The sequence below is a fragment of the Eschscholzia californica genome, unplaced genomic scaffold (assembly GCF_041429995.1).
Source record: "Eschscholzia californica isolate CP2 unplaced genomic scaffold, dmEscCali1.0.p SCAF_5, whole genome shotgun sequence".
Taxonomy (NCBI): domain Eukaryota; kingdom Viridiplantae; phylum Streptophyta; class Magnoliopsida; order Ranunculales; family Papaveraceae; genus Eschscholzia; species Eschscholzia californica.
This window is the reverse complement of record NW_028238472.1, coordinates 33,634,076-33,695,023: the sequence shown is the minus strand read 5'-3', so window position 1 is coordinate 33,695,023 and position 60,948 is coordinate 33,634,076. Positions and strand designations below refer to the sequence as shown.

Sequence of the window (60,948 nt, the reverse complement as noted above, 5' to 3'; positions counted from 1 at the left end):
TTTGGCAAAAATCACTCTAATTGAATACTGGTGGTACCTCAGATAATGGTGGTGCTACTATTGTTGGGGTTTCTGAGGTTTTGAACTTAACATAAACACGTTTTAAGTTACCCATATCTAATCTCACCGAAGTTTGAATACTCATTCTGCCTTTTCTTTTCTTTTCCAATGGGTTCTATCTTTTTTTGAATTGTTTCTGTATTTTCTCAGTCCTCTGGTTAATACATTATCATTTTTTCCCCCAAAAAGAGCTCAATTTGAAGAAACAGATGATGGGTCTCTGGACTATATTTTGTGGAGATTGTGATGATTGTTCATATAATGGTGGAAATCATGTGGGTCTTTATTTGCAAATATTATTGATTCTACTTCATGTATAAACAATGCCATTATCATTTCTGTTGTTTTTTTTTTAGTTAATTCCTATATGGCCCCCTACTTTGTGACCAGCTTCCTTTATGGCCCCCTTTTTTTTGTAAATTCAAATATGACCCCCTATTTTCAGACAAATGTCATTACTACCCCTCTGATTAATGTATTTTCAAAATAAAATAAAAAACAAAACCTAAATTCCACCTCACTTCCTTCTCCACCACTCATCTCTCTCCACGTCACCTCTCTCTCCAACTCACCTCTCTCTCTCTCTCCAACTCATCTCTCTCTCTCTAACTCACCTCTCTCTCTCTCTCCAAGTCACTCCTTCTTCTCCGACCAAGGTCGCCGGCCGGAAATTTTTTCCGGCCGGCGACCTTAAAAAAAAAAAAAAAAAAATATTTTTTTTACTTCTTCTCTCTCTCTCTCTAGAAGATCGGATTACAACTCGAAACTTAGACTTATTAAAGTTGTTGGTTTTCTACAAACATGTTTCAAATGTAAAAACAACATGAAAATTTGACAAGTATCTCTTTTTAGCTGCAATAAGTTCAAATTTGAAACATCCATTTATACAGTAAAGTTTAGACTGTAACTCATCAATCATGAAAAACCCTAAACCAAAAACATGGGTTTCACTTTAATTCTTCCAATTCTGTGTTTCCTAAGTTCTAACTTAATAAGTAAAATCTGTTACTGTATTTCGGAATTAAATCAACCCAGAAGAGAAAAGGGGGTAATTTCCTGCAAATCTAATCTTCAACAAGCACAAAAATTTATTTCAATTCACAACTTAAACAGATACTAATTAGTGATTTACAAGTTCAATTAGAGAAAATATGATATTATACCCCTTGACCTCGAACGTATCCACCACTGATCTGTTTATCACAGTTGATAGCCTTGATGAAATTATCCCCTAATACACAACCAGCTTTCTCTATATTCTCTTTCAAGAACTTCACTGTCGGAGCTGTTACAAATAGATCGATTAAATATAAGATTGATGGAAGTGAAAGTCCACCATAAACCCTAAACTGAAATCGGCAGAAGAGAACGTAGTGAGAGAGAGGGAGTACTTCGAAGGCTTCTACGGATCATGTCTTGACATTCCTCGACTGTTCTACCTCCGTATGGAGAGGAACTTCCAGAAGCTGTACTTGCTGCTGGGGATTCCTCTTCCATCTTCTTCAATCCCGGGGGAATTCTCTCTCTCTCTCTCTCTAAAATTCTTTCTTTCTCTCTCTAAAATCGGAAATGTTGCAGACGGATATTATGGTCAAAGAAACTGACTAGTTCGGATATTTTTTTTTACTTCAAGAACAGATCTTCTCCGGCGAAGGGGTTTCCCCTTCGCGGGAGTTTCTAGAGAGAGAGAGAAGAAGTAAAAAAAAAAAATTTTTTTTTTTTTTTTAAGGTCGCCGCCGGCCGGCGACCTTGGTCGGAGAAGAAGGAGTGACTTGGAGAGAGAGAGAGAGGTGAGTTAGAGAGAGAGATGAGTTGGAGAGAGAGAGAGAGAGGTGAGTTGGAGAGAGAGGTGAGTTGGAGAGAGATGATGTGGAGAGATATGTGTGGGGGAGTAGGAAGTGAGGTGGAATTCAAAATTTTTTTTTTCTTTTATGTTGAAAAAATATTAATAAGAAGGGTAATCAGGACATTTACCTCAAAAAAGGGGGCCATATTTGAATTTACGAAAAAAAGGGGGCCATAAAGGAAGCTGGTCACAAAGTAGGGGGCCATATAGGAATTAACTCTTTTTTTTTTTAATATATTGTTGTCACTTGTGTTCTTGTTTACCTTTATTTCTAATCCTTCATCAAGAAAACTTCAAATTCCTACGCGTGTTCAAGGGTCTCCGACAATGGAGGTTTTCGCTACCATTTACAATGGTGGTATTGGGTTGGTGCATTTGAGTTTCGGCCTTTGAATTTTGGAAAATAATCTAATATTAGGACAGTCAATTATATCTTTGCATCAGTTGTTAGTCGTTTTATTTCATGGGTTCACTTGGTTGTTTCTTAGTTTAATTGTCAGCCTAAGGGGAAGAAATCTCCCAAGTGGGGTTTTGAAACTTTGGTCTAAAATTATATGCTTGTTTGCCGAAATTCTTTGTATCGTCTCTCTGGTAGTTGGAGTCGCGAAGAAAGAAGCTTTGGTAAAGACAGTTATAGATGTTTTATCTTTGCCAGGACCAATTTTATTGCTACTATGCATTAATAAACAAGTCAAATTGAAAGAAACTAGGCAAGCTGACAATTGTGATTCGTTTTATGTTCCTTTGAATGGTAAAACTAATGGAGGCAGTAATATTGAGATGGATAGCTGTAATGGTGAAACCTCCTTTTGCCAAACCTGGATTTCTGAGTAGAATGTCATTTTGGTGGTTGAATACATTAAAAGAAAGGTAAGGATATGACCCTTGACGAAGAAGATATACCCATGTTGCGGAAGGTAGATCGGGCAGCAACCTGTTACTCATTGTTCACAGAGCAACTACAGAAACAAAAAAATGACTAAACCATCTGATTCACCTTCAATTATGTGGCCTACTTCACTGCTACTGGAAAGAGATTCTGATTTCTGGTTTCTTTGCATTGGTCAAGGTTCTTACTCTTTGTGCCGATCCTTTGTTGCTTTGGGTTTTTGTTGAGTCCGTAGAAGGGAGACTTGCTTATAGAAACAAGGCGTCTGTATTGGCTGCATCACTTTTTTTCACAAAATGCTTGAAGTCACTGGCAGAGAGACAATGGTTCTTCCGTAGTAGGGTAATAGGCATAAGAGTCAGGTCACTGCTCACATCAGCTATTTATAAGAAGCAACTCACGCAGTCACGCTTACTAGTGCTGCTAAGGCGACGCATTCAGCTGGTGAAATATAAATTATGTCATCATTGATGCTTATCGAATAGGTGAAATAATGAATTTCTCATCTGTTAAAAAGAAACAACCATCTAAAACACAAAAATAAAATGAAAAGTTTATTAATTAGGTTGCGACAACGAAATACACTATGATTCCAACAAAACTGATGAAAAAAATATGAGAATATTAATTACTAAAATCAACAATTTGATTAGCTTTTAAATATAAAGCAGTCAAACAAACATTAGGAATGCTTTTCTTTTTCTGCAAAGGCCTTGTAGTTTATGAATAGAAGACTATTTTCATCGTATATCTATTTTCTTAGATATGCCTAAGGTGTCACATACCGACAATGTTGGGAAATAAGCATTCACATACATAAAAGAGATAAATACTATAAGTACAAAAATAGATATATGTCCTCACCGTTTTCTCTTACTCATACTATATTATAAAAAGTGAACTATTCAACCATTTTGATGTGTTTCATATCTAATGAATTTCATATGTCGAAATCAAGCAAATGGTGAATTTTATCATTCAAAATTGTTAACGAACACAAGGAAAACATCGACAAAAATCAATAAACAAGACATACATAAACAAGATGTATAACACCAAGATATTGAAAATTATTAACAAACATTTGGTAACCTTTACCATAGAGGATTATTGGAAAACACTTGTTGGACATTGTAAACACATAAGAATTAGGTAGTTATTGAGGATTATAAACAAACACATGTTGAACATTATAAAACACTATCAAGAAATGTAAAAGAATAAGATAAAACCTTAGCCAAGATTGAAATACCAACAAAACATAAAATATATTCAACATATAAAATTGGCAAACAAACAAAACATAAGATAAATCAATGTAACAATGAAGTTGAAATGGGAAAAAAAATCTCTAGCAAGATGAACAATACCTCAATCAATCAAAAATCCTAGACAAGTGAAATAAAACAACTCATAATATGAGAAAAAGTAATAATGGAGACGAGATCATGTAAAACCCTAGCCAAGATGAACTTACCTCAACAATTCTAAAAATCCTAATCGAGCAAAAAATTGAGCCAAAATTTTTGGTGAAGATTAGGAGTGAAACCCTAACAAAGTGCAATGATCCAATATGCTTCGAGATTGAGACTCAATTAGAGTGATTTTTGCCAAAATTTTGAAGAAGGAATGGTGGAATGGGATCTAGAGTTGGAGGAATGAAAATGGCGTTGTAGAGAGAGAAGCAACTCCCGATTCTGTCTTGGGTCAAAAGAAGTCTAGATTTTCTAGACTTCACTATATACAAAGGGTAATCTTGGGAGAAAATGGAAATAATAGGTCACTTGACAGATTTTTGAAAACTAAGGTCATTCTCACAAATTCAAGTTGGTCAACGGTCATTTCACCCAATTTCCCGTTAAAGAGTAAACAATAATTTAAAATCTGGAGGAAAATAAGGACAGATATATATATTTGGTTTTGTTATTATTTTTTTTCTTTTTGATATTTTACTCTAGTGACTTTTTTTTTATGGAGTTACTCTAGTGACTTGTTTCACCATTTTTAAATTGTAGTGTCTTTTTCGCTAATTTAGAATTTTTTTTGGATCAAACGATTTATGGACGTACAGAGGGCCCAAAGAAGGCAACATAAAAATCTTGTAAATTGAAATAGTTCAATAGTCTTCTTACATTTAGGATTGTTTTCATGTGTTTTGAAGACCTTGTCGATGAAAATTTTCCCGTCAATAAGGATGTTGTAGTCCGCAATGAAAGTTGATAAATGATTTTCTAACTGAAATTGGAAACAAGGTACAAACAACAGTAATGTCTCTTTCTATCTTTTAACCTCCATGACATGATGATCTGGTGATGGAAATATTAATTTGCATATTTTGGGACACAATAATGAAGTTTTGTAAGATATGAGTCTCAAATACGCACAAACCAAGACGGTGATAAAGGGGTGGGACTGTAGGTGGGACTGTAGGAGATCAGTGTGGCATTGATGTGTAGTGTAACAAGTAATTCCTTTTTCTACCACAATCAACTAATGTTGATATCATAGCTATCCTCAATGGCCTGTTGTGGGCAGAAGCGAAAAATTATAAAAACATCATCACAGAAAGTGGCAACATCAATATCATCAAAAATATAAAAATAGCAGTCACGGAGTAAAATGACAATCCAAAATTCATATACAAAGAATTCACGAAGTCAAAAACAGGATGGAAAAGGTGCAGTTCAATTACACGAACAGGAAATTCAACTCACCAGCAGACGAGTTATCGAAATGGGCGAGGAAAAAGAACAGATCGAAGACTTGGCATAATGTACCCTACTTTTTAGTTAACTTGTATTGTAATAACGTTTTAATTTCTTAATAAGAAGGATACCGTTCAACAAAAAAAAAAAAGGGTTAGTTCCGTTTTGGCCCCCGATTTGTGACCAACTGGCCGTTTTGGCCCCTAATTGTGTCCGGCAGTTCGTTTTGGCCCCAAAAAATTCCTAAATGGTCCCAAATTTTTTCAACCTCCCAATTCTACCCCCATGGCATTTCTGTAATTATTTTTTTTTCTTTTTCTTTGTCCACCTCATCTAACAATTGACACATCACTCTGTCCACCTCACCCTTCTTCTCCGGCGAAAGGTTACCGGCCGGAATAAAAAATTCCGGCCGGCCACCTTTACCAAAATAATTTTTTTTTCATTTCTCTCTCTTCTTCATCTCCTTCTTTCTCTCTCTTCTTCTTCTTCTCTCTCTTCTTCTTCTTCTCTCTCTTCTTCTTCTTCTCTCTCTTCTTCTTCTTCTCTCTCTTCTTCATCTCCTTCTTTCTCTCTCTTCTTCATCTCCTTATTTCTCTCTCTTCTTCATCTCCTCTCTCTCTCTAACCCTTCTCTCTCTCTAACCCCTCTCTCTCTCTAACCCCTCTCTCCGCCCCTTCGCCGGAGAATCAGACCTTGACGGTCTGGTGCGAAACCAGACCTTCAAGGTCTGGTGCGAAACCAGATTCGGTCTGGTTTCAAACCAGACCGAGATCTGGTTTCTACAACCAGATCCCGGTCTGGTTTGAAACCAGATCGGAATCTGGTTTCAACTAACCAGAACGGAATCTGGTTAGTTGAAACCAGATTCCGATCTGGTTTGAAACCAGACCGGGATCTGGTTTGAAACCAGACCGGGATCTGGTTTGAAACCAGACCGAATCTGGTTTGAAACCAGACCGAATCTGGTTTGAAACCAGACCGAATCTGGTTTCGCACCAGACCTTCAAGGTCTGGTTCTCCGGCGAAGGGGCTCCGCCCCTTCGCCGGAGTTATAGAGAGAGAGAGGTAAAGAAAGAAGAAGAGAGGTAAAGAAAGAAGAAGAGAGGTAAAGAAAGAAGAAGAGAGGTAAAGAAAGAAGAAGAGAGGTAAAGAAAGAAGAAGAGAGGTAAAGAAAGAAGAAGAGAGGTAAAGAAAGAAGAAGAAGAGAGAGAAAGAAGGAGATGAAGAAGAGAGAGAAAGAAGGATATGAAGAAGAGAGAGAAATGAAAAAAAAAATATTTTGGTAAAGGTGGCCGGCCGGAATTTTTTATTCCGGCCGGAAAGCTTTCGCCGGAGAAGAAGGGTGAGGTGGACAGAGTGATGTGTCAATTGTTAGATGAGGTGGACAGAGTGATGTGTCAATTGTTAGAAGAGGTGGACAAAGAAAAAGAAAAAAAAAATAATTACAGAAATGCCATGGGGGTAGAATTGGGAGGTTGAAAAAATTTGGGGCCATTTAGGAATTTTTTGGGGCCAAAACGAACTGCCGGACACAATTAGGGGCCAAAACGGCCAGTTGGTCACAAATCGGGGGCCAAAACGGAGTTAACCCAAAAAAAAACTAATGTTGAGGCATTATAACATCTGTTTATGCTTTATAGTATTTTGTTCTTATACACAATTGTATGACATTTTTATAATTTTCGCCAATTTATAAATTTTCACGCTGACTGAAGTATTTCTATTGCCCTATAAAAAATGGGGTTATTTTTCAAATGGCCTCCTAGTTTATGACTAGCTTCCCGCGTAACCCCATAGTTTATCCGCAATACACAGATGACTCTCTTTTTGCCGTTACCCTCACATGACCGTTAAAGTCATATTTTGTCAGAGCATGCCTTTTCAAAACATCTTCTCAACGCACAATTAATGATTCATTCTTTTAATACTTAAACCAAATGTCGAGAGAGAAAGTAAACTATTTACCTATTTTTAGATAACTGTTATAAGGGATGTGGCTGCCCATAAAATCATTGGTGATGCAAGGGGACTTGGGTGACTTTAATATACCTTTTTCTTATCCAACTTATATCTATAGCCACCCACCATTTCTACAATACCACCTTGATGTGGTGTCACCTTATGGTAGCTCCATATGAGAGGTGTCACCTTATGGTAGCTCCATATGACAAGTGTTTGTGGTTAAGTGACACCACATCATGCAAGTGACAACACATGAGGTTATGTGTCACCATTCTACAACTCCATATGCAAAGTGTCATCTTGGTGGTGACAACACACCATGCAAGTGACAACACATAGGGTATGTGTCAACTTCCTATTACTTCTCCCACCCTATAAATAGATGCACTTGGTGTATTGTTTATATAAGTTGGTAAGAGATGAGAAAGTGTATGGAAAAGATTTGGAAAGAATTCTTCTAAATATAGTTTGGTTCAAGATCATCTCTTTGTTTTAGTATATCTTAATATTTCTATCTTTTTCTCTTCCTTTATTTCCATTAAGTTGCATGCAAATATATACACACATTGAAGAAAATAGACCGACAAATTTACAACACGTTATCAGCACGAGTCTCTAGCCAGCTGAAAGAAGCCGTTACTCTGAATCTAAAATACAAAAATCTCCTGAACACTATTCTTGAAGGGAATAATGCAGATGAAATGTTACGGGCTCATGCTTTAAGCTTTTTGAGACGTCACATACATGATGACCTGAAGTCAGAGTATTTGTATGTGGAAGATCCCTTGGCTTTATGGAATATCTTAAAAGATAGATATGATCACCTGAAGATGGTCATCCTTCCAAAAGCTCGAAATGATTTTATAAATCTTCGACTACAAGATTTTTCTTCCATTTCTGCTTATAATTCCAGCCTTTGTAAAATTGTTTCCAGACTAAAAGTGGGAGGAGATATTATCACTGATGAACAAATGATAGATAAAACATTGAGTACGTTCCATGCCTCGGATATTGTCCTGCAGTCACAATACCGAGAACGACGTTTCTCTAAATTCTCCCAATTACTGACCTGTCTTTTGGTCAATGAACAGAACAACCAGTTGTTGTTGCATAACCATGAATCTCGACCCACTGGGTCCGTACCTGTGCCTGAAGCACATGCAATATTGTCAAAAGATCATGGAGGGAAACAAAATTACAAAGGGAAGCGTGGTTCCGGAAGAAACCACCTTCGTAGATCCCGCACGAACAAATGGGAGAGAAACAGGCAAACCCCTTACCACCGGAAGTGGGAAAAGGGAGAAAATTCAAAGAATTATGCAGCGAGAAAGCCTGATAAAGTAAAGGGTAAATATAATACCCCTCCCAAAGCTCGTGAAGAAGCTTGTTACCGTTGTGGTATGGAAGGTCATTAGTCCCGTACCTGTCGTACGGCGAGACATTTGGTGGACCTATACCATGCATCTCTGAAATCTAAAGCTGCACCAGAGATGAACCACATGGAACTCGATCCACCATTGTGTGTTGGAGATTATCTCCCTGAAGGAGAAAATCAAACTGATGATATGTTTAATATTTAGTGTATTAACTTTTCTATCTATTATAATGCTATATTATAATAACTTTTGTCTGTTAGATATTAGATAGTATATTATATGTATTTGTAATAGTTTTGTTTATGTTATAAATAGTTGTGGTTTGAATCTTATATTATATTATGAAAGGTATGGATTCCAGAAGAAACATATCTAAAGGTGATGAAGATAGATGTCTAGCAGACAGTGGGACCACAAATTCGATACTTCGAAATACAAAATATTTGTCGACCTTAAAATTATGTGAGGCAAATGCGATTACTATCGCTGGCTCATCAAACATTATAGAGGGCTCCGGAAGAGCTACTATAATATTGCCCCGTGGTACGAAAATAAATATTGAGGATGCTTTGTACTCGACTAGATCCCTGAAGAATCTATTGAGTTTCAAAGACATTCGTCTGAATGGGTATCACGTCAAGACTGGGTTTGAGAATGATAAAGAATATTTATATATCACCTCGAGTATATCATGCCAGAAGCGTGTTCTGGAAAGACTTGAAGCTCTTTCTTCTGGGTTATATCTTACAGAGATTAAAACAGTTGAATCACATGTCGTTGTCAATTCGAAGTTGCACGATCCAAATACTTATAAAATTTGGCATGATCGACTAGGACACCCAGAATCTACCATAATGAGTAGAATAATACAAAACTCTCAGGGACACCCTCTTCAGAACCAGAAGTTTCTGATATATAGAGATTTTACTTGCACTGGTTGCTCATTGGGGAAGTTTATTACTCGCCCATCCCTGACGAAAGTACATATCGAATCTCCCAAATTTTTGGAAAGGATTCATGGTGATATATGTGGCCCTATACACCCGCAGTGTGGACCATTTAAATATTTTATGGTATTAATCGATGCATCAACTAGATGGTCTCATGTAAATCTGCTCTCGACGCGGAATCAGGCGTTTGCAAAGTTATTAGCTCAAATAATTCGTTTACGAGCTCACTTTCCTGATTATCCGATTAAGTCAATTCGTCTAGATGGAGCAGGAGAATTTACATCGAGTACTTTTGATTCTTATTGTCTCTCAGTTGGAATTAATGTTGAACATCCTGTAGCTCATGTTCATACTCAGAATGGTCTAGCTGAATCATTCATTAAGCATATCCAACTGATTGCGAGACCAATGTTGATGAGGACTAAATTACCGGTTACTGCATGGGGACCTGCAGTTCTTCATGCTGCAACCTTGATAAGGTTACGTCCTACTTCGAATAATCAATTCTCACCTTTGCAATATGTTCAAGGCCAGCAGCCAAACATATTTCATTTGCGTATTTTTGGATGTGCTGTATATGTTCCTATTACAACCCCACTACGCACAAAGTTTGGGCCTCAGCGCCGACTGGGAATATATATTGGTTTTAATACACCATCTATTATTCGATATCTCGAACCCCTGACGGGTGAGACTTTCACTGCACGCTTCGTCGATTGTCACTTTGATGAGACAGTTTTCCCGCCATTAGGGGAAGTAAATTTGCCTGAAGCAAATGTTACCAAAAAGGAACTTTCTTGGGTTACACCAAATTTGTCTCATTTTGATCCTCGTACTAATCAATCTGAAGTTGAAGTACAAAGGATAGTACATCTGCAAGAGATTGCTAATAAAATGCCTGACGCATTTAATGACGCAGCGAGAGTGACAAAATCACATATACCTGCTGCAAATGTTCCAGCAAGGATAGATGTCCCCGAAGGACACGATAAAAATATTGCAGCAAATGAATCGTCCAAAGCACGTCTGAAACGTGGACGACCTATCGGTTTTAAAGATATAGTTCCCCGGAAGAGGAAAAACCAACCACAAGCAAGTAATGTTCCAGAAGAAACGACAAATACACCCCTAGAAGTGGGTAAAGCCCCAGAAGAGGCAGAAGCTCTTGAAGAGCATGAGTTATCTCCAAATGAAGAGATATCTATAAATTATGCTTGTAATGGAAAGTGTTGAATCGAGATAACATAATCATCGATGATATATTTGCGCTTTCGGTAGCCACTGATATTATCACTGAAAATCATGATTATGAACCACATTCTATTGAGGAATGTCGGAAAAGGACTGATTGGGTAAAATGGAAAGAAGCAATCCAGACAGAGTTGAATTCACTATCAAAACGTAACGTTTTTGGACCTGTAGTCCTGACACCCAATGATGTAAACCCTGTAGGTTTCAAATGGGTATTCGTTAGAAAACGGAATGAGAATAATGAAGTCATTCGCTATAAAGCAATAATTGTGGCACAAGGTTTCATGCAGAAACCAGGGATCGATTATGAAGAAACATATTCTCCAGTTATGGATGGAATAACCTTTCGATATTTGATCAGTTTAGCAGTTCTAGAAGAACTCGAGATGAATTTAATGGACGTGGTCACTGCGTATCTATATGGAAAATTAGATACTGACATTTATATGAAAGTCCCTGATGGATTTAAGTTGCCTGGAGGCAACCCACATACCATGTATTCACTAAAGCTTAATCGAGCTTTATACGGATTGAAACAAGCTGGACGAATGTGGTACAATCGTCTTAGTGAATATCTGATCAAAGAAGGTTATGTTAATGATCTCGTTTGCCCATGTTTATTTATCAAGAAAGGAGATGTTGGATTCGCGATTCTTGCGGTATATGTTGATGATATCAACCTTATAGGAACTCCAGAAGAGCTCTCTAAAGCAGCAGAATATTTGAAGAAAGAATTCGAGATGAAAGATCTCGGGAAAACAAAATTCTGTCTTGGCTTACAAATTGAAAGAAGCACAAGTAGCATACTTGTTCATCAAACATTATACACAGAAAAAGTCCTGAAGCGCTTTAACATGGAGAATTCTTATCCGCTTAGTACTTCCATGGTTGTTAGGTCTCTCGATGCTCTGAAAGATCCATTTCGACCTAAAGAAGAAGACGAAATAGTCCTTGGTCCAGAAGTACCATATCTGAGTGCTATTGGTGCATTATCGTACTTAGCTCAATGCACTAGACCGAACATTGCTTTTGCAATAAATCTATTGACCAGATATAGCTCTGCACTAACTAAGAGGCATTGGGTTGGAGTAAAGCAAATTCTAAGATATCTGAGAAGAACAACTGATATGGGATTGTTTTATTCAAAGAACTTATCCGTGATTCTCAAGTAAAAGGATACACAGATGCCGGTTATATTTCTGATCCGCACAAAGGGATTTCTCAGACAGGTTATGTATTCACAAGTGGAGGTACAGCTTGCTCATGGCGATCTAGTAAACAAAGTATGCCCGCTACCTCATCAAACCATGCAGAAATTATAGCCCTTCATGAAGCAACAAGAGAATGTGTATGGCTTAGATCCATTATTGAACACATTAGAAGCTCAAGTGGTCTTGATTCAATCACAAAATCTCCCACAGTCATTCACGAAGATAATTCGGCTTGCATCGCTCAAATCAGAGAAGGATACATCAAAGGCGATAGGACTAAGCACATATCCCCTAAATTGTTTTACTCACATCATCTCCAGAAGAATAATGAGATTGATATCCAGAAGATACAATCGTGTGAGAATTATGCTGACTTGTTCACCAAGTCTCTGCCTACTACGACAATCAGAAAACTGGTTGATGGCATCGGAATGCGACGCTTGAATAGCCTGATGATGTAAGACTACATCGTTCCAAGATATGATATTCATCCGGGGGAGTCTATTATCATGTGCAGGTTCATGTATCGTTATCTACGCTCTGTACTCTTTTTCCTTCGTCCAGTTTTTGTCTCAATGGGTTTTTCTGGCAAGGTTTTAACGAGGCAGTATTTAGCGTATCCAGCGTCACTCGAAATCTATTATTTGTACTCTTTTCCTTCATCATATTTTGTCCCACTGGGTTTTTCTGAGAAGGTTTTTAATGAGACAATTATTCCAAGTGATGGTCATCCAAGGGGGAGTGTTATAAGGGATGTGGCTGCCCATAAAATCATTGGTGATGCAAGGGGACTTGGGTGCCTTTAATATACCTTTTTCTTATCCAACTTATATCTATAGCCACCCACCATTTCTACAATACCACCTTGATGTGGTGTCACCTTATGGTAGCTCCATATGAGAGGTGTCACCTTATGGTAGCTCCATATGACAAGTGTTTGTGGTTAAGTGACACCACATCATGCAAGTGACAACACATGAGGTTATGTGTCACCATTCTACAACTCCATATGCAAAGTGTCATCTTGGTGGTGACAACACACCATGCAAGTGACAACACATAGGGTATGTGTCAACTTCCTATTACTTCTCCCACCCTATAAATAGATGCACTTGGTGTATTGTTTATATAAGTTGGTAAGAGATGAGAAAGTGTATGGAAAAGATTTGGAAATAATTCTTCTAAATATAGTTTGGTTCAAGATCATCTCTTTGTTTTCGTATATCTTAATATTTCTATCTTTTTCTCTTCCTTTATTTCTATTAAGTTGCATGCAAATATATACACACATTGAAGAAAATAGACCGACAAATTTACAACAATAACCATCTTCTCTCTAATTTTTTGATGATTTTCCATTAAATCTCCAAACCATCTTTTTCTTCATCACCAAATAAAACCTTAATACAATCATCATGGATGGAGAACGAGATGAACTTTTATACTAAAACTATCTTCTTCTTCATCACCACAATTAATTATTCGTCCTTCTAATACTAAAAACCACAATCAATCATCCATCCATTAATATCTTCTTAATTTCTTGATTTCTTTTCTCCAAATCTCTCTCTATTTTTCTCTCTAAAACGGAAAAAAAAAAAATCATATTTTGATATTTTTGCTATTTTGGTACAGAAATAAGGGAGATTTGTTGTTTAGACCCCCTCTCATATAATTGACTTGCTGTTTGGACTCCCTTTTTTCAGAGTTGCACTTTGGACTCCCTTTTGATGGAATCACTCGGGAATATTCCGTCTCTATAGTTATACTTTAAACAGTGCCCAATCTACCCTTATATAATCAGTATTGCACTTTGGACCCCTAATTTATTTAACCCATCTTCTTCTTTAGTCAACTCATCTTCATTCACTTCAAAGCTTTTGATACCAAATTTAATTAAAAAAGAGATGGTTTCACTTTAAAACTTATTCATTTGAAAATCAAGTTTCATTCCTAGATTTACTCCAACCCTCATGAAACCAAATTTGATTAGAAAAAGTCAGTTTGGCTCCAAAGCTTATTCACTTCAAAATTAGCATCCATTCACTTTTAAACTTGTAAAATCAAAATACAGACTTTGAGTTAGGAATAATAGAGAGAGAGAGAGATAGAGAGAGAGAGAGAATTAGGGTTATCTATCTAGTTTGGGTAAATAATTCATGGATTCAGCCGGTTCAGTTGAGATTGAGAAACAAATCAAGGGTAACAGTGATGAAGGGTATATGTGAGGTTTGGATCAAAAGTTTGATCAACTAATAGAAGAAGAAGCTGGAGAGCAAAGATGAAGGGTATATGTGAGGTTTCTTTTAATTTTCGATCTAAAAACTTAAGCTGATTAATGTTGTTGATTCACTTGCCTGATTCATATTTGTTCTATCCAATTAGTTCAAATTTTCATTGCAATCAAGGTTCTTGATCCAAAATTAGGCAGTGATTGTTCAAAAAAAAAGGCGACCAGAGAGAAGTACAATTCATGAGGAAGATAACTCAACCAACAATAATTATACTTTCTCTCTCTTGAAATTCTTTCGAATTGGAGAAACTAACCAAAGATGATGGTGGTTCTGGTGGTGTTGACGGGAATAGATTTTTCGATTGGCCGTTGCAAGTGGCGGAGGAACGACCGTCACCTCTTCCTCATCGCCATCAACCATGGATTGATTATCCCAATAATCAAATGATTTACAATCTATTAGATAGTTTTACTTGTTGTAATGGATTAAGGAGAAGTATTAGTGCCTATCCAGATCTAAGAGAACTATCTTCATGGATTTTGGTAGTTGATGAAAGGCGGCGATTCTTTGTTGATGACGCTATCAGAAACTCCTTCACAACTATTTCTCTCTTTTAACACCTTGAAGAAGAAGAAGGGTAAAATAGTAATTACATTTTTAGAACAAGCGTAAAATAGTAATTACATTTTTGTAACTGTTAGATATAACTCTTTTTTCAAAAAAGGAGTCTAAAATGCAACTCTGGAAAAAGGGAGTCCAAACATCAAGTCAATTATAGGAAAGGGGGTCCAAACAACAAATCTCCCTAGAAATAATACACTGTAAATTTTTGATGAACATTAAAAGACTCATCTCATACGTATAAGAGAAACGAAAAGTTAACCAACAAACTAAATGGATTGAGACACATATCACACAAATATTTGAAAGGTTTCTACAAAGAAATCCGTGTACATTAATTCAAAGAGGAAAATGTTGATGACGAATCGCTTAATTTTATTTGTTGTTGATGATGAATTTCTGATTACGGACATTTGGGGTTCATTGCTGATGATGAATTTCTAGGATTTAATCCTCAATGTTGATGATGAACATCTGGGTTCATCTTTGTTAATAGTTTTATAGATCTATACCAAAGTAGAAAAACATTTATCAAAATGTATTTTTTTATAATGTTAGAGAGAGAAAGTGAGAGATTTGGAGAAAAGATATCATGAAATTAACAAGATCTTGAATGGACTTCTAGAGAGAGAAAATCTTGAGAAAGAGATGATGGGAGAGAGAGAAAGAGAGCTGACTATGTGGTAATAAATAAAGGGCATTTCTAGAAAATTTTAAAAGCAGTTAACAACAGTCATGGGCGGTAACGACAAAAAAGAGGCCATCTGAGCATTTTCGATAAACTAAGAGACTACGCGGGAAGCTAGTCATAAACTAGGGGCCATTTGGGAAATAACCATAAAAATTTCTTAGGAGACTGAAAGTCAAACTTGGTGAAGTAACTAAGGGTCCGTTTGATACATGAGAAAATAATTTATGGGAAAACCATTTTCTTTTTGATGGGTAAGAAATCCAAGATTTTCATACGTGAATTAATTTGGAAGGCCAGCGCTTTGGGGAAAGCTAAATAGTTTTCGGGGTGTGAAGACTTGGTCAAAAATTGGTCAATTTTGTTTGACAATTTTATTTAGGGGGAAAGCAAAATACTTCTCCACCTCAGCTCTCTCTCTCTCTCCCCACCTCACCTCACTCTCTCTCCACCTCACCTCTTTATCTTCTCCGATTAGGTCGCCGGCCGGAAAATTTTCCGGCCGGCGACCATGAAAAAAAAAAAAAAACATTTTCACTCTCTCTCTCTAGAAACTCCGGCGAAGGGGTTTCCCTTCGCCCCCTTCGCCGGAACTGGTCTGTTGAAGAACAGACCGGAACTGGTCTGTTGAAGAACATACCGATCTGGTCTGTTGAAGAACAGACCGGAACTCCGACAAAGGGAAACCCCTTCGCCGGAGTTTCTAGAGAGAGAGAGAGAGAGTGAATTTTTTTTTATTTTCTTCATGGTCGCCGGCCGGAAAATTTTTCGGCCGGCGACCTAATCGGAGAAGACACAGAGGTGAGGTGGAGAGAGAGTGAGGTGAGGTGGAGTGTTTTTATTTTATTTCCCCTTAAAATTCATTTCCTCGGAAAATTTCTAAAATTCTACATATTCCCTTTAAAATTTCACACCCCGGAAACTATTTAGCTTTCCCCAAAGCGCTGGCCATTTGGAAGTGTTTGAGAGGGTTATAGGAATGTAGGAAAACTAAAGGAGTGTCTTGAAAATTTTATGTATTGTCAGGATCTTAAGCGGTGCCTTTAGAATTTTGTATTGCCTTCTTTCCTCCAAATCGTGTTATTCCCTAAATTAATTTAGAGAGAGACATAGAGATTAGGTTGCTCCAATTAGGGTTGAATTAGGGAGATCCGAGAGAGATCCAAAGGTTATTTACTTGTTTGGTTTTGTATTCTTCTTTTTCCCAAATCATTATTTTCCCCAAATCAATTTACTTTAGGTTTTCTATTCTTCGTCGATTTATTGTTAGGTTTTGAAGAAAACAATACAAGAAGATGAGTACCAAACACAATTGTGGTTGCCATTCTACATCACAACATCAGATTAATTGTGTTGATTGAAGAACTAAATTTGTTGTTGTTGCTGTAGTTGTACTTGTTTCATCCGTGAGGCAAAACTCGTGGAAGCACCAAACTTGAACTCGATTGAAGAAAAAAAATCGAAAGTAATTGATGTAGTTGTAGTTGTGTTGAGATTAGGTTGTTGTTATGCTTCAACTTGAATTCGATTGAAGAACAAAACTTGAGCACGATTGGAGAACAAAACTTGAGCACGATTGGAGAACAAAACTTGAACACGGTTGAAGAACAAAATTTGAACACGATTGAAGAACAAAAATTGAAATTAGTTGTTGTAGTTGTACTTGTGTGGATGGGAATAACTTTTTGTTGTTGCTCCAACTTCAAAACCCTAATTAGAAACTGCCATTAATTTCTTCTAGTTCAGGAAACCTTAACTACATTGAGGTGATACGGTTGGGAAATAAGAGGGAAGTGGGAGATAGGTCCAACACCGTGAGGAGAGAGAGCGCAAATTTATTAGTGAGAGTGAGAAAATGATTTTCACATAGGGAGAGTGGGAAAAATATTCAGGACTCTTTTCACACTTTTTTTCTCATAAAAAATGGGTTTTCTCATCCATTCGGTCCAATCAAACAGCGGAAAGTTATGAAAATCAACTTTCTTACGAAAATCGACTTTTATGAAAATCAACTTTCTTACCCACTTTTCACATGCATCAAACGGACCCTAAAGAAACTAATTCAAAACTGCATCCAACACACAATGATGAATGGCGGGCTCTTCTGCAGGATCAAGCCCAGGAGGAAGATAGAATCAATGATTTAATGAGTACCTAAAAGACCCCATCAATCCATTATTTTTGTACCACAAAATTAGTGCATTTCTCATGAAAACAAGGGTATTGGGAACATCCAAAATTTCCCAAATTTCAAATTGGCGTGTCTTGCTTATTCTTATTTTAATGCTTGTGATGATATTTCCACTACTTTTTGTCCCCTTTCCTCTGTCTGCATAAGAAAACAAAACATGTATCTTTTGGATCCTCTATGTTGATTCTACAGTTCTACTACAGTTTTCTTTAGTTTCGACTTTCCCACAGTTTCTGAATCAAAATTATAACACGTACTTATTTCTTGGATCGATGTACAACTCTTTTAGACAAATCTTTATAACTTGAGGCAAAAACTTATAAAAGTTTTCGTCTTCGTTGTCCTATATGATCACCAAAGCAAAGTGTTTCTTATGCATTTTCCCGTGATGTCCTAAATTTTGGGAACATTTTATGTGGCTATAGGATTTTGATATATACATTACCCTATACCAAGGCATAGGCAGTGCAAGCCTCCTATAAAAACCTAACAAGAAGAAATTTTTGTAGCCTACCAAGTTTGATTTAGTTGTTGATATTTTATATTAAACCTACCTACAACAATTTTTTTAGTTTTGGTTATTTTTCAATCAATCTTGATTATCTTAACATAATATATACATATACACATCACACATGGTGCAATTGGGTAACAATATTTACCAAGTTAACTATTGGGTACTTGTGAACAAATCCAACCTTGAGATTACCCTTTGAAGAAGACAATTTCAACTTGAGTTAGTTGATTGACAAAATTTTCAAAAACAAACAACAAAAAATATTTTGTATCTATAAACACCCAATTACTCTAATTAATCATGTAATAGACAACTCAAGCATTTGAACTACAAAATTTTTAGTTCCTTCACAATAATCAACTCTAATGGAAATATATAATTGAAAATTTGAAAAAGGAACATGAAATTTGTAACTTCATTTACTTTGGTTTGGTAGTGACATTGATTTGAAGAGGTTTAGGTGGAGCCATGGTTCTTCTCTTCCATAGATTGACATCTTTTCTTGGCTCCAAAGCTATTCCTCCTCTTTCTCTTCCACCCATTGTCAATGGTGCTGAGTGAGCAATAATCACCTCATGATCTTCATCTTCTTCATCTTTCAATCTATGATCATGGGTATTACTAGTCCAATCGAAACTTGCTAACACGTCTCGACCGCTAGTAAATCTCTTCATTTGATCTAATCTTGGTGCTATATTATCATGAGGTTCAGATATATTTATCTGATCCTTCTTAGAATTCCATCCATGAAGTTTTCTATCTTTTTCTGCCACACCCACATCTGAAAATGAAGGTTTTAGTACTTTTTTCAGCTTGGGTAGTTTTGGATTCTTCTTTTTATCTGAAACTTCTTTCTGGGTTGGTAGATTTGGACACTTTGATTTGCAGACTTTTTTCTTATGCTTAATTTGACCCATACAAGAGATTTTTGGTGAAGTGGGTTCTTGTGAAGTATCAAAACTTCCATTTTTCGATTTGGATCTTCGAGCTTCGGCTGGAATTATCGATATAATCGGACCGGAGAATCCTTTGTTAATGTTGGATTTGAGTTTGTGAATTTCTCTACCTGGACTAAATGGAGGATTTTGAAAAGTAACACTAGCTGTTTTTGGTAGAAATGAGGAAAACTTTCTTGTGCCTTTTTTTGTTGGTGCTGGTACTTTCTCCATTTCTAATTTGGTGATCAATCTTCTTCTTCTTCTAGTGAATTATAAAAGCATATTGCAGTAGTTCAATCTCTGTGAATTTTGAGGTAATGGTCGACTTTGTCAATTTGTGTTAATTTTGGTGTCTTGTACTCTTGTATAAAAAAATACAAAAATGATGCTATGCCCTGTGCCAATCCCGGCTGAAACCCGGCGTGCTGACTTGGCGAGCCAACTGGGCATAAGCATCATACGTGGATCAGTAGTTTGGGAGGGATTTGAGATATTTCATAAATTGTCCCTACAAAATAGTTTAATTACAAAGAGGGGCTCCCATCAAAAAGAGATAAAACATCCGCTCTAAAACTTGCCTTCTATTCTTCAGCTCGCCTTTAGGAAACTTTAGGGTTTCTTTCTTTTGTTCTTCTTCATCTAAGGGTTTCCACCACATAATCTATCAACTCGATTTATTGAAGCAGTTATCTTTCTTCGACTTATTCCTCATTTTAACGCTTTAATCCAAGGGTTTTCTTCATCATCCAGCGTAGGTAAGATCTCTCTCTCTATATATATATTTGTTACCTCATTTCCAGATTTTGTCTCTCTCTCTCTTTTGTTCGAAAATTTTGCCATAACTCCTACTGTCTACTGTCATACTTCAGTGATTTACTTATTTTATATTAGTGATTATGTTAGGCTACTGATTTGTTGTATTTTCTCATGTTTGTTAGGTTAGATTACTGATTTTTGTTAGGTTCCAAATAATTTTGGTCAGATTTTGCCCTACATTGGTTCGATTGGTTTGATATAAGTTCTAATTGGTTCATTAGGCTAAATTTTTGCCCTAATTATTGTAAAAAAGTTGTGGAATAAGCGAATTAGGTTAAATTGGGTTGAAATAAATTCCAATAGGTTCATTTGGCTAATTTTTTTTTCTAATTTTGGTGAAATTGGTATGAAATATGGTCTAATTGGTCTGAAATAGGCCTAATTAATCTGAAAAAAATGGTCTAATTAGTACAATGGTTCAAATTACATCATTAATTGGTTCGATCTGAGTCTCAGATGTTGACAAGTCGTAATCATATGTGTCAAACTCAAGCGAGTCACGAGCACTTGAGGTGAGGGTGGAGGTCGAATATCCCCTCCAACCTCTCTGCTCCCCCAATGGTTAGTTATTCTCAAATTCTGACAGTTAGAATATATAGCTGTCGACTCATACATAATCTCTTAGAAAGCTTGAACAAGACCACAAACTATTATGAAAGACATATGCTTCGCATTTGTATAATATGTTTCCGCTTGTTTTCTATTGTCTCAGGAAATTCTTGGACCTGTTCTTGAAGGGATTCAGTGAATACTTCATGAGTCGTTTCCTTAGGTTCTAATTGAAGTATGCAAGGCCGCGGTGGAGAAGGCAGCCATCCAAGCAGGTGCCTTTGGGCGCACTATAGGTGGAGCTGGTCCTACTACAGTTGTGTTACTAATGATAGCGAGGAGGGCGATGCAGAATAATGTGATACAAAATGTTTGAATAATTGAAATCAAATGTAATGAAGAGGCTGATTTAATGTCTTGTTTTGTTTACTGAATCAATGAAAAGTTGTTCGGTTTTAAAGAAGCTTTTTAGTTGACAAGCAAGATTCTTCATATAAATACATTTAGACTAGTTCATTCAATCATTCTGTACATGTCCATCTAAACAAGCAAGAAAGAAGAGAACTTGAGTAGCTCAAGAAAGTATAGAAACTACATAAATTGGTACAATAACTGAAATACATCTGTTAATAAAATATGCACAAACTGAAAGTAGTTAAAGGTCATCCATCTTTCAAAAGAGAAAAGAATGTAAAGTTAGAACGATCCGAGATAGGAATAAATGTCATGGGCTTCTGTTTTAATCATCCAATATTGCAGCGTCATGGTTTTTCATCGACAACCGACAGGAACCCAGGGAAGCAACTCGCAAAAGTTGTGCATAACCTTGTATACTTCGATCATCAAAGAGAAGAGAATGAGAAGAACTCTTCTTCCATGCAATATTTTCCTGAGACAAAAGAATACAAGCAGAAAAACATAATACAAATGCAAAGCAAACTTCAAAAAGACAAAAAAAACACATGACTTGTTCTCTTTCTTCTACAAAAGACATGAGAACACATCACCTGTTTAACTAATTTGAACCTTTTCAGCCCTAAACTGAACCAATTAATTAACTTGAAGCAATCTGAACCATGGAATTAAAATGAGCCCATTTCACGTTAACTAGACCATATTTCACACCAATTTCATCAAAATTAGGGCAAAAATTAACCATTCGAGCCTATTTCAGACCAATTTGAGCCAAATTTGAACCAAGGGCAACATTTAGGGAGAGATTGCCACATCAAAATCTAAGTCAAATTCGAACATATTTCAGACCAAGACATACGTAATCACAACAATCTAATGACCTAAAAAAAATATAAAATCATCACATTAGAAAATAGAAAAAATTCAACAAGTTTAAATTGGTAGAGAGAGATAGAGAACTTGGATCAACTTAAATTAGAGAGAAAGAGAACCTCGTTTTGCCTTTTTAGATGAAGAAGAACCACAACCCAAGAAGCGAAATTCGAGTTACATAAATCGAGTTGATAGATTATGTGGTGGAAACCCTTAGATGAAGAAGAACAAAAGAAAGAAACCCTAAAGTTTCCTAGAGGCGAGCTGAAGAATAGAAGGCAAGTTTTAGAGCGGATGTTTTATCTCTTTTTGATGGGAGCCCCTCTTTGTAATTAAACCTTTTTGTAGGGACAATTTATGAAATATCTCAAACCCCTCCCAAACTGCTAATCCACGTATGATGCTATGCCCGGTTGGCTCGCCAAATCAGCAGGCCGGGTTTCAGCCGGGATTGGCACCGGGCATAGCATCATTTTTGAAAAAAATATAGGAAACAGAGATAGAGAGTGGGTCAAAAGGGTGACTGAGCAGAACAAGTACGGCTAGTGCCAGAATTTAATATTGGGAAGGGATTGGTTGCTTTAACTACAGAATTCAGACAGAGAAAATTTTAGAGGATACGTGCACGCATGCATAGGAAACTGTGGCTGGGGTACTAGGTCCTTAACCATTAACATGTATTACACAAACCCAAATAGGGGCTGGGGTCTACTGGAACGTCCGAGGGTGTGGCAATTTTCTCAGTCGGAAACATCTGTGGACGTTACTTAAAGAGCACAATCCAGATCTGCTCTTTCTCTCTGAGACTAAATGCATGAACATGAACATTGATAGATTGCTCAATCTCCATAAAATTTATAAAAAGGTTACGGTTGAGCCGATTAACAAAGGTAGTGGACTGGCTCTTTTTTGGAAACCGGATATTGACATTACTGTGCTCCATGCCACTCAGAACATGATACATGTATCTTTGAATCTTGAGGAACAAAATGAGAAGTTACTGCTAACTGGATTTTATGGCTGCCCCTATAACAAAGACAAGATCAAACCTTGGGAAGCCCTTCAGAATGTTTCTCCAGCCCAACAAACCCCTTGGCTAGTTATAGGAGATCTTAACACCATCATGTATCGCATCTTCAGTCCCAGCCTGTCTAAGGTTGAAAAAATCACTTTTTCATCTAAAATTTTCATTCTCAGCTCAGCCTAAAAAATTTAGCTCCAACCCAAGCTCTCTTGAGGCCGAAAATTTGAAAACGAAATTACCCAATTTACTTAAAAAGTTCAATTAAAAAATATTGATTACAACTAATTATTGATTAAAAGTTTAAAACTACTTAAAAACGACTAAACAACAATAGAAAAATCAAAAATAGCTAGAAGGGGCTTCTTGGTTCTCGTGGTTGACCGTTGAACCAAGCTTCTCGCGCTGCTATAAGCATTCGTGCACCATGTTCGTCGAGAGACCTAACATCAATCTTCATTAAGTCGATCCCATATTTTCGGTTCTTGTGTTCTCTATCTGCTAGTAGAAACTCTTGTTGAACCCGTAGGACCTCTTGTTGAACCCGTACAGCTTCCGACAAAGTTGTTGCTCTCTGTGGGGATTCTTCTTCTCTTTTTTCCCAATGTCCCTCATTCAGAGTTTTTAAAGCAGTAGAATGTGTGGATGGTTCTCCAACTCTTGCATTTGCTTTTGCTGGTTTACGACCAATTGGTCTTTCCTCCGATGGATTGGTATTAGAATCTCTTTTGCCAAATGTTGACTCTCCTAGCATGTCTGCCATCCACTTGTTGTGTGTCAAATAACAATTACCAAGTAAAATATCTTCATCCGGCTTACACGGTTCCCATTTAGTTATCTTTGTTGAAGTCGTTCCTTTGTGCACAGAAAAATCCTCAAATACTTCATAATCATCAACCCCTAATTGAGCCGACAGGTAAGTAGAATTAGGGGACAACATTTCCAGATAACTTTGGTTGTCGAATTTGTTGGTATCTAGTGGATCCATAGGAAGATCAAATAAAAAGTATAGAAAATATTTGAAGGAGATTAAGGAGAGAGAGAAATTGAAAGAGTAAAGAGATAGAAATTGAGAAAGATAGACAAGTGAGAGATGAAATGAAAATGGGTTCAACCCCTATTTAAAAGGGTTGAACCCATTTCCAACCGTTGGACGAAATCCATCAGCTGGGGAGGGGTCCCCAACGGTCATGTTGGGGACGCTTCAGTCGCCTCTAATGTTAGGGGCGACTGAAGCAGTCGGTTGGGGCTCCTCCCCAACCGACTGAGGTTGGATGCCCGGACAGGCCAAAATTTTGAATTTTTGGTCTCAGCCCGACTGGGAATGGGTTTGCTCTAATAGGGTAGCTCTTGGCTGGGCTTCTCTCAAGGCTTGTAAATCCTCTCTCCGGGTTTGTCCAAACGGGTTAGTTTAGGGTGGCTGATCCACCCCATTATTTTTTATTTATTTTAATTTTCTTAAATAAATTTTTGTTGAAGTTCTTGCCTAAATTTGTTCTCCGTTTCGAGAATTTATAGTCGGAAAATAGAATTAAAATCTCACACATGTACATCACACACGTTGACACGTACAAAACAAATTATGTTTGAATTCATGTGAGAGTCTCTATTGGAATTGAAAAATTTAGAGACTCCTTAAATTTAGAGGCTCCCGAAATGAGATGGGAGCCTCCGTTAAGATTGTTCTTAATCAGACAAATACTAATTTGTAAATTCTTTCACCTATAAAAACTATTATAAGATTTTTAGTTTAGATTTTTTTTAGCTCTTATCACGTGCTTATGATAAAAAAAACCTAGATTCAATTAATATGTGTTTCTGAATTGAGAAATGCTAGGGAAGGCGGAGAATTCAAACCTACCCCAGACCTCATCCGACGTGGCGTACCACGTCGGATGAAAAGCTGATTTGGCGCAGAGTTCACATGTGTTTGACAATTCGTCTAAGTTCTGAACTTCACCGAGTTTTGATTCCGGTCCCTGCATTTTGTTCTGGTCTGGACCGTCGATTGTGATCGACGGTCTAGATCATTTTGTATTCCAAATCACTACTTCCTTCTCCCGAGCAAAGCTCACTCACTCACTCACTCTCTCTCTCTCTCTCTCTCTAACTAGCAACATACAAGGAGGGGAGAAGAACAACAAACAAGTTCAACCAAATCATCGTCAATGGAGTTGCTAGTGATATTAATTGAGTGAATAGATTCATACCAATCAAAGGCTCCGAAATTGGTCCTGATAATATATTGTGGCTAACATCAAGAACTTCATCTTTGGGTACTTCAACTTGAAGGAGATTAAAAGATAGATCAAGAAATCTTAGGTCATATAAATCATGTATGTAAAATCTTTCTTTCAAGACCACTGTGAGGAAGAACCAACTAAACAACCGTAGTTCTATTGTCACAAATAACACCATCCCATCGACAGCAAATAGGTGAATTAGACCAAGATGAAAACTGGATCTATTTGTGAGATTTCTAGCTTCAATCCTACAAGTCATTTCGATCACAACTTTGGGTTAGGGTTTCCTGAATCATAAATACCCATTTTGAGGAAAGTTATTGAAACATATTCCAGCATCATTTTACTGAAATAAGAAAGAAAACCACCTTCATATAAACGACCAAGAACCTATCAATGGAGAGTATGATAGTACTGGTCTAGAGATTTTTTTTTTTTTTTTGTTGAGGATACTGGTCTAGAGATTGAAAGAGAAAAAAAACATAGAATTAAAAGAGAACAGGAAAAAGGCAAGAAAGAAAAGTGGTGATTTGGGAATTATTCTGATTTTGTTTTGATCTAGACCGTCAATCACGTTTGACGGCCCAGATCTAAACAAAATGTGTGAAGTCGAGGACTTAACACCAAAGTTTCTTACATTTGGACTCTGCGCCAAATAGGCTTTTCATCCGACGTGGCACGCCACATTGGATGAGGTCTAGGGTAGGTCTGAAATCCCCGCCTGCTCTAGCATTTCTCTTCTGAATTTCCCTACCATGTATAAAACATAAATTATGTGTTTTTTAGGTTATTTCCCAAATAGCCCCCAATTTTGTCATCGGTTTCCTTCCTAGACCCCTACTTTGTCAAAAATACTCAGATGATCCCCTTTTTCAGTTTTCGTTATAACACCGTTAACTAGTCATCACCTCTCTTTCATTGCCTCTCTCTGCCACCTTACCTTCTCGCCACCTCATCATCTTCCCCATCGAAGGTCGCCGGCAGGCCAATTTTCCGGCCGACGACCTTCAAACATAAAAAAAAAATTTATCAGGGTTTAGAAAAAAATTTACCAGTTTTGTATCAGGATTATGCGAGCTCATGATACCAGGCAGCTGTTGTAGATTCTTGCGGAAGCGTAATCATAATAGAATTCATAACTAAACTAGAAGAAATAAAAGAGAAAAGATGCAATCCAGGTAAGTAGTATTGATAATAACTTCTTCGATGATCATAATAAACAGACCTGACTCCCTTTTATAGGATTTAGGCTCTTCTAGATAGATTGGAACTAGGAAAGTGATAGCTGATAGATATTAACTTCCTTGATTGCTATTAATTCCAAATAAGAAACAACTTAAATAGTTCAAACTAGAGAGTCCTGAATATATCTATTACCACAAATAAGAAAGCTACTAAACAGAAGTTTAATCGGGCTGGCCGTCGGGCACATGATCGCTATGGCCGTGAGGCCTATCCGGTTGGGTCTTCATCAGTTACATATAAATATTTCAAATCATGATAACAAGGGCATTTTAGTGCACATCAAAATAGGAAAATACGTCTAACGATCCGTATGTGAATAACTACTATACGTAATTTCGTAACAACCTTTTTACAAGTACAAAGAAAAACCTCTCCAAGTCTCCATACAGAAGCATATATGTATACATAAAATATATAGATCTTGAATTAATATCTATACACAAAAAAAAAATAGAGTATGATAAAATTGAAGGATATAGTCCTTCGATCTGAAGGAGACGTCCTTCCGAAGGAGTGTCCTTCGACCAAAGTTGCAATGCGTACAATTTGTCAGTTAGGATGACGATGACTTTATCCCAAAGATCATCTAGTCCGGTCCAATTAGGGATCGTAATGCTTATCTAGAAGCCGCTTACGATCGTCGGATCACTTCGGTAATTCGCGGCTAACATAGACCGGATCCTACAACGGGTTACACCAAAGAGTGGTAGCTTGATCGGAAAGAGTTGACTCGTGGAAGCTTGCCTATAGATGGATATGATCTAGCCTGATAGTGCTCAAAAAGATAGAAAAGGATCGGGCTCGAAAGGGAAGTCTGAAAAAAGGGCAAAACCCAATTTTAAGGGCAACCAAGGGATTCCCTTAGAGGGAGATTGTGACGCCCAGTGTCCCAAAATAAACACGACCACGCCCCGACAATTCACAGACGAGACAAAAACCGACAGAGTCTCCTCTGTAAACCATACATTCACATACACCAAAAATAAACTATAGAGCCGAAGCTAAACAAACTCAACTCAGTTTCGGGTCGAAACCCGAACTACAAAAAGAACTACAAAAGCCTCTTACACATCGATACAACTTATAAAAAACTTTAAGTGTTATATATATACATATTCGAGTTCGGTTCTGCAATAACTACATAACTTTAAAATAACAGAAATCCAATAAACGAAAATCAAGGCAAACGACGCAACCCTGCTAGCCTCGTCAGACAAGATCACCGGTTGGAATACATACTCTGCCTCGAGGCTACGACAAAGCACCTGCACACTAACAACTGGTAGGGGGTCAGAATACTCACCGACACGAGTTATTCTAGTTGAAGACCGATCCAAAACCCATCACGTTTTCAAAAGTTCATTCGATAAGTTGTAAACATCATGACAAAACGAGTTAGCAAACCAGTTACTATATATACTATATACACAAAACCATTTTTCTTAATCTAGCAAGCAATAATAGTGATTAGCTGCCCACCCATGGTGCGCTCCCAATTAAGAGGAGAGTTCCTCAGGAGAACCTAGAGTGTGTTAGATAGTACCAGCCCATTTAGACACTAGCTAATACACTAACGTCTCCTCGAGAAAGAGACTTACCCCTAGCCGGTAAGCCCCTCTCCCACTAAGGGACGCCGCAATCATTGAAGAGTTTACCTCATGATACATATATACCTTAAGTATCTAAATACATTTTTGATCACCGAGTTCGAATAAGAGAGCCGTCCCCCAATTACCATGGAAGTACCTGAACCTCATTCTCTTCGGTACCCTGTCATGCATCTAATGAGATCTTTCAAAATCAGTTTCATTCGTATATCAAAACCACATTCTCATATTCGATTCAAATCAGTTTCATTCGTATATCAAAACCAATATTCTCATTCGATTCATTATCTTATCAAACACGGAAGTGGAACAACCAAGAGTCATATCGCCACAAAGCAGAGGGATTCCCAATCAATGTCACCTCCCAGGCGAGCGGTCAGGTGTACGTCCCTAAGCCTCAAACTGTAGGCACGAGCACCAATGGCGGGCAAGTGAAGCACTCTACTCCACGGGTCTCATCACTAGTGTCGCGCACCTTACCGGTCTCACATGGGTCACACTCATGTCTACATGTCATCCTACCCTCAATGGCTACGTGCCCGTAAGTTGACATAATCCGCAGTCGGGTACATACAAGAAAACCCAAGTATTTCACAATCATCGTAAAAACAGTTCAAAAGTATTTCCCGTATCACAGCAAAACCATTCCCGCATATTTCAGTTCATCACTAAAATTGAGTTTCATGCTACCTAAACTCTAGTTATAATGGTGCATATATAACTGTAGAACCTAGCACATTTCATTATCTATAAAACCATGTTGGATAAAGGATTCAGAACCCCCACCTCAGTCCTTGCATCACCAAAGACTTCCCGCTTACTAGACGACCTAATTCCTCCTCATTCGCATACTTTGGGATAAGGAAGAATAACCAAAACAGAATAGAAACATTATGTTCGTATACTAAGAACCTTCGCACAACAAAATAATAATGTAAAGACAACAAAGAAAACTTAAAACATAAAAGTAAATTCGCGAACTTCTGAAGACTTCGAATAACTGAATTCGATCAATCTAACTTCATAGCCATGTCTACTGAATACCTAAAATGCATACACCAACCAATCGACTTCTCATAAATTCTATTTTACTTTTCAGAGTCTTCATAAGCTGACAAATCATATAATCAACCCCTTAATATAAATCTATAACTGAAACTATTCATTCACGTGAAATATGGTAAAGTTCGGGTAACCATCTTTGTTCCAATTCATTTCCAAAACTAGCCCAAATATGAAATTCGAACACTAAAATAATTCGGCAGCACCCCGTTTATATATGGATACCCCGAAATTGCCCATAATATCCTAAACATGATCTTTAACATAAACCATTCGAAGAAACTAACGAATAATCACTTCAAGTTAGAAAATTCGACCCAAGAAATTCGACCCAACTATACAGTATACGAAATAGCTATCATAAAACCATCAAATTTGGACAAGTAGAAAATTCTGGACCGCTAAATATGTAGAACGAGTCGAATAGAATTACCTGGAACAAGTTTCATTGAATTCCGACAACCGAACGCGAAGAAATCGACGATAAAAAAACTCGAAACCCTTAACGGGCAATTCACTTTGGTTTTCTAGGTTCTGTTGTATTTGAAATGAATTGGAAACAACAATGGAAAATAGGTTTAAGTGTGCTGGACATTAAGTGTCACGTGTAGGTGGGAAAAGATTTGGTTTGGTTTTTAAAAGAAACATAGCAGCCATGTGGCAATTCATAAAGTGGCTATGTGATTTATCTATTTTTGAGTCCTTAATTCTTACATACTTAATACATAAGTCCCCTCATACTTATACTCAATTAATTCAATCTCCATTGATTACCATTTAGCCCCCAATTTAACATTTATTAAATGCCAAATAGTCCCTCTTCTAACAGTAGTTTTTATTTCTTTTGCCAAAAACATGGGATGTTACAGTGATCCTTGGCCGGCCACTTAAGGGGTATGGGCCGGACAGACTAAGCCCATTAAGGGCTAGTCTGGCCAGCATTAGCATGAGGAAACCCTAACTAGGGTTTTATTCCTAATTAGGAGTTTCAGTTAGATTAAACGCTAAGGTGTGGATTTTTCTTAAGAGAAAACTTCATCTCTTTCACAATATACAGCTAAGTAGAGAGAGAGGGTTTTAGAGAAAAAAACTCCCCAATATATCTATGGAGTCAAAAGAAGCATGATTCTTCTTCTCAACCTTCAATGGAGTTCTAGCGAACAACAAAGAAGGGAGATTAAGTTATTTACTCGGGTGTCTCAAGTAGAGGAGCTACTTATGAAGCTCTCATGTTCTTCGGGATAAAGTTAATGGAATCTAGTTCGTGGGAAAGCGAATCCAGGTATTCTTCTTTCTGTTTCTAGTTCATTATTAGTTCATGCATATGATCCTAGTTAATTAGTGTTAAACATATGATGTTTGAGATTCCGCTTACAACACTAGTTAGATGATTAGTATGTATTAAATACGTACAAAACCCTTCAGTGGCATCACGAGCCATTTGCATGTAACTAGTTTTGACTAGAACGAATTAGATTCATACTTGATTTATTAGATAGATTAATTTGAATAAGATTCGGACACGTTCTTGATTAGTTTGAATAGAGATTCAAACACGTTATGGTTAGTTTAGATTAGATTTATACGTAATCAAAACACGTATTTGAAAGAGTTTCAATGCGTAGAATCATTAGATTTTGAGTTTTTTGAAAAGGGTTTCGAAAACGGATGTAACGGATTATAGATTTTTAAAAACGGGTTTCAAAATCATGAGTTTTAGTGATAAAAATCAATGAAAACAACGGTTTTCCGGTTCTATACAACAGTTTTCTGGTTGTAAACAACAGTTTTCTGGTTGTAAACAACAGTTTTTTGGGTGAAACACAACAGTTTTCTGCGTGAAAACAACAGTTTTCTGCATAAAAAACAACACCTAGGTTAGAGAAGGAAGAAGAAGACATGAGTTTAGAAGTTTCTAAACTCCTGTCCCAGCCGAGCTACTGGACGCACGCGCAGGACGCGTCCAGGACGCACTCTATGCGTGTCTAGGACGCGACAAGGTCGCGTCCTATCCTCTCGGACTGGGAGTCGGAGATGGACTCGGACAAGAATCCCGAGGGATTCGCGTCCGAGCCTTATCCGGTCGCGTCTGGAGAGACCGGACTTCTTGTCCGAGAAGGTCTATGACTCGGACAGACGCGTCTTGGACGCATCTGGAGCACCGAGACGCGTCCAGGACGCGACCACGGCCAAATGACGCGTCTGGCCTAGGGCCAAGACGCGTCCGGGCCAATGGGTCCGACACATTTGGAACGTGCCGATCCGGTCTGGCCAGTGCTAGGGCTAAGTCCTAGACTTGTCATGGGGAAACCCAAGCTAGTCAACGGGCATGTTGACCAAGTTTGACTTGGGTCTTTCGAGTATGACTCTGGCCTTAATCCGGGTGGGAGGTCTTGACTTTTCTTCTTCTGATTTCAACAAATTTTTCTGACATTGACTCGGGCGATCCGAGAGTTCAAACAAAGTTTTTCCTTGAATCGATTTTAGAAATCATTAAGGAAGAAGCATAACGTGCCATTAGTCCGTATTTTACGAAAATATACTCATAAGTCCGTTAGACATAGAGATGTCACAATTTCCCACAAATAGCGAACTTAGAAACGAATCTAGGATACATACTTTATTTTATGAATGTCATATTTTGAAGGATTATTTCCCTAATGGCCCTCAATTTTGTGACCAGCTTCCCGCCTGGCCCCCTACTTTACGAGAAATACCCATATGGCCCCCTTCCGTTATAACACCGTCACTCTCTCTCCTCCATCATGTTTTCTCTCTCTGCCAACTCACGCCACATCATCTGTTACGCCACCTCATCACCTTCTTCGGCAGAGGTCGTCGGCCGACCAAATTTCCTGCAGGCCACCTTCAAATTAAAAAAAAGAAAATTCTTTTTTTTTTCTCTCTTCCTCTCTCTCTCTAAAATTACTCCGGCGAAGGGAGACCTTCGCCGGAGTGGTCTGTTCTTCAATGAACAGACCAAGGTCTTTTCTTCAATGAACAGATCTCGGACTGTTCTTCAATGAACAGATCTCGGAGTGAAGAACAGACCACTCCGGCGAAGGTCTCCCTTCGTCGGAGTAATTTTAGAGAGAGAGAGAGGAAGAGAGAAAAAAAAAGTTTTTTTTTTTTTATAGTTTGGAGGTCGCCGGCCGGCGACCTCTGCCGGAGAAGGTGATGAGGTGGCGTAACAGATGATGTGGCGTGAGTTGGCAGAGAGAGAAAACATGATGGAGGAGAGAGAGTGACGGTGTTATAACGGAAGGGGGCCATATGGGTATTTCTCGTAAAGTAGGGGGCCATGCGGGAAGTTGGTCACAAAATTGAGGGCCATTAGGGAAATAACCCTATTTTGTATGTATATGTGAATGCGTAGAGTAGTATTGCCTTTAGATAAGTAGTCGACTCTTGTTTCTAAGCACAAGTGAGTATGTGCCCGAATAATACTTAGTATAAGGTCGTAGATCCATTGATAAACTGAACGATGAGATCATGGTTCAAGTGGGAGTAATCAATGGAGGTTCAAGGACGTAAATCCAAACAAACCATAGGCCAACAAGAGGTAACCTAAAATATTAGATCTTTTAGGGGCTATACTAGGAACTAAGTAATTCCTTACGCAAACTGACATAAACTTTACGTAATAAGTCATGAATGGTCATGATAGAGTTTACAATAACGCTAACTTGATAAATTACGTAAAAGTCCCCAAAAAGAATTTTGAGTAAAGCCTACCCAGAATAAGACACCTGCTGAGCCCTTATTCATCGATGGTGGGTCTGCCTCCGCAGGGTGCCATCATTTACCTCGGGACAATACGATTAGATATATGAAGAGGTCTACAAGTCTAACTGGTTATTCTCAACGAGTCAGCAAAAGGGTTTTGGATTTCGAGGCAAAGGATGAATTGAACAAATAAATTTGTTATTCATCAACTAAGAGTCATAGGAGTATGATCAGTAAAGAGTTACTCACCCAGGACGATGGGGTTAAAGGCAGTGCCCTAGTATGCTTAACCTCAAAGAAATGGGGTTTTGGAATTGCATTATTCAACCGGGGACAGTTCATTGAATAAATGTGGCAAAACATATGATAATAAATTTTAGGATTTTGTTTTTTCTTTTAAAAGTAGAGTATATGTGACCATTAGAAAAATAGTTTTCCAACCTTCGTTCATTCCAGAAGGAATGAAACGAAATTTATTTCCTTGATTGGATTAGAATCCGAGAAACGCTCTCGAATTCGAAAAAAAAACGTCCGAGAATATCCAATTCCTAATGTTCGTTGTTACCTCAGTTTGTGAAGACAACTGAAAAGAACATTGAGGAACGTTTGAATCTAAGAAACAAGTTCTTCAGATTCAGCAACCAAAGGAATATAAGAAGAGTTCTTATGATTCATAAGGCATAAGGGTTAGAGTTTTAAAAGCAATGGCTAAGCCATTACAAGAAACTACCCTAAGTACTTGGAAGACAATAGAAACGGAATTGAGAATTCCGGTTCTTGCATCTTTGTTAACAAAGTTAATCTAGCAAGTTTAGTAAATTTCCTTCGTGGAATTTACATATTTGACTAAAAGGAGAAAAGATCCAAGAGGGAGCAGAAGCAAGTAATTGGTAAGGATGCTGAATTGGATCGAAGTCTTCTCTTAGACACTGATCTAGCTTAGAACTTAATAAGTGTTATTATGTTCATCTAGAAACATCCAAGGTTTTAAATCAGTGCTAAATTAACAAAGTTGGTTCTAGGAGAACTAAAGCGTTAACAATGATACAATAGGCTACAATCATATAATTCGCGAACCGGTCAACTCTTGTTTTGTCATTACGTCAAATTTACATAAGACACATGAGGAAGATCCAATGGTATGGACTTCCAAGTCTAATGATTTTGAACCATACGCCACATGTGAATTTTGTTCAAAAGGACTATTTAAGAAAGTCACCTTTTCGAAAGGAAGCTATGACTATTGAATTAATAAGTCTTCGTACATACAGATGTATGAAAAACTATTAATACACTCACTAGAGTTAACCAGAATCCACTTGACAAACATATAAGTCATTCGATTGGATCGAGATGGTGAATATTTAAGTCAAAAATTTGATGACCATCAAGAAGTTGAGAAATAGTTTCTCATCTTGCTCCAACAAACACATCATATAGGTGATGAGTCCAGTGGGAGTAATCGAACATGTTAGACATGAGTAGATTAATGATGGGAATAGGCTAATCTTCCAAACACTTTCAGGGATATATTCTCAAACACGATCGTTTATCCTGCCTAACCACATTTCGTCTAAAGCTAAAGAAACATAGGGGATTCTTCTACAATTCATTAGAGAAGTTATTCCAATAAGACAAGTGGGAGAAATTTAAGATATGGAAGAAACTCAATAAAGAGCAACAAACTGACAATGGTATTACAAACCAACAGTGGTATACGAATGTTAGAAGTTGCGGTTCCTATCTATTCTAGTCGATAGATATGAAAATAAAGGTAGAGATAGTAGATCTCGGAGATCCTTCCGAAAAGTCGATTTAGATTCACAGGAGAGCCCTCAAAGAGTTGAGAGCGTCTCAAAGTTGTTCAAACCCCTCGTAGGCTCATAGATCTGTCTCAAAGGACCAAATCCTACTGAAGAAGAAATGAGCTACCTACATAAAAGCTATGACGGAATCACTCCGAAATATGGCTTGGATTCATAAGATCAGAATGGAATCCACGTCTAAAATCAAGTTTTGGAACTTGATCTATGTGCTTAAAGGAATAACTCTTGTTAAGTACGAATAGGTTTTTCAAAGTGAAAAACAGACAAGGATGGAAACATTGGTGTTTCCCAAAGAAAGACTAAGAAAGAAGGTCACCAAATTCATAGTATAGACTATGAAAAGACCATCTCTCAAGTCATGATGCTTAAGACCATAATGATCAATATCTAAGCAAAAAAATATGCACATGACACATTCCGAAGGAGAGTTGACCCTCCTGAAAGCTAAGTGACAATTGCAAGCCTTAGAAATCCATTGAAGGATTGTAGCATGCAAGTAGGAGTAGGAATCTTCCATCTGCAATGTAATTAAAAGTTGGTTTCAATAAGAATGAAAAGAAATCTTGAATTCAGATAGTTCAAGAAAGTTAGTAGGAGTGACCCAGTTTTCTTTGGTCCGGTATGTAGACGACATACTAGGGAATGAGAAAACATTCAGATGTTGAAACAGTTTAGAACTGACTCAATAAAAAGACCACCCACAAAGGTGAAAGGCTTTTGGGCATCAAAAATCTATAGGAATAAATCGAGAAGATGATAAGACTTATTCAAGAAAAGTGTTGAAAAGTCTAATATGAAAGACTCAAGAAGAGTAATTCTACCCAAGTCTCAGGAAACATAGCTTGGCAAGATTTAGAATTCGAGATATTCTGATGAACAAGCATGCATGAGAAAAGAAGGTTATGCTGAAGGCATAAGATCGGTCATGTTAGACAGGATTAGAGGTCACCTTGACTTCTTAAATACTTGGAGTGTTTATGGTCATCACCAATGCTACTGGCAGAGATTTCACAAACTTATGGTACAGGCTCCCGACCTGGAATCAAACGTCGCTTTTGTCGCCTTACAGAGAGGTCTCAGACATGATGACGTAATCAAAGATATCTCGGGGAGAAAGCCAGGCAGCCTCGCAGATCTGATAGAAAGGTTGCAACAGTTTATCAGGACAGAGGAGAATTATTTACGGATGAAGGAGGTGGTCAATATTCCTTATGAAAGCGAACGCCACCGAAAAAGAGAACCGGAGGAAGTCAGACTACCCAGGGAACGAGAGCGAGGCAGGAGGCCCAGGGCTGACTACACAACATACACCCCCATAATGAAAGGAAGGGAGGAAATCTTGCAGGTACTGATAGCGAAAGGAAAGTCTGAACTGCCCAAACCAATTGACGACCGAGGAGAGTTCGGATCTAAAGATATGACCGCGTGGTGTGCCTTCCACAGAGGCTACGACCACAAGACCGACGACTGTCGACACCTCAAGAATCTGATTGAGGATATGGCAAGAAAAGGAGAACTGGATAAGTACATCCATAAAGAACAGCGACTCTACGAATACCGAAACAAAAAGCCGATAAACAGGGCAGGAATCGGATCGGGATCTGAAACCAACGGACATGACCCTACTTCTTGAAAAGCAAACAAAGGCCCAGGGGGCTCCACCGGAGTAATGAGGAATATCAATACTATAGCAGGAGGACCTACCCTCGAAGGAGCAACCAAAGGCGAGCAACGCATATACACCAACGAAGCAAAGAACCGACCATTCTTTCTAATCAAGCCTGCCATAGAAACTCCACCCATTGTCTTTACAGACGACGATCGGGTCGGGGTAATAACTCCACACGCAGATCCGCTGGTAATAACAACCGTAGTTGCCAATTGGAAGGTAGGACGCATTTTAGTCAATACGGGGAGCTCCACAGAGGTCATGAGTCGAACGTGCTTCCAAAAACTCGAAGTAAGCGAACGCCATCTCAAATCTTATAAATCTTGCTTGACAGGATTCGGAGACAATCGGGTCGAAATAGATGGAATAGCAACCCTGCCGGTACTGATCGGCGAAGGAGAATCAACAAAGGCGATAATGCTAAACTTTGCAATCGTCGATAAGATGTACGCTTATAACATCAAATTGGGCAGAAACTTCCTGAGGGAGACAGGAGCAATAGTTTCCATGAACCACCTCATGATGAAGTTCCCAATTCCGGGAACGAATCTCGTCGGGACGGTCAGGGGAGACCAGAAAATAGCCCGGGAATACTATCTCGTCTCCGCCCAGGGCTGCGAGCAAGAAGATGTGAATCCAGTCGCCATTGGAGGAGACAAAGTGTTCTACGATGACCTGACAACAGATATGCAGAGCTGAAAAACTAAGGTCATCACTAACCCTACTATCTTTTCTTTTTGAATAAAGCCATTAGGCAAAAGAAGTAGCATTACTAGCTACATATTTTACCTTATAAAATAAAAATATTTTTTTAGCATAAAACGCTATAAAAGGAGGAGTCCTAGTAAAACTCATCTCGCTCTGAATCGAGCAGGTAGCCCTGACAGCGAAAGCCACGACTAGGGGACCTAAAGGCAGCCTTGGTAGGTGAGAGCAGCGACCGAGGGTCGTAATTTAAACAACCCTGTTAAGCGAAAGCCACGACCAGGGACAGGATAGCCTTTGTAGCTATGGCAACAACGGAGGGCCTAAGGAGCAGTCCTAGTTAAACTGAACTTTGCTCGAGTAAAAACTGACCCCTCACCAAGGTCCCAAGGAGAAGTCCTAGTTACACTAATCGGCTCAAGCCGGCAAAGGAGGTAGCTCCGGCTGCAACCCAAGGCCTCACAAGGAGGAGTCCTAGCTAAACTCAACTCTTTACTCGAGTGAGACGTGGTCCCTAAGGATCCCCAAGGAGAAGTCCTAGATAAAACTACCGCCCCGATGAAGGTGACCGGGGGTATAAGGAGAAGTCCTTGCGAAACTATTCATGCTTAAAATGAGGAAGACTGCCCTGGTAGCTAAGGCCACGACCGGGGGCACAAGAGGAGTCCTGGCGAAAACTAGTCGAGCTCAAGCCGACGAAAATATCCCTGCTAGCGAAAACCACGACAAGGGACAGGACAACCTCGGTAGCTATGGCGACGACCGAGGACCCTAAGGAGAATTCCTAGTTAATCTAGCCAAGCTCAAGCTGGCGAAACCAGCTTTGATAGCGAAAGCCACGACCAGAGGTCTAAGGAGAAGTCCTAGTTAAACTAGCCAAGCTCAAGCTGGCGAAACCAGCTATGGTAGCGAAAGCCACGACCAGAGGTCTAAGGAGAAGTCCTAGTTAAACTAGTCGAGCTCAAGATGGAGAAACCAGCTCTGGTAGTGAAAGCCACGACTAAAGGACTAAGGAGAAGTCCTAGCGAAACTTGCCGAGCTCAAGCTGGCAATATCAACTCTAGTAGCGAAAGCCACGACCAGAGGTCTTAGGAGAAGTCCTAGCGAAACTTGCCTAGCTCAAGCTGGCAATATTAGCTCTGGTAGCGAAAGCCACGACCAAAGGTCCAAGGAGAAGTCCTAGTGAAACTAGTTATGCAAAGACAGCTCTGGTATGGACAACCAGGGGCAGAGTTTAAAACTCTGACACTATTCAAAACTTTTTACGCAGGGCTAATTCGGGTTCTATTTTGCAGAGGAAATTAGTAAGCTTAGAGCATGCTAGACTAGGTCTGAAGTTATTTTTGCAGGTGCGATCATTCGGAGCATGCGTAGTAAGCCTAGGAAATTGCATTAGTAAGTTAGGATGGACTAACTGTGCCCTTCCTTGGGAGATACTTATGTGCGCAGCAACAAGATATGAAAGCAAATCAAAACCATTAGGATTAAAACAGAAGAAAGCCATTGTAGCAGGGTCACCATTCGAACAATAAACGAAAAATATCCAAAAAACAAAAGGGAAATAAAAAGAAGCGCAAAGGTAAAGGGAAAAAAACAATTCTTTATTAATTCATAAGGCGGATCTATTACAGAAGAAATTACAAAAAACCAATAGTTGAAAGGCAAAGAAAAAACTAAGAAACGTGAGCCACAAAGGCAGTCACATGTCCCGGCTGAAGAGGAAATAAAAGTCTACTAGGTAGCCCTTCCCAGAAGTGTAGTCAAGACCAGAAGACAACCAAGGACAAAAGAACCCTCTTGACGTCATCACCTTGTCCTGAACACCTAAGCGGGAGGAACTACTGGTGATCCTTACCCTCCTTCGAGCTCAGACATAACGACACGTGAAGTTATCACTGTCATTATGAAGAAACCCATCCTTTATCACGGTCATTATGAAGAAACATCCATCAAAGCAAACGCCTGGTATGAACTCAAACAGAGGCCTCATCCCGAACCTTTGGGAAGTAAACAATAAGAAATAACGAAGCAACAACAGAAGGAAAGAAATCTCAAAATGTTTTTCAAACTTTTTAGCAGTGAAGAATTAAAGAAGCCAAAGCAGGCTATTTATAGTGAGAGGGTAACCAAGAGACCTCTCGAAAATAGACAACAAGCATTAAAAGCGATAGACTGGACACACTCAACGGAATAATGGCTAGGAAGTATGAACGACTCAAGAACTGCGGTTACCAAGGAGGTTTCTGATGATGCATAAAATATCCAGACGTTGACTAACGTCTGAAGAGTCAAAGATCAGACCAGAAGTCTCTCGGAACAGCTCGGCTTAAGGCAGCAGGACAGATAAAAACCCCTGATGGTCCACCGCACACCCACAACAGGGAGGTCGGCCAGAAGAAACCAGCTCTGCACAAAACGCCCTTGGCACGGATAGATCAGCCTTGGGACCTCTAAAGGAATAAAGGGGGGGGGGGTCTCTACAGGTTCGGCCCATATTTTACCCCCAGAACTGGGAAGATACCAGCGTTGCGCAACCTAATGACTTAATCTCGGACTTTCTAGAAAGATCTTAGTCGGTTACACATCTAGAAATGTTTAAGCCCGGTTGGACTCCACGTATCTAAAGGAGGAAACTTCTCCTTTAGAGTCTATCACTCCGGCAAGATAACAACGAAGTATCCTTGAACTTAGGAACTTTCACTTATTAGAGATCCGGGATAGACTCGAAAAGAAACCCTAGATACGCAAAAGAGGTAACTTCTATATTGGTTTGACGACAACCGCCTCACCACCGCCACTGATCATAGTCGGCCTAACATCGCCTATAAAAGGCCCCTCACATCGTCCTTCTCAGGACACGATATCTTCTCCCAAAAAAGATCACCCAAAACTCAGAGTTCGCATAACTCGCCCCCCCCAAAAGGATCAATCAATATTCATTCTTTTACTGCAAAGAGCAACTTGACAGTCTTGAGCGGCGGAGCGATTTTCGAACCCTTTGTAGGTTTTCCCCCCTTTGGGAACAGACGAACATGAGCAAGGAATTAGGAGCTAGAGCTAGGAGTCAGGAGCTGGAGCAAGAAGCAAGGAGCAGAGAAGCGGAGCAGAGCAGAGAAGCGGAGCAGAGCAGAGAAGCAGAGCTGAACAGAGGAATCTCACCTCTCTAAACAGAATATTCTATCATAACGGAGGTTGTCATGCATCAACTCCCCTTTTCATGCTGATTTAACCGGGAGCCAATTTTCGACATCAGCATTTGGCACTAGAGGAAGTGGATCTCTCCAGCAAATCATCACATTCAGTAACTCAAATCCTACTTAATACTTCTTCAAAACTAATAATTTTTTCTTAAAAAACCTTCAGGCAGACATGCCAGCAGAAAAACGAACACCCGGTGAAGACCGAGAAGGATCTCTGTACCTCATAATGATCTCAGCTGCTCTCGAGCGGCTTAAGGCTGAAAGAAGGAAACAAGAAGAGAGAATAACGAAGATTTATAGCGACCTAGACGTAGCGGAAGCTAGGTTAAAATCCTTGCTGGGTAAAAATCCCAGAACAGCAAACGACCTAAGAGGCCCAACATTCTCAGGAATAGGTTCACTCTCAGAAAAAAGAAACTTTACTGATCTCACCCAAGCTCTCCTCGACGCGTTCGGAAAACCCTTCGACGAAAGGGCCGCCAACTCACGTCAAAAAGACCAGACTGAGAGACAGGGAGCTCGAGACACGACCCTAGCAGTAACAACAATCAGGCGCTTGACAGTAGTGGCGAAAGAGCTCGGCGAAATATCAGAAACTTTGATATGAATATTCACCGAGGCGGAAACAGAATCCGAATCCGAGGGCGAAGAAAGTGTCAACGTCATAGCTGGAGGGCCAACTCAAGCAGAGAACAAAATAACAAACGACAACGAAAGGATCTGGAGATCACGATGGTACGAAACGAGGCCACACCTCCGATAATATTCACTAATGATGACCTGAAAGGAGTAATCACACCTCACGCAGACCCCCTAGTGATAACGACGCTGGTTGCCAATCGAAGAATAGGGCATATCCTAGTGGACACGGGAAGCTCCACAGAGATCATAAGCCGAGCATGCCTCCAAAAACTCCAGGTCACATCACAGCGAGACTTATGACCGTTACTTGACAGGTTTCGGCGGAGATCGACTACGAGCTGGGGGAAAGGTCACTTTACCCATACTCATCAGAGAAGGAACGACCAACCGAGAACTAATGATGGAGTTCGTGATCATCGACGAACTACACGCGTACAACATTATTCTGGGAACGAACTTCTTGAAGGAATCACGAGCTGTGATCTCTTTGAACCACTTAACTCTGAAATTCCCAATTCCGGGAACGAATCTGGTAGGAACAATAAAAGGATATCAAGCGACAGCCAGGGAATGTTACGCCGTTTCAGCTCGACACTGTCGACGACCAGCAGTGGTCTCCACCCTTCCAAGCACTGGAAAAATCACTGACTTCGATCACGCTGCAATCATGCAGGAATAGCGCCACCAAGGTCAGTATCGCTCATACAGAGTACCTACATATATATATTATTTTAGCCGCTAGGCAAGAAAAGTAGTGCTACTAGCTACATATTTTATCTACATATATATATATATTATTTTAGCCTTTAGGCAAGAAAAGTAGCGCTGCTCGCTACATATTTTAACTAGCAAAATAAAATATTTTTCAGCAACTAGCTACCTATTTTATCTAGCAAAGTAAAATATTTTTAGGAGGAGTCCAAATTAAACTCATCTCGTTCTGAATCGAGCAGGTAGCCCTAACAGCGAAAGCCACGACCAGGGGACCTAAAGACAGCCTTGGTAGGTCAGAGCAGCGACCAAGGGCCCTAATTTAAACATCCCTACTAAGCGAAAGCCACGATCAGGGACATGATAGCCTCCGTAGCTACGACGACAACCGAGGGCCCTAAGGAGCAGTCCTAGTTAAACTGAACATTGCTCAACCGATTCCTCACCAAGGTCCTAAGGAGAAGACCTAGTTACACTGATCGGCTCAAGCCGACAAAGGAGGTAGCTCCGGTAGCTACGACTACGACCCGAGGCCTCACAAGGAGGAGTCCTAGCTAAACTCAACCCTTTACTCGAGTGAAACGTGGTCCTTATGGATCCCCAAGGACAAGTCCTAGTTAAACTACCGCCCCGATGAAGGTGACCGGGGGTATAAGGAGAAGTCCTTGCGAAACTATTAATGCTTAAATGAGGAAGACAACCCTGGTAGCTAAGGCCACGACTAGGAGCACGGGAGGAGTCCCGGCGAAAACTAGTCGTGCCCGCACCGACGTAACCAACTCTGATAGCCCAAGCTACGACCAGAGGTTTAAGGAGAAGTCCTAGCGAAACTACTTGTGCTCAACCCGATGAAACCAGCTCTGGTAGCGAAAGCTACAACCAGAGGTTTAAGGAGAAGTCCTAGCGAAACTAGTTGTGCTCAAGCCAACGAAACCAGCTTTGGTAGCGAAAGCTACGACCAGAGGTCTAAGGGGAAGTCCTAGATAAATTAGTCAAGCTCAAGCTGGCGAAACCAGCTCGGATAGCAAAAGCTACAACCAGAGGTCTAAGGAGAAGTCCTAGTAAACTAGTCAAGCTCAAGCTAGCGAAACCAGCTCTGGTAGCAAAAGCTACAACCAGAGGTCTAAGGAGAAGTCCTAGTTAAACTAGTCAAGCTCAAGCTGGCGAAACCAGCTCTGGTAGCGAAAGCTACAACCAGAGGTCTAAGGAGAAGTTCTAGTTAAACTAGTCAAGCTCAAGCTGGCGAAACCAGCTCTGGTAGCGAAAGCTACAACCAGAGGTCTAAGGAGAAGTCCTAGCTAAATTAGTTGTGCTTAGGCCAACGAAGCCAACCCTGGTAACGCAAGCTACAGCCAGGGGTAGAACTCAGGTTCATAAAATATTCAATACTTTTATACAGGGCCAACTTGGGTTCTATTTCTGCAAAGGGAATTAGTAAGCTTAGGATATGCTAGACTAGGTCTAAAATTGTTTCTCTTACAGGTGCGACCATTCAGAGCATGCGTAGTAAGCCTAGGAAATTGCATTAGTAAGTTAGGATGGACTAACTGTATCCTACTATGGGAGGTTCTTATATGTGCAGCAGCAAGATATGGAAGCAAATAAAATACCATTAAGATTAAAACAGAAAAAGGCCATTGTATCAAGGTCACCATTCAGACAAGAAAAGGAGCATCCAGAAGGAAAAAAAAATAGAAAAGAAAAGAAAGAGAAACTACGGTTCTTCACTAGAAAGGATAGGACCAGAATGACCATCCGGACCAGGAACAGAGGAAGCAGAGGCTTCGTCGGAATCATCACCCACATGGACCACAGAATTGGTGACCTTCTGGTCCCACTCGTCCTCACTAAAGAGAAAGTCTTCCTCCAGCCCTTGATCAACAACAACGACATTAACGGACAAGGCGACTCGCTCTTTATCAAGATGACGCAGGGGAGTAGTTTTCTTAGGAACGTAAAAACGACGAGCTGCATCCCAAGCAACTTGAAACGTGGATTTACGTTGCCGCCTGAAGATCACCGAGAACTCATCCCCCTCTTTGAAAGTCGCTATCACCCTCTGACGGCTCACGTCGGTCATCTCAAAGATATTCTTGTAAGAAGCTTGAAGAGCGGCCTTATCTTTGTCCCTCTGCTGAATCAGAGTAGCCTCCTTCTCCTGAAGGGCTTGAAGCCTCCCTTCCAGACTAGCAACACGAGCATCAGATTGAGAAGACCGAAGTTCAGCACTGGTCATAGATTGCTCCGCTTCCAGCTTCCACGAATCTCGTTCAGCAGAGACAATCTTCACATCGTTGGCCAAAATCTCGGCTTCAGCTTTGTAAGACAATGCATCCTTCTCGACCTTCGCAAGCTGGGATTCTTGGCGCTCGATCGAGGATAACTGAGATGCGATGTTGTGATTAACTTGATAACTCTGAAAAATGCAAAGAAGATACGCAAGATTGGGAAAGAGAGCATAAGGAAGAAAAGAAGACAAAAAAATAGTGCTAGAAGTACCTCATTCTGAAAATACAAATAAAGATTATCGATCAGGGAGGACACACGATGGGGGACATCTTTTGGCAGAGAAGACACCTTCGCCGATAAATCTAGGCCGGACAAGGACTTCCCTTTGCCAGATAAGGAATGAACACTCGCCCTGGTCCTGGAAGCAACAACACCACGACTGATCAAAAGAGGAACCGGAGGGGAAGAGCTGGTAGCAACCAGAGGTGAAGCCGGACCAACAGGTTCCCGAATAATGACACCAGTCATAGTTCTTTTACCCGAAGATTTGGTACGAGACTTTTTCACACCAGAAGAGGACGTCATGTCATCAGTCCTACTCCGTTTTCCCAAGAAAGCTAAAAAAGAAAAAGGAGATCAAGGAAATCAGGCGTATAAAGAATACCAAAAAAGAAGGGAAAAGAGAGACCTTTAAGCCAAGACTTACTAGGCACAGAAGGGAGCTTCTTTTGCTGATAAAGAGCCTGCAGACCAGCAACGCTGTCAGGAATAAGACCCTCCTTGTCTCTGACTAAAACATTTAAGGCCGCTAGACACTTAACATCTCCTTCATCAGGAACAAGAGTCGGACGGGTATAGGAAGGATCAAGCGAACGGAAATCATATTTTTCAGTCACAAGAGAAGGACGAACGAAGAAGAACCTACCCTTATAAACCCTCGGAATAGTCGGAGCAGAGAAAAACTGACCGACGCGAGAGGAAAAATAATGCCAACAGTTGTCACTGGATTTGATGGAAAAAGTCGTGTCAAAAGCAAACAAGCTCGCCTTCTCACCAAGATGAAGACAAAGGAAGTAAAACGCCATAATGGTCATAACGGCTTTGGGACTCATCTGAAAGAGTCGCAATCCATAGAAGTTCAAAGATGACTAAGGGTCTAAAGGCCAAAGTTTCACGGGTCTCGACTCAAGTGGGAGTATTTGACGAAAGTCTCAAGTTTTTCTCCCGGTCCCACCAAATTATAACCAAAATCAAATTGGGTCATTCGAAGACCTGAAAAGGTTTTTCTTAAAAACGGATTTCAAAATCGTTCAAAGTGAAACCATTTTTTCCGAAATTGACTCGGGCTTTCAAAACCCAAAAATGGAGTTTTTCTTGAGATTGATTTTACGATCATAAAAGATAAAACCGGAACGCACCATTATTCGAATTCTTCGAATTCAGACTTAAGGTCCGTAATGTGACATGTAATGTCGACAAAAGAATCTCCCGGATCATCATGCATATATAATTCTTAGCCTTGATATATTATATGAATGCATGTGATGTGAATGCGGGAAATTAGTATGGCCATAGATTATTTCTTTATTCTTGTTTTAAGCACGGATGGGTACATAATTTGTAATTAATTTTAATTTCAAGTTTATACGATTTGCGAATCGTTAGAGTCTTATAATTAGAGTTTAGGGTCAATAAGTCCATTGAAGAAGCTCGAGGAGGAAATTTGAAGGCGAGTGGGAGAAATCAATGGAGGTTCAAAGATGGCGATCTATGACGAACCAAAAGGCGAAACAAGAAGAAAACAAAGGAGATTAGGTCTTCTAGGTTAGGGGCCATACTAGGATCCATGTCTGCTTGATTTACTTTCTCGCGCGCATTTACTTACTTATTTACGCTTTATGTCGTGGATGTTAGTTAGGTTAAAAAGTTCACTATAACAAACGCCAGACTAGCGTAAAAGTCCCTAAAAGTAATTTTGAGTAAAGTGCCTATCAAAATTAAGACACCCTTTGCGCCTTTATTCGAGGAAGGTGGGTCGGCCTTCGCAGAGTACCTCCTCCACCTTGGGACAATGCGGGTAGGCCTATAGAAGAGGCCTACATGTCTAAATGGTTCTACTGAATGATGGGTCTAGAAAGTTTCCTAACTAGGTCACCACCCGCAAGTATACGGGCGTCAAGTAATAGTTCCGGTAAGACCGGTTCGTTCCTTAGAGACTAAGTCAATATATTCTGACTCCTCTAACTAATTTGGATTTACTTCGGTGTAAGATGTTGTGGTGGAAAAAATAATAAATAATTCAAAATGACGGGAAAATAAAGTGTAAAGAGAAGTTTTATATGGAGAAAGTCTAGGGTTTCGGAATCCACCTATATATGCGTAAACTATTGCCTAATTAGTGACAACTCGATTTTCTATAACTCAAGGAGAGACAAATCTATCATCCTCGGAAAATACAACTTTCTTATTACAAAATATAATGTTTTGATTTCAAAAATAAATATTCAAGTGATAATCTAACTATTAACTATCAAATCCTAAGCATGAGACATTAAAGACACTTAGTCTAAACATGAATCATCAAAATATAAGTATAAAATGTCCAGACGTTGACTAACGTCTGAAGAGTCAAAGGCCAGACCAGAAGTCTCTTGGAACGACTCGGCTTAAGGCAGCAGGACAACTAAAACCTCTGATGGTCCACCACATATTTCCCTAACTGGGAGGTCGGCCAGAAGAAACCAGCTTTGCACAAAACACCCTCGGCATGGATAGATCAGCCCTGGGATCTCCAAAGGAATAAGGGGGGTCTCCACAGGTTCGGCTCATATCTTACGCGCAGAACTGAGAAGATATCAGCGTTGCGCGACCTAATGACTTAATCTCGGACTTTCCAAAAAGATCTCAGTCGGTTACACATGTTGAAGTGTTTAAGCCCGATTGGACTCCCCGTATCTAAAAGAGAAAACTTCTCCTTTAGAGTTTATCACTCCGGCAAGATATCAACAAAAGTATCCTTGAACTTAGGAACTTTCCCTTGTCAAAGATCCGGGATAGACTCGAAGAGAAATCCTAGATATGCATAAGAGGTAACTTCTATTACGATTTAATAGCAACCGCCTCACCACCGCCACTAAGGATAGTCGGCCTACCTTCGCCTATAAAAGGCCCCCCACATCGTCCTTCAAAGGACACGATCTGTGGAGAACAAACACACCCTCTCTCCTAAAAATAAGATCTCTTCATACCAAAAGGATCACCCCAAAAAACAGAGTTCTCATAACTCGCCCTCCAAAAGGATCAATCAATATTCATTCTTTTACTGCAAAGAGCACCCTGACTGTCTTGAGCGTCGGAGCGGTTTTCGAACCCTTTGTAGGTTTTCCCCCCTTTGGGAACAGACGAACAGGAGCAAGGAATCAGGAGCTGGAGCATGAAAAAGGGAGTTGATGCATGACAGCCTCCGTTATGATAGAATATTCTGTTTGGAGAGGTATGATTCCTCTGTTCAGCTCTGCTTCTCTACTCTGCTCCGCTCCTTTGCTCCGCTTCTCTGCTCCCTGCTTCTTGCTCCAACTCCTGACTCCATGCTCCAGCTCCTGATTCTTTGCTCCTGTTCGTCTGTTCCAGGGGGAAAACCTACAAAGGGTTTAAAAACCGCTCCGACGCTCAAGACAGCCAGGTTGCTCTTTGCAGTAAAATAATGAATATTGATTGATCCTTTTGGCGGCGAGTTATGAATACTCTGAGTTTTGGGTGAAGAGATCGTGTCCTGTGAAGGACGAAGTGGGAGGCCTTTTATAGGCGATGTTAGGCCGACTATGATTAGTGGCAGTGGTGAGGCGGTTGCCGTCAAATCAATATAGAAGTTACCTCTTCTGCGTATCTAGGGTTTCTCTTCGAGTGTATCCCGGATCTTTGATAAATGAAAGTTCCTAAGTTCTAGGATACTTCGTTGATATCTTGCCGGAGTGATAGACTCTAAAGGAGAAGTTTCCTCCTTTAGATACGTGGGGTCCAACCAAGCTTAAACACTTCCAGATGTGTAACCGACTGAGATCTTTCTGGAAAGTCCGAGATTAAGTCATTAAGTCGCGCAGCGCTGATATCTTTCCAGTTCTGGGCGTAAGATATGGGCCGAACCTGTGGAGACCCCCCTTATACCTTTAGAGACCCCAGGGCTGATCTGTCCATGCCAAGGGCGTTTTGTGCAGAGCTGGTTTCTTCTGGCCGACCTCCCTATTGTGGGAATGTGTGGTAGACCATCAGGGGTTTTAGCTGTCCTGCTGCCTTAACCCGAGCTGTTCCGAGAGACTTCTGGTCTGATCCTTGACTCTTAAGACGTTAGTCAACGTCTGGACATTTTATACATCATCAACTAGGACTCCTCCTTTTATAGCGTTTTATGCTAAAAAAATATTTTTATTTTATAAGGCAAAATATGTAGCTAGTAATGGTACTTCTTTGGTCTAATGGCTTTATTCAAAAAGGAAAGATAGTAGGGGTAGTGATGACCTTAGTTTTTCAGCTCTGCATATCTGCCGTCGGGTCTTCCCGGGCTATTTTTTTGTCTCCCCTGACCGTCCCGATGAGATTTGTTCCTGGAATTGGGAATTTCATCATGAGGTGGTTCATGGAAACTATTGCTCCTGATTCCATCAGGAAGTTTCTGCCCAATATGATGTTATAAGCGTACATCTTATCGACGATTGCGAGGTTTAGCATTATTGCAATAATGCTGATTCTGCCCAATATGATGTTATAAGCGTACCTCTGGTCGTGGCTTTCGCTAATAGAGTTGGTTTCGCCAGCTTGATCTTGGCATGTTTCGCTAGGACTTCTCCTTAGACCTCTGGTCGTCGATTTCGCTACCAGAGCTGGTTTCGCCAGCTTTAGCTTGGCTAGTTTCGCTAAGACTTCTCCTTACACCTCTGGTTGTGGCTATCGCTACCAGAGCTAGTTTTGCCAGCATGAGCTTGGCTAGTTTCGCCAGGACTTCTCCTTAGACCTCTGGTCGTGGCTTTCGCTACCAGAGCTGGTTTCGCCAGCTTGAGCTTGACTAGTTTCGCTAGGACTTCTCCTTAGACCTCTGTTCGTGGCTTTTGCTACAAGAGCTGGTTTCGCTAGCTCGAGTTTGACTAGTTTAACTAGGACTTCTCCTTAGACCTCTGGTCGTGGCTTTCGCTACCCGAGCTGGTTTCGTTGGCTTGAGCACAACTAGTTTAACTAAGACTTCTCCTTAGACCTCTGGTCGTGGCTTTCGCTACCAGAGTTGGTTTCGTTGGCTTGAGCACAACTAGTTTAACTAGGACGTCTCCTTAGACCTCTGGTCGTGGCTTTCGTTACCAGAGCTGGTTTCGCCAGCTTGAGCTTGACTAGTTTTACTAGGACTTCTTCTTAGATCTCTGGTCGTGGCTTGGGCTACCAGAGTTGATTACGTCGGTGCAAGCACGATTAGTTTTCGCGGGGACTCCTCCCGTGCCCCTGGTCGTGGCCTTAGCTACCAGGGTTGTCTTCCTCATTTAAGCATGAATAGTTTCGCAAGGACTTTTCCTTATACCCCCGGTCACTTTCATCGGGGCGGTAGTTTAACTAGGACTTCTCCTTGGGGATCCACAAGGACCACGTTTCACTCGAGTAAAGGGTTGAGTTTAACTAGGACTCCTCCTTGTGAGGCCTCGGGTCGCAGCCGTAGCTACCAGAGCTACCTCCTTTGCCGGCTTGAGCCGATCAGTGTAACTAGGACTTCTCCTTAGAACCTTGGTGAGGGGTCGATTTTTACTCGAGCAAAGTTCAGTTTAACTTGGACTGCTCCTTAGGGCCCTCGGTTGTCGCCGTAGCTATGGTGGCTATCCTGTCCCTGATCGCAGCTTTCGCATAGCAGGGTTGTTTAAATTAGGGCCCTTGTCGCTGCTCTCACCTACCAAAGATGCCTTTAGGTCCCCTGGTCGTGGCTTTCCCTGTCAGGGTTACCTACTCGATTCAGAGCAAGATGAGTTTAACTAAGACTCCTCCTTTTATAGTGTTTTGTGCTAAAAAAACATTTTTATTTTATAAGGTAAGATATGTAGCTAGTAATGCTACTTCTTTTGCCTAATGGCTTTATTCAAAAAGGAAAGATAGTAAGGGTAGTGATGACCTTAGTTTTTCAGCTCTGCATATCTGCCGTTGGGTCACCGTAGAACACTTTGTCTCCTCCAACGATGACTGGATTTACTTCTTCTCGTTCGCAGCCCTGGGCGGAGAGGAAATAACATTCCCGGACTATTTTCTGGTCTCCCCTGACCGTTCCGATAAAATTCGTTCCTGGAATTGGGAACTTCATCATAAGGTGGTTCATGGAAACAATTGCTCCTGACTCCCTCAGGAAGTTTCTGCCCAGTATGATGTTATAGGCGTACATCTTATCGACGATTACGAAGTTTAGCATTATCGCCTTTGTTGATTCTCCTTCGCCGATCAGCACGGGCAGGGTTGCTATTCTGTCTGTTTCGACCTGATTGTCTCTGAATCCTGTAAAACAAGATTTATAAGATTTGAGATGGCGTTCGCTTACCCCGAGTTTCTGGAAGCACGTTCGACTCATGACCTCCGTTGAGCTCCCTGTATCAACTAGAATGCGTCCTATCCTCCAATTGGCAACTACGGCTGTTATTACCAGCGGATCTGCGTGTGGAGTTATTACCCCGACCAAGTCGTCGTCTGTAAAGACAATGGGTGGAGTTTCCACGGCAGGCTTGATTAGGAAGACCGACTGATTTTTTGCTTCGTTGGCGTATCTGCGTTGTTCGCCTTTGGTTGTTCCTCCGAGGGTAAGTCCTCCGGTTATGGTTTTGATATTCCCCATTACTCCGGTGGGCCCCTCTGGACCTTTGTTTGCTTTTCTAGAAGTGGGGTCCTGCCCGTTGATTTCAGGTCCCAATCCGATTCCTGCTTTGTTTACCAATTTTTTGTTTCGATATTCGCAGGGTCGTTGTTCTTGATGGATGTATTTATCCAGTTCTCCTTTTCTTACCATCTCCTCAATTAGATTCTTGAGGTGCCGACAGTTGTCGGTCTTGTGGCCGTAGCCTCTATGAAAGGCACACCACGCAGTCCTATCTCTGGATCAGAACTTTCCACGGTCGTCATTAGGTTTGGGTAGTTCAGCCTTTCCTTTTGCTATCAGTATCTGCAAGATTTCCTCCCTTCCTTTCATTAGGGGGGTGTATGTTGCAAAGTCAGCCCTGGGCCTCCTGCCTCCTGCCAGTAGCTCGCCAGCGTTTCGCTTTTTTCCTTGTACCACGTTGAACAGCTCTCCGGTCCCCCTCTTGATACTTGTGCTTCCTCGGAAAGCTTCGCAAAACGCTTGGGCAAGCTGGTCAAAAGATTTTATTAACCCCGGGGCTAGCGCTTGGTACCATGCTGAGCTGGCCCTTTTAGGATGATGGCGAACACCACACACCATATATTTCGGTTGGTCGTGCATAGATTCATCCTCGCAGCATAGTTGTTAATGAATACTCCTGGATCTTACGTCGTGATAGTGTTCCAGCGTGGGACACTTGAAGTTGGCCAGTTTTTCGGATTCCAGTATTTCCCAGCAGAGAGGTGGTTGCCGGATTACAGTCCTTCCCCAGAGTTTGTCCTTCTCCTTTTCTCTTGTTAGTTCCGCTACTTGGTGTATGAGAAACTCGCATAGGGTGGGGTCGTCCACACACCCCTCGCCTATCCCGGCATTCTTGGGGGTATAAGGTTCGTCTGGATTTTGCACACCTTGTTTTTTCAAGATACTCTCCAAACGCATCTGGTCACCTGGTGGCAGATTTAGGGTCTCAGGTGTGTAGGTATCTCCAGGCGAGAAGAGTCTTCTCGCGAACGTCTTGAGCACTTATTTCCTCTCATTAGGTGGTGCGGCTCTCCTGGCTATCTCAGCCTTGTGGAGGCTTTCCTCCAATCGTTTTGCGTCCTCGTCCCTTCGGAGGTATACAGTCTTGAGTTGTTCAAGTTCTGCCATGAGATCATCTGCGTTCCGGGATCTATGGGATGTCCCATGTGGAGTGTGCTCATCTGAAGATATGTTTGCCTAAAGAGCTCAGTGAAGTAGTTAGTTCTGAAAAAGTATTGACTAGGATTCGAGTTACCGAATGTGGTGATTTGCTGGACAGATGCCCTCCTTCTGGCGCCAAATGCTGATGTCCAAAGTTGGCTCCTGGTTAAATCAGCATGAAAAAGGGAGTTGATGCAAGACAGCCTCCGTTATGATAGAATATTCTGTTTAGAGAGGTGAGATTCCTCTATTCACCTCTGCTTCTCAGCCATGCTCCGCTCCTTTGCTCCGCTTCTCTGCTCCGCTTCTGTCCTCCCTGCTTCTTGCTCCAGCCCCTGCCTCCTTGCTCCAGCTCCTGATTCTTTGCTCATGTTCGTCTGTTCCAGAGGGAAAACCTGCAAAGGATTCTAAAACCGCTCCGACGCTCAAGACAGTCAGGTTGCTCTTTGCAGTAAAAGAATGAATATTGAGTGATCCTTTTGGGGGCGAGTTATGAGAACTCTGAGTTTTGGGTGATCTTTTTTGGGTGAAGAGATCGTGTCCTGTGAAGGACGAAGTGGGAGGCCTTTTATAGGCGATGTTAGGCCGACTATGATTAGTGGCGGTGGTGAGGCGGTTACCGTCAAACCAATAGAGAAGTTACCTCTTCTGCGTATCTAGGGTTTCTTTTCGAGTCTATCCCGGATATTTCATAAGTGAAAGTTCCTAAGTTCAAGGATACTTCGTTGATATCTTGCCGGAATGATAGACTCTTCTGCGTAACCGACTGAGATCTTTCTAGAAAGTCCGGGATTAAGTCATTAGGTCGCGCATCGCTGATATCTTCCCAGTTATGGGCGTGAGATATGGCCCGAACCTGTGGAGACCCCCCTTATTCCTTAAGAGACCCCAGGGTTGATCTGTCCATGCCAAGGGCGTTTTGTGCAGAGCTGGTTTCTTCTGGCCGACCTCCCTGTTGTGGGAATGTGTGGTAGACCATCAGGGGTTTTAGCTGTCCTGCTGTCTTAAGCCGAGCTGTTCCGAGAGACTTCTGGTATGATCTTTGACTCTTCAGACGTTAGTCAACGTCTGGACATTTTATGCATCATCACAGAGGTCTAAGGAGAAATCCTAATTAAACTAGCCGAGCTCAAGCTGGCGATATCAGCTCTGGTAGCGAAAGCCACGACCAGAGGTATAAGGAGGAGTCCTGGTGTAATTAGTTATGCAAAAACTGCTCTGGTATAGACAACCGGGGGCGGAGCTAAAGAACTCTAACACTATTCAAAACGTTTTACGCAGGGCTAACTCGGGTTCTGTTTTGCAGAGGGAAATAGTAAGCTTAGGGCATGCTAGACTAGGTCTAAAATTATTTCTTTTGCAGGAGCGGTCATTCGGAGCATGCGTAGTAAGCCTAAGAAAAATTGCATTAGTAATTATAGGGCTAATTACATTAACTTTTTAATTACAAAAACAGGAAAATACAGTACGGCGGCAAGCTCTTATTCGCCCGAAGAAGAAGATGACTGATGATGCATAAAATGTCCAGACGTTAACTAACGTCTGAAGAGTCAAAGATCAGACCAAAAGTCTCTCGTAACAGCTCTGCTTAAGGCAGTAGGATAGCTAAAACCCCTGATGGTCCACCCCACATTCCCACAACCGGAAGGTCGGCCAGAAGAAACCAGCTCTGCATAAAAGGCCCTTGGCATGAATAGATCAGCCCTAGGATCTCTAAAGGAATAAGGGGGGTCTCCACAAGTTCGGCCCATATCTTACGCCTAGAACTGGGAAGATATCAGCGCTGCGCAACCTAATGACTTAATCCCGGACTTTCCAGAAAGATCTCAGTCGGTTACACATCTTGAAGTGTTTAAGCTCGGTTGGACTCCACGTATCTAAAGGAGGAAACTTCTCCTTTAGAGTCGATCACTTCAGAAAGATATCAACGAAGTATCCTTGAACTTAGGAACTTTCACTTATCAGAGATCCGGGATAGACTCGAAGGGAAACCCTAGATACGCAAAAGAGGTAACTTTCTATTACGGTTTGACGGCCACTGCCTCACCACCGCCACTAATCATAGTCGGCCTAACATCGCCTATAAAAGGCCCCCCACTTCGTCCTTCAAAGGACACGACCTCTAGAAAGAAAAACAGACTCTTTCTCTAAGACACGACCTCCAGCAAGAAAAACAGACTCTTTCTCTAAGACACGATCTCTAGAGAAGAAACACACCATCTCTCCTAAACATAAGATCTCTTCATACCCGAAGGATCAGTCCCAAAAAACAGAGTTCTCATAACTTGATGCACCCGAAAAGGTTGCACACCCAAGCGGAGGTATCAAGCACTAACCCGGCAAAGCCGGGGTCGATCCAAGGATAGGAAGGTAATTCGGATCTCTAAAGGGTTTTATCCACCAGTCTAAATATTACAAGCTAACTTAGACTAAAAAGAAGAACAACAAATGTAAACGGGGGGTTTTGATTGAATAAGCAATAAAGAAAACAAATAAACTAATTAAACGATAAAAGTAAACGGGCGAGAGAGATTCGAGAGAAGAGTCGGAGGAACAAGTGTCGGGAGGCAACAAATAAGTGAGAGAGGTGTCGAACCGAGAATCTGATAATGATAAACACACGACTACGTGTAGTCCGATCTAATGTTTCACGGTATAATCGATGTTCGACTCCTAAAGTAGATATCTCTAAGTACTACGTATATCCGGAGATCATACTTAGTCAAACAAACGTCTAAATCGGTTGATCCCGAGTGAACGAAAGTGTTGTCTAGTCGCCTAACTATGTGAAGTGCATGACAAGACACATGAAAATATGACTTAGACTACGATCGAAATCGAATACTTCGTTTCGCCTATGAACTATGTGAAGTGCTTGACAAGACACAAGAAAATACGGTCGAAACGATAATCGAAATAAATGAACATCAATTTATAATCAAAACATCAAATCATATTAAACGTAATCACAAATTCATCACATTTCATCTCATATAATCGACACACTAAAGTTAGCTAAACATGCTGAAGGAATAAGAAATGGAAAGAAAATGATGAGAGAATCCCCCTTTTCCGAGGTGATTCGAGGCTAAGATCGTCAGAAAATATGAGTTTTTAGTTGCAGTCGATCTCCCCTTAGCAATTTTCTGGGTTCCCCATAGCGACCGCCATCATCTTCTCCATTTAGAACACAACCTCCATTAAAGCTAACCCTAGCTTTCTCCCTCTACAAATTTATTGTCCAAAATCAAATCAAATCACATGGGAAGCTAGCCAAGGACATGAGAAGTAAAAGCCCCATGGTTTCGGATCAAGAAGGTTGCCGGAACACCTAGCAAAATCCGGCCAAAGAAGTGAGGATTTCGACCAACCCTAGATCCGGCCAAATGCACAAGCTCCGAGCCGTTCCGCGCTGTCCCTCGTGTCCCCAGCTGCAGTCGCGACCCATGCTCATGCAGCCGAGTTGTCCCGTGCCTTGTCCGAGCAGCTGCCGTGGTCCATTGAAGGTCCGAGCTGCTGTTAATGGCAGCCCGAACAGCAGCTCCCGTGAAGCACAGCCCGTGCTGTTGCTGCTTCCCGGCCGTGAGACGGTCCCGCGCGCTATGCTTCCATGGCCGCCCGAGCTGCTGTGGATGCATCCCGTGAGCTATGTCGTGTGCCTTCCCGAGCTACTATTCCGGCCAAGCTTTGGCCGACCTAGCTTGGCTGGCCTCCTTCTTCTACCTCTCTTTTTCTCTCTCTCTCGAGCTTTCAAAACTCCAGAACAAGAACCCTAAACTCTTAGCCTCCTCTTCTCTCTCTTCCTTCTTGCTTCTTTTTCAAGGTTCAAGATCATGACTAGTAAACTCAAACTTGTGTTTACTACTCAAACCCTAAGGTCCCTTGACTTAGTCAACTTCTTTAGACTATGTTGACTTGGATCCATAAAGAGAGGGTGCCCATATAATTCTTCCTTGTCATTCTTCCTTAGGCTCTTGGGCTTTGATATAGAAACCAAGAGAGTGCCTCCATCCTTGTCTCTACATCTTCAAATTCTCACAAAGGACTAGAATACACTTTAACTTCTTTCTTTCATATCTTCCCCGTCCGAACTCCGAATTGAATACCGTTTTACCGTCGGACTCGTCATTGACTATACTTGTCATTTGATTTGCTTAAAGTCTTTTTCTCTCATTTTCGGCACATGAAATGATAGTGATAATTCGCTCTCTTTATTCGAAATTACATGTTTAACTCCAAAATAGGTACCTAACATGAAAAACACATAAAATATTATTGATAACACTCGAAAAGGACTAATTAGTCTAAGTTAGGCTCTCCAAATGTGACATTTTAGTGTCACAACATAACTCCCCCACCCCCCACCCCCCCCAAAAGGATCAATCAATATTCATTCTTTTACTGCAAAGAGCACCCTGACTGTCTTGAGCATCGAAGCGGTTTCAAACCCTTTGCAGGTTTTCTCCCATCGGGAACAGACGAACAGGAGCAAGGAATCAGGAGCTGGAGCAAGGAGTCAGGAGCTGGAGAAAGAAGCAAAGAGCAGAGAAGCAGAGCAAAGGAGCGGAGCAGAGTAGAGAAACGGAGCTGAACAGAGGAATCTCACTTCTCTAAATAGAATATACCATCATAACGGAGGCTGTCATGCATCAATTCCCTTTTTCATGCTGATTTAACCGGGAGCCAATTTTCGACATCAGCATTTGGCGCTAGAAGAAGGGGATCTCTCCAGCAAATCACCACATTCGGTAACTCGAATCCTACTCAATACTTCTTCAGAACTAATCATCTTCTCCTTAAAGACTGTCAGGCAGACATGCCAGCAGAAAAACGAACACCCGGTGAAGACCGAGAAGGATCTTTATACCTCATAATGATCTCAGCAGCTCTCGAGCGGCTTAAGGTTGAAAGAAGGAAACAAGAAGAGAGAATAACGAAACTTCAGAGCAATCTAGACGTAGCAGAAGCTAGGTTGAAATCCTTACTGGGCAAAATCCAGAACGGCAGACGGCCTGAGGGGCCTAACATTCGCGGGAATAGGATCGCTCTCAGAAACAAGAAACTTCACCAATCTCACCCAAGCTCTCCTCGACGCGTTCGGAAAGCCCTCCGACGAAAGGGCCGCAAACTTAAGTCAAAAAGGCCAGACTGATAACCAGGGAACTCAAGACACGACCCTAGCAGTAACAGCAATCAGGCGCTTGACAGTACTGGCGAAAGAGCTCGGCGAAATATCAGAAACTCTGGCGGAAACGCAGTCCGAATCCGAGGGTGAAGAAAGTGTCAACGTCATAGCTAGAGGACCAACTCATATAGAGGACAGAAGCAACAAACGACGACGGAAAAATCTGGAGATCATGATGGTACGAGACGAGGCCACACCTCCTATAATATTCACTAATGATGACCTGATAGGAGTAATCACGCCTCACGCAGACCCCCTAGTGATAACAGCACTGGTTGCCAATCGAAGAATAGGGCGTATCCTAGTTGACATGAGAAGCTCCACAGAGATCTTAAGCCGAGTATGCCTCCAAAAACTCTAGGTGAGAACACATCACACCGAGACTTATGATCATTACTTGACAGGTTTCGGCGGAGATCGACTACGAGCTGGGGGAAAGGTCACTAATGATGGAGTTCGTGATCATCGACGAATAATGAAAGGGGATCAAGCGGCCGCCAGGGAATGTTACGCCGTTTCAGCTCGGCACTGTCGACGACCAAGGTCAGTATTACTCACACAGAGTACCTATATATATATACTATTTTAGCCGCTAGGCAGGAAAAGTAGCGCTGCTCGCTACATATTTTAACTAGTAAAATAAAATATTTTTAGCAACTAGCTACCTATTTTATCTAGCAAAATAAAAATATTTTTTAAACAGAAACACAATAAAAGGAGGAGTCCTAATTAAACTTATCTCGCTCTGAATCGAGCAGGTAGCCCTGACAGCAAGAGCCACGACCAGGGGACCTAAAGGCAGCCTTGATAGGTGTGAGCAGCGACCACGGGCCCTAATTTAAACAGCCCTGCTAAGCGAAAGCCACGATCAGGGACAGGATAGCCTCCGTAGCTACGGCGACAACCGAGGGCCCAAAGGAGCAGTCCTAGTTAAACTGAACTTTGCTCGAGTAAAAACCGACCCCTCACCAAGGTCCTGAGGAGAAGTCCTAGTTACACTGATCGGCTCAAGCCGGCAAAGGACGTAGCTACAGCTGCGACGCGAGGCCTCACAAGGAGGAGTCCTAGTTAAACTAAACCCTTTACTCGAGTGAAACGTGGTCCCTGTGGATCCCCAAGGAGAAGTCCTAGATAAAACTACCGCCCCGATGAAGGTGACCGGGGGTATAAGGAGAAGTCATTGCGAAACTATTCATGCTTAAATGAGGAAGACAGCCCTGGTAGCTAAGGCCACGACTAGGGGCACGGGAGGAGTCCCGACGAAAACTAGTCGTGCTCATGCCGACGTAACCAACTATGGTAGCCCAAGCTACGACCAGAGATCTAAGGAGAAGTCCTAATTAAACTAGTGAGCTCAAGCCGACGAAAACAGCCATGCTAGCGAAAGCCACGACCAGGGACAGGACAGCCTCGATAGCTATGGTAACAACTGAGGACCCTAAGGAAAAGTCCTAGTTAAACTAGTCGAGTTCAAGCCGACAAAACCAGCTCTGGTAGCGAAAGCCACGACCAGAGGTCTAAGGAGAAGTTCTAGTTAAACTAGTCGAGCTCATGCCAACAAAATCAGCTCTAGTAGCGAAAGCCACGACCAAAGGTCTAAGGAGAAGTCCTAGCGAAACTAGTCAAGCTCAAGCTGACGAAACCAGCTCTGGTAGTGAAAGCCACGACCAGAGGCGTAAGGAGAAGTCCTAGCAAAACTAGTTGTGCTCAAGCCAACGAAACCAGCTCTGGTAGCGAAAGCAACGATCAGAGGTCTAAGGAGAAGTTCTAGCGAAACTAGTCAAGCTGACGAAACCAGCTCTGGTAGCGACAGCCACGACTAGAGGCCTAAGGAGAAGTTCTAGCAAAACTAGTTATGCTCAAGCCAACGAAACCAGCTCTGGTAGCGAAAGCAACGATCAGAGGTTTAAGGAGAGGCCCTAGTGAAATTTGCCAAACTCAAGCTGATGAAACCAGCTCTGTACCGAGAGCCACGACCAGAGGTCTAAGGAGGAGTCCTGGCGAAACTAGTTATGCGAAGATAGCTCTGGTATAGACAACCAGGGGCAGAGCTAAAAACTCTAACACTATTAAAAACTTTTACGCAGGGCTAATTCGGGTTCTATTTTGCAGAAGGAAGTAGTAAGCTTAGGGCATGCTAGACTAGGTCTGAAATTGTTTCTCTTACAAGTGCGACCATTCGGAGCATGCATAGTAAGCCTAAGAAATTGCATTAGTAAGTTAGGATGGACTAATTATATCCTACTTTGGGAGGTTCTTATATGCGCAGCAACAGGATATGGAAGCAAATCAAAACCATTAAGATTAAAACAGAAAAAAGCCATTGTAGCAAGGTCACCATTCAGACAAGAAAAGGAAGAGCATCCAGACGACAAAAGAAAAACAAAAACAACTACGGTTCTTCGCCAGAAAGGATAGGACCAGAATGACCATCAGGACCAGGAACGGAGGAAGCATAGCCTTCGTCGGAGTCGTCACCCACATGGACCACAGAATTGGTGACCTCCTGGTCCCACTCGTCCTCACTAAAGGGAAAGTCTTCCTCCAACCCTCGATCAACGACGGCAGCATTAACGGACAAGGCGACTCGCTCTTTATCAAGATGACGCAGGGGAGTAGTTTCCTAAGGACTGTAGAAACGGCGAGTTGCATCCCAAGCAACCTGAAACGCGGATTTATGTTGCCGCCTCAAGATCGCTGAGAACTCATCCCCTCTTTAAAAGTCGTTATCGCCCTCTGACGGCTTACGTCGGCCATCTCGAAGATGTTCTTATAAGAAGCCTGAAGAGCGGCCTTATCTTTGTCCCTCTACTGAATCAGAGTAGCCTCCTTTTCCTGAAGGGCTTGACACCCAGACTAGCAACACGAGCATCAGATTGAGAAGACCGAAGTTCAGCATTGGTCCTGGATGGCTCCGCTTCCAGCTTCCACGAATCCCGTTCAGCGGAGACAATCTTCACGTCGTTGGCCAAAATCTCAGCTTCAGCATTGTAAGACAATGCATCCTTCTCGGCCTTCGCAAGCTGGGATTCTAGACGCTCGATCGAGGATATCTGAGATGCGACGTTGTGACTAACTTGATAACTCTGAAAAAAAGAAAGAAGATACGCAAGATTGGGAAAGAGGGCATAAGGAAGAAAAGAAGGCAGAAAAATAGTCCTGGAAGTACCTCGTTCTGAAAATACAAATAAAGACTATCGATCAAGGAGGACACACGATGAGGGACATCCTTCGGCAGAGAAGACACCTTTGCCGGTAAATCTAGGCCAGACGAGGATTTCCCTTTGCCGGCCAAGGAATGAACACTCGCCTTGGTCCTGGAAGCAACAGCACCACGGCTGATCAAAAGAGGAACCGGAGGAGAAGAACTGGTAGCAACCAGAGGTGAAGCCGGACCAACAGGTTCCCGAATAACGACACCAGTCATGCTCTTTTTACCCGAAGATTTGGTACGAGACTTTTTCACACCAGAAGAGGACGGCATGTCATCAGTCCTACTATGTTTTCCCAAGAAAGCTAAAAAAGAAAAAGGAAATCAAGAAAATCAGACGTATGAAGAATACCAAAAAAAAAAAGGGAAAAGAGACATCTTCAACCAAAACTTACTAGGCACAGAAGGAGCTTCTTTTGCTGATAAAGAGCCTGCAGATCAGCAACGCTCTCAGGAATAAGGCCCTCCAGGAACAAGAGTTGGACGAGTATAGCTAGGATCATGCGAACGAAAATCATATTTTTCAGTCACAAGGGAAGGACG

General features: G+C 40.9%; 1 protein-coding gene and 3 long non-coding RNA genes across 4 annotated transcripts; 1 reads left to right on the top strand and 3 right to left on the bottom strand.

Moving 5' to 3' along the window:
- Positions 1-1,130: 1,130 nt before the first annotated feature.
- On the bottom strand, positions 1,131-1,628 carry LOC147538739 (uncharacterized). Its single transcript, XR_015226027.1, has 2 exons — positions 1,452-1,628; positions 1,131-1,345 (listed from the first exon to the last, which is right to left on the bottom strand). It is a non-coding gene; the product is annotated as an uncharacterized LOC147538739 (long non-coding RNA).
- Positions 1,629-18,789: 17,161 nt separating this feature from the next.
- On the bottom strand, positions 18,790-19,786 carry LOC147538738 (uncharacterized protein At1g76070-like). Its single transcript, XM_086642509.1, has one exon. It carries the CDS (start codon positions 19,671-19,673, stop codon positions 18,924-18,926), a length of 750 nt encoding a protein of 249 aa, XP_086498635.1. The 5' UTR covers positions 19,674-19,786; the 3' UTR covers positions 18,790-18,923.
- A 247-nt stretch (positions 19,787-20,033) lies between these two features.
- LOC147538737 (uncharacterized) lies at positions 20,034-21,328 on the top strand. Its single transcript, XR_015225733.1, has 2 exons — positions 20,034-20,197; positions 20,971-21,328. It is a non-coding gene; the product is annotated as an uncharacterized LOC147538737 (long non-coding RNA).
- On the bottom strand, positions 21,273-22,367 carry LOC147538736 (uncharacterized). Its single transcript, XR_015225734.1, has 2 exons — positions 22,214-22,367; positions 21,273-21,696 (listed from the first exon to the last, which is right to left on the bottom strand). It is a non-coding gene; the product is annotated as an uncharacterized LOC147538736 (long non-coding RNA).
- Between the last annotated feature and the right edge of the window lie 38,581 nt (positions 22,368-60,948).

Bases quoted from the DNA above. Each gene is read 5' to 3' on its own strand.
- LOC147538738 (XM_086642509.1), bottom strand. From the start codon at position 19,673: ATGGAGAAAGTACCAGCACCAACAAAAAAAGGCACAAGAAAGTTTTCC.